The 72,089-nt window shown below is 36.2% G+C and overlaps 1 protein-coding gene and 1 long non-coding RNA gene across 2 annotated transcripts; one reads left to right on the top strand and one right to left on the bottom strand.

Moving 5' to 3' along the window:
• Positions 1 to 23,830: 23,830 nt before the first annotated feature.
• On the top strand, positions 23,831 to 40,587 carry LOC123878996. The gene is made up of 3 exons (XR_006798922.1): positions 23,831 to 23,919; positions 31,879 to 31,881; positions 40,578 to 40,587. It is a non-coding gene; the product is annotated as an uncharacterized LOC123878996 (long non-coding RNA).
• An 8,054-nt stretch (positions 40,588 to 48,641) lies between these two features.
• Positions 48,642 to 67,268, bottom strand: LOC123878988. Its single transcript, XM_045926442.1, has 3 exons — positions 66,022 to 67,268; positions 64,938 to 65,487; positions 48,642 to 48,652 (listed from the first exon to the last, which is right to left on the bottom strand). Exons 1-2 carry the CDS (start codon positions 67,187 to 67,189, stop codon positions 65,234 to 65,236), a joined length of 1,422 nt encoding a protein of 473 aa, XP_045782398.1. The 5' UTR covers positions 67,190 to 67,268; the 3' UTR covers positions 48,642 to 48,652; positions 64,938 to 65,233.
• Between the last annotated feature and the right edge of the window lie 4,821 nt (positions 67,269 to 72,089).

Below are 72,089 nucleotides of genomic sequence, written 5' to 3'. Positions count from 1 at the left end.
CGATTTTAATGAATGGTAGGTACCATTGCCCATAGGCCGTGAAAACGTAGCAGACAGACAGACAGACAGACAGAAAGACTGACAGACAGACACACTTTCGCATTTATAATATTAAAGTATGGATAGATATTATTTAATTGTACACCTTTTGTTTGTCCGATATGTTAGATTTGAAAGATGATATAGTGATGATAATTAATTACGTAAACTTAAAACTAAAGCTACTAGGGTTCTAAACGCGCCCAAGTCTGAGAAGAGCCCACAACAAACTCAGCCTGGTATTCTTTTTTTTATTATCACCACTTTACAAAATCCCTTTCCTTATACGGAACCCTAGAAACTAAAAAACTTTCGACACTTAGCCACACGTCCAAATAATCGGAAGTAGCCCATCACGCGGCGTGTGGTCTGTCCTTATAACTTGATATTCAATGGCTTTTTTATGGTGCATCAACACCATATTGTCTAGTAGATTTAATGGCGATTATTAGTAAAGGTTGTTTGATAGACTTCTTGTAAATGAGACGTGTTTTTATTAGAATCGGAAGAATCTATTGATTGATAACGAAAGATAATATGTACCTATTATGTTTGCCACACTTTGCTCAGACTTAAGGCACTGCTAAAACGAGACAGCGCTATACCGCTGGCATAAATCTGTCTCGTCTTTAGTCTAACTTTAGTCTAAGCAAAGTCAAAGCGCGCTGTATAGATTTCAACCTAAAAGTACTAAGAATTTCTGAAATCTCGGAGATTTCGGTCTTACATAGGTCCTATATAGGTATAGGTAGGTACAAGACCCCATCTCCTTTTTGAAAGCCGGTTAAAAAAGTAGCCTATGTTACTTCATGGAATCCTCTACTTGTCTGTGAAAATCCCGTCAAAATACCTAAAATCCCTAAAATGTGAAAAATAAGGAATTCACACTTAGCACTCAAAACACACAAATATTATTTCCCAAAATGAAATCTTAGTAACAATAACAAATTGGCGCCAGTTTTGGGGTTCCGTGGGAAAAAATAATTCTGCCTCAATGGTTCGATGGCGAACTGACTTCATAGCAAAGTTGGGTTTGAACCTTTATATCTATCTATTCTACTAAGTATTAAAATGCGAATGTGTGTCTGTCTGTTAGTATAAACCTATAAATACTCTGTAAGCTTTTCATGGCTCATCCATTTAACCGATATTGACGAAAGGTAGGTATATATAGATTGTATCCTGTATATGGAGTAGGTAAATAGTAAATCCTCGTCAACGAAATTTCAGGCATCGTCTACTATGTATATCGTAAAGATGGGCATAGACTAATTTTTATCCCGGAAAATCAAAAAGGCTCCCACGGAACTCATAAGAACCTAAATATACGCGGTCATCGTCTATTAATTAATATTATATTTTTTTAACAACTTATTAAACTCAGGGTCTGGCAAGGCATGACGTGATTTCTAGTAGGTACTATTCCGAAGAAAATATAATAAAATAAAAATGCAGTTTATACTTTGACGAAAGACTTTATTACACCTTTGTTATCTGCCAAAGCGACAACACGACGATCCAAACTTCATAGTTGCTGATTGTTCCTCCCTGTGTTGGGGACAATACGCAGAGAAAATTTCAGCTTTTATAAAATAACGAAGGTCTCACCCTCACAGGCTCTCTCTATAACAATGCGAATAATGTTTGTTTTTATTTATTTACGGACGAACGCTTGTCTGCAATCACACCTGCTAGCAAGTGATGATGCAGCCTAACATGGACAGCGCTTGCCTAGAAGTTGCCTATTCACTCTTGACTTGAAGGTACCCATATTATAGGTGGAAGGGAAAACTGATGCTGGAAGGGCGTAAAACTCTTAATAACCTTACGGAACCCACCATTCATTTTAATGAACAGACTTAACAATTTTTTTACACAAAAGTTGGTTGCTTGCTTTACGTAAAAACAACATGGCGGGCGCCACTAATACTAATATGTATTGTGTACAGAAAAAACTAATTTACATGTGTTAACAGAGGAAAAAATGTTTATGCATATTTTGACAACTTATTCTGGGCATAATTTGACCTTGGCAAGTATCTATTAGTTGTATGAATAGGTAATTTGACCTCGGATCATAAGGCAGCTGTCCGACCGAGAACGATTAGCGAGGAATAGTCGGCGAGAAACGAGTGTGTAGTTGGGATAGTTTTGTAGCTGGGCTATGAGCGAGTATGCGAGTGCGAAGGACAAGCAATTCTTATGTATATTAATACTGATGCCCGCGACTTCGTCCGCGTGGATTTAGATTTTTATAGATCCCGCGGGAACTGTTTGATTTTCCGGGATAAAAAGTCGCCTATTTCGATTACAGGGACGCAAGATACTTCGGTACCAAACATACAAATGGGTTTAGTGGATGGGTCTTTAGGAATCCCACGGGAATTCTTTGATTTTCCGGGATAAAAAGCAGCCTATGTACGTCCCCGGGATATAAGCTAACCCTGTACCAAACGTCAGAATCGGTTACACTGTTGGGCCGTGAAAAGGAAGCAGACAGACAGACAGACACACTTTCGCATTTATAATAATAGTATGGATTTAAAAAAAAACTATAGAAGCCTTACCTACCGGTTGACTATTATAGCACAAGTGCGTAAAACAGGTTCTGAAGCAATACAAATGCCTACCTTTTCTGACCTAGCGCGTTTCATCTCTTCATCACCATTTACCGACGTGGTTAAACGCAAACCTAACCGGTTTGCAATTAACACGATCTCTATGCATTAACACATAATATTATTAAATTTACATAAGGTGGCTACAAAAATGTGACTCATTTACATTAATCCAGTAGATTACAGTCCAGATAAGTAAAAATACTATAAGTACTTATCTACTGATTGCTATGAAACAAATACGAATGAGTGCACAGACGCCTTAACTGGTAAAAGTTATAAGAGCGTGCCCGGGATGGAATCTTAGACTATAAGAGGCCGACGTCCACTAGGCTATCACCCACCTCTCACCGCTGTAATCCATCCATCGATAGATAGATAGATAGATAGATGAAATCTTTATTGCTCACAAAACATGAAAAGGAACACAAAACAAAAGAAAGAAGTAGAAAAAAAACAATTGTGTGCAATGGTGGCCTTATTGCTTAGAGCAATCTCCACCAGGCAACCTTTGGTGAAAGGAGAAGCTAGTGTTGGATAGTACGATCCACGCAAAGGATTATTCAACACTAGAGGATGCCCGCGACTTCGTCCGCGTGGATTTAGGTTTTTATAGATCCCGTGGGAACTGTCTGATTTTCCGGAATAAAAAGTTGCCTATTTCGATTACAGGGATGCAAGCTACCTCGGTACCAAACATACAAATCGGTTAAGCGGATGGGTCTTTAGGAATCCCGCGGGAACTCTTTGATTTTCCGGGATAAAAAGTAGCCTATGACCGTCCTCGGGATATAAGCTAACCCTGTACCAAATTTCGCCAGAATCGGTTAAACTGTTGGGCCGTGAAAAGATAGCAGACAGACAGACAGACAGAGACACACATTCGCATTTATTAAGTAATGGATGGATGGATGGATGGATGGATGGATTTGGATATTCGTCCATCGATATTAATATAATGTTATGTAAATATCAAGAATAGATTGTGATATATAACATTTCGATGTAATGTAATTTATCCGAGGGCCTCTTCGTATTAGTGCGATTTAATTTATTGCGAACGAAATTACGTACGCGTTTTTATCTTAGCAATAGTGTTGTGTGGTGTAAGTCATAGGCTTATCGATGGTTTGGCCCACGAGTTGTAGCGAAGCAGCGAGCGGGGCGGAAAGCGAAAAAGATAACCCACCCTTGAGCCTTCAACGTCACTGGCAGGCGTCAAATGTTCCTCCTTTTGACGCTAGCTAGCCTATGAATCGCCTAATTTTAACCCCCGACCCAAAAAGAGGGGTGTTATAAGTTTGACGTGTGTATATGTGTATCTGTCTGTGGCATCGTAGTTCCTAAACTAATGAACCGATTTTAATTTAATTTATTTTGTTTGAAAGGTGGCTTGATCTAGAGTGTTCTTAGCTATAATCCAAGAAAATCGGTTCAGCTGTTTGAAAGTTACCAGCTCTTTTCTAGTTAATGTAACCTGCACTTGTCGGGCTTTGATTTCACGTCACTCATAGCGTAATATTTGACCATATCGTCGATTCAGGATCAAACAGAGAGTTCCCTCACTATAGGTCATTCTGACATCGTGTCAGACCTTGCGGTCAATCGCTAATAACTGGTGCCACAGCCTAAAAACTTTGTTCTTGTTTTAAAAGATATTTCATGCAGGAACATATTAACGGCATGGTGCATTCAACATGCGCATGCAACGACAGCGCCGCGCCGTATATCATGCGCATGCATGACGCGGTGAAACGCGTGTTGTGTAATATTTTATTGCATGGAATTATGCCTTTTTGCACATGTAATTGTTATTAATGAATAATGATAAGAAAATTATGTGGGTATCTTGTATGCAATGGATTTCGTATTATTAAACGCATCTCACCGGTCTCCTGTCAAAATGAGAAAGATTTAGGCCTCAGGCCACCATGCTGGCCAAGTGCGGATTGGTAGACTTTTGGAAATTCTCTTTTATAGATCCCGTGGGAACTCTTTGCTTTTCCGGGATAAGAAGTTGCCTATGTCAATTACAGGGACGCAAGCTACCTCGGTACAAAATTTCATACAAATCGGTTAAGCGGATGGGTTTTTAAGAATCCCGTGGGAACTCTTAGATTTTCCGGGATAAAAAGCAGCCTATGTCCATCCCCGGGATATAAGCTGACCTTGTACCAAATTTCGTCAGAATCGGATAAACTGTTGGGCCGTGAAAAGGTAGCAGATAGACAGACAGACACACTTTCGCATTTATAATATGGATTAGAAAGGTTTCACAACCCTCAGCAAAGAGGAAGGGTACGGATAAGAGAATAATTATTATGCATCTAAATAAAAGTTTCAAAAGGCGTAAACTTTTCCTTAATAGGTGCAAAAGTAGAGGAATACAAAAAAGGGAGCGTAGGATGTTATAGAAGGATAGGTTTTTATCGATTTCTGTACTTAATAATTAACATTCACAGACAGACCGCCATTATGTTAGTACCAAACTAGGATACCCGTTTATACCTTGTTATGAGATTCACCACAGTGTAAATAAATCAGTCTATCCCCATCAGCTGGTTTTTAAACGTCCGAATTAGCTATGGGCGATCTGGAACAAATAAAACTCTGGAACAAAAAAAAGGAAACTCAATAATTATTGATATGACGCAGTCGCATTCGATTTTTAATTTATTCGTTCCCTTACGCCAAGTAACAATCGAATATATCGATTAACAATCGAATAATTCGATTGTTTTATGAAGATCGTCCATCGCAAATTCGAATTGAAAAATGTGTCTTAAAGTAGTTTAAGGGTCCATTAGATCCTACATCAGTCAATTGATGTAAATAAATAATGAGTGATAATTTGATCATTATAAATGACCCGCTTATGCCCACAGCTTCGTCCGCGTAGACTACACAAAATTCCAACCCTTATTTTACCCCTTTAGTGGTTGAATTTTCAAAAATCCTTTCTTAACGGATGTCTACGTCATAATAGTTATCGGCATGCCGAATTTCAGCCCGATCCATCGAGTAGTTTAAGCTGTGCGTTGATACATCAGTCAGTCAGTCAGTCAACTTTTCCTATTATACTGTTACTGTTACTTTTTTTGTTGTTATTATATACACTTTTGTTGTGGTGTATGTGCTTTGTGTTTGTGTTACCTATTGTTTAGTTTTTATACTGTGTGTCTCCATTAAAAATAAAAAATAAAAATAAATAAAAAATATAGAAACAAACACACTTTCGCATTTTTAATATTTAGTATGATTTGGTATGACCGTATTAATTAGTCTGTGGTAATCGGCTTCGTATGTAAAGGACATTATACTAACAAAAATGTCCGTAACTGTATAATTAACTACGAAACTAGTTACGCCCCGTTGATTTTAACATGTTTGGTCGGTTATTCTTGTTTTTATTTATGTTCTAACAATCTGTCAATGGTTAAGTTATCACTTTTAAGTACAAGATAATCTATAAGAAACTGGATATTTTTTTTAAAAAGAATATTAGCCATGTTAAACAAGACTAATATTCCCCTTTCCCCTCCAATTAAGTGTAAAGCTTGTGCCAGGAGTGGGTACGACAATAATGCAACGGGTGGGATTTGAACCGCCGACCTTTCGGAATTCAGTCCGCTCCTCAACCGTTGAGCTATTGAGGCTTTAAAAATATTTTTAAAAATTGACTGACTGACATGCCAACGTGTCTTTAATCAGTGTCACAGTTAACGGCAATTAGGGAACTTCTAATAAAACGTCGACGGCTTCGGCAGTGGCTAGTTACCACCTTACCGGCAAAACCGTGCCGCCAAGCGATATAGCGTTCCGGTACGATGCCGTAGAAACCAAAGGATGGTGATATGGGTTTAGTGAAAACGGCCATACCCCTTCCAGGTTAGCCCGTTTCCATCTTAGACTGCATCATCACTTACCACCAGGTGAGATTGCAGTCAAGGGCGAACTTGTTTTTGAAAAATAAAGTCAGGCAGTCAGTCAGCTTTTTCTTTTTAGAGTTCCGTACCTCAAAAGGAAAAACGGAACCCTTATACTTTGTTGTCTTTGGTGTTTGTTGTTTGTTGCACTTTGTTGTCTGTCTGTCTGTCTGTCAAGAAACCTATAGGGTACTTCCCGTTGACCTAGAATCATGAAATTTGGTAGGTAGGTAGGACTTATAGCACAAGTACAGGAATAAATCTGAAAACCGCGAATTTGTGGTTACATCATTTAAAAAAATTAAAATGTGTTTCAATTTTCAAAATAAGATAACTATACCAAGTGGGGCATCGTATTTTACATGTACATCCTAAAACAGATTGTTATTTATTTTTATGTATCGAGCAAAATGTTGGAAAAAATACCCGAGTACGGAACCCTCAGTGCGCGAGTCGTACTCGCACTTGGCCGGTTTTTTTAAAGTAATGTAATATACTAAATACTGCTAAGGTAACCTATCCGGTTACTGACTTTTATTGTCGTCGCTTACCCGATGATTTTGATAAGCGCCGTTACAATTTGGGCTCGTCTTATCTTCGTGAAGTGTCGGAGAGCGAATTAAATTCACACTTTGGCTTTATAATAATTTTAGCATAATTTAAATGTTAGGCTTAGTGTACAGTGTAGCAAAAATTACAAAAAAAATTGACCCTAAAAACTAGGGTTCCATACCCAAAGGCACCCTATTACCTGCCATTACTAAGCCTCGACTGTCCGTCCATCTGTCTGTCAGCGGGATGTATCTCATGAAATTGAATAGATAGATACTGTAATTTTTTACAGAGGGTTTAAATATTTCTAGAGCAGCTATAACAAATAATAGAAAAAACTACGATGGTGAATTTCAAAATGGCCGGCAATAAGACCACACCGCCAGGGAGGCTTTCTAAATTTGCACCAGGCCAGCGTGGCAGACTATGGCCTAAACCCTGGGCCGATGATGGTTTGATCTTGGTTAAAAAAAAAGTTAAAATGCACGTGTGTAACTAGCTTTAAATTCCAGTGCGACCAATGGGTTGCTCGGCCCAAATTTTATAATATAAGTATGAATAAATTCTTAAATTAAGATAAGATCAAGACCGAATCAAGCCGAAATCAGCCTCATTTTGACAGCCCACCTGTCAAGGCGTATGATGGTGTGAAAACTTGGGACTGTGATCGACGAAATTTGCCAGAGTTAGCCAGCGAGGTCCAGACCTTCGTTATTTTATAATACCTGCCCGGCTAGCATGGGCAGTAGATAAAAATTATATCCCCGATTATATCCACTGATATAATCGGGGATATAATTTTTATCTACTGCCCATGCTAGCCGGGCTGGAAGTTTATCTGCATATTGTCCCCAACACAGGGAAAAACGATCAGCGACTATGAAGTTTGGATCATGGTGGCTTTGAGAGATAACAGGTATAAAGTGTGTCACTTTATAAATTTAAGGGTGTCTGGTAAAGGGTTGCCACGACTTTAAGTGTCTGGCAATGCATGACGTGATTTCTAATACTATTCCAAAGAAAAAATAAAAAACTGGCCAAGTGCGAGTCAGACTCACGCACCGAGGGTTCCGTACTCGGGTAATTTTCCGACATTTTGCGCGATAAATCAAAAACTATTATGCACAAAAATAAATAAAAATCTGTTTTAGAATGTACAGGTAAAGCCCTTTCATATGAACTTGTATAGTTATCTTACTTGGTATAGTTATCTTACTTTGAAAATTTAAACACATTTTTTTTAAATGATGTTACTAAAAATTCATGGTTTTCGGATTTATTCCTTTACTTGTGCTATAAGACCTACCTACCTGCCACATTAGACCAACGGGAAGTACCCTATAGGTTTTCTTGACAGACACGACGGACGGACGGACGGACGGACTGACAGACAGACAAGAAAATGATCCTATAAGGGTTCCGGTTTTCCTTTTGAGGAACGGTTTTGATCATGGTGGCTTTGGGAGGTAACAGGTAAAAAGGGTGTAACTTTACCAGGGCTCTCTCCGTCACTCGTTTCATACAATCGTAGTTCCAATTTCATTTGAATATTAAGCAACCAAAGTCCATGAAATTTTGCAGACATATTCTAGAAACTAATATCTGTGTCTGTGGTGTTTTAGATTTTTCTAAAAATATGTAGTTTTAAAATTACAGGGGCTCAAAGATTTGTATGAAAATGTTTAAGACCGCGTAACTTTGAAACTGGATATTTTAACAGAAATCTGGAAAACCACAGACATAGATATTAGTTTCTAGAATATGCCTGCAAAATTTCATGGACTTTGGTTGCTTAATATTCAAATGAAATCGGAACTACGATTGTATGAAACGAGTGACGGAGAGAGCCCTCTTAAGGGTGTCTGGCAGAGGGTTGCCACGACTCCAAGTATCTGGCAATACATGACGTGTTTCTGGTGACAATACGCAGAGACACTTTCAGCTTTTATAAAATAACGAAGGTCTGGCACTCGCGGGCTCTTAATGCTCTTTTAATCCACCTTTTTTATTATTGTGTTGGAATTGCTGCCAATAAAATTCTTGCAGGTTAATTTAAAATTTAACCACTTTCAAGACGTGCTGTAATAAATTTTAATTTAACAGATGAATAAATAAAAATAAAATAAAAAGCCTTTTATTGTCACATCCCTCATTTAATTACATTTATACATAATTTATACATAAGTTTAGTCAGTTAGTAATACATTGCCCTTATTTTCCTAAGTTAGCATGGTTAGTAAGTGATCAAATTATCACGATTTGTTTTTTATAGAACACTAGAGGATGCCCGCGACTTCGTCGGCGTGGATGCAGGTTTTTGAAGATCCCGTGGGAACTGTTTGGTTTTCCGGGATAAAATGTTATCTATGTCAATAACATGGACGCAAGCTACCTCGGTACCAAATTTCATACAAATCGGTTAAGCGGATGGGTTTTTAGGAATCCCGTGGGAACTCTTTGATTTTCCGGAATGAAAAGTCCGCCTATGTCCGTCCCCAGCATGTAAGCTAACTTTGTATCTTTCATTAAAATTGGTTACTAACTGTTGGGCCGTGTCAAGCTTGCAGACAGACAGACAGACAGACACACTTTCGTATTTATAACGTTAGTATGGATGAGTTTGTATTAGGTCCCTTTGTGGGTAAAAGCCTTAGGCATCCCGCACAAAAGCGGGTAGGTATGTGGGACTCACTGGCACTGCAACAGGATACCCATTATAAACTTTGCAGCACACTTTCAGGCGTTCAGGTTTAGCATATTACACAATCGAAGATTATGTAAATGACAAAAAAGCATGGATTTGACTCGCTCCAGCAATGCGCAGGGCTGCAATTGCTTGTATAGTATGGCATATTATTGTAAATTGAACACTTGAAAAAAGCAACCACCGAGTTTCTTGCTGGTTCTTCTCGGTAGGAACGCCATTCCGAACCAGTGGTAGATTATTTTGACTGTTCGGAAGCACTAGTAAAAGTTAATAGAATAAAAATATTTTGAATGTTGAATTTTATAGTACCTAGATTCTAGAGATGACGCGACGTAGGTTTAATAAAATAATAAATAAGTAAATATAACATCACAAAACAAACCGCTTGCATACAAAAAAAAAAACCCCGTCCATTCGTATTCCAACCCATCTCATTTCAAAACGTTCCGTTTTCAAATTTACTTTTTTAAATTCCAGCCAATGCAACGATTCACGTCCTTTCAGCCTTTTAAAAAGGCCTTTGAGTGAAGTGTGAGTTCGCTTTTATTTCTATTGTACCGACACTTTATTTTTCTCGACGAGTCGGATATTATTATTATTTAGTCGTCGATGTATCCGCGGAACTGGTTTGGAGCCGGCGTTTGGGCCGTGACCTTTAGGGCTGTGCACCCGTCGTATTTCTATCGATATCGACAAAAATATTATTAAATTACAATTTTTTTTTACTTATAGAAATTTGGGACCCAGAGTAATTGAATCGCGACCTTGGACCAGGAAACGCAGCGTTGGAAGACCTCTTAGATTAACGGGGTCTGGAGTTCGATACGTACCGCCATCTTTTTAAAATGTGTGAAGTTTGACAATTGCACTTAACCAGCATGGTGGACTCTCCCTTAACCCTTTTTTATTTTGAGAGCAGACCCGTGTTTAGTTTATAGTGGGCCGGCTATGGGTTGGCGTCCTTTCAGTCTTTTAAAAAGGCCTTTGAGTGAAGTGTGAGTTCGCTTTTATTTCTATTGTACCGACACTTTATTTTTCTCGTCGAGTCGGATATTATTATTATTTAGTCGTCGATGTATCCGCGGAACTGGTTTGGAGCCGGCGTTTGGGCCGTGACCTTTAGGGTTGTGCACCCGTCGCATTTCTATCGATATCGACAAAAATATTATAAAATTACAATTTTTTTTTTACTTATAGAAATTTGGGACCCAGAGTAATTGAATCGCGACCTTGGACCAGGAAACGCAGCGTTGGAAGACCTCTTAGATTAACGGGGTCTGGAGTTCGATACGTACCGCCCTCTTTTTAAAATGTGTGTCTTTTAAAAAGGCCTTTGAGTGAAGTGTGAGTTCGCTTTTATTTCTATTGTACCGACACTTTATTTTTCTCGACGAGTCGGATATTATTATTATTTAGTCGTCGATGTATCCGCGGAACTGGTTTGGAGCCGGCGTTTGGGCCGTGACCTTTAGGGCTGTGCACCCGTCGCATTTCTATCGATATCGACAAAAATATTATTAAATCACTAATTGACTTCGTCTGTGTTGGTGTTAGCTGGCGGGCATGCTCTGCCTTTTAGGAGTGTTTTTTTTTGTTAAAACTGACTGGAAAGCACTCTAAGGGGGTGCCGTGCGTATGTCGGCGAGCGCCGGCACAGACGGGGTCCATAATTGTATAGTTTAACTAACTTGTTACAAATAACTACAAACTTGACATTGGCTAATCTTTGTAAAGCCAGACTAGAGAGAAAAAAAATTGCTAATTTTTTTTTACTGATAGAAATTGGGGTCCCAGGGTGATTGAATGTCGACCTCGCAGCGTTAAACGCAACTTTGGAAGACCATTAAAAAATAAAAAAGCAAAAGTATTATTAAATATTTAACTAATAGAAATTGATTGAAGCTGAATTGGTAATGGGCAAGACATATAATTCGAAAATCGATAGGTATTGGGGTCCCAAGGTGCTACCTTGAATACGTTTTCCAGTGCAACCTTGCACTGGAAAACGTATTCTTGGAAGACCTCCTAGATAGGGTCCCGGGTTAAATTCTGGGCTCTCGCTCTAACTTTTCAAAGTATGTTAACCTTGCTAATCCTTATTTAACAAACATGATGGACTATGCCCTATACCCTTCTCATTTTGAAACGAGACCCGTTCTCAGACTGAGTCTACTAAGACTGGCGAAGAGTCCAAGGGTCGTCCTGCCTTTGCCTTTGAGTAAAGCATTTTATTTCTATAGTACCGACCACCGACACATTATTTTTCTAATTGAGTCATGAAACCATCACGCCAATCCATTGCTTTATTGCAACGTGTTTGAAGGACAAACCAACCAACCAACAAATACACTTCCGCATTTATATAGGTAGTGATTCTCGCTTGTCATTTAGACCGGATACAAGTGTCGATAAACAAAATCATCGATAGCGTCGATAATTTCAGCGAACCGGACAGGCACATCACTAAAACACGCGTCACTTTCGTGTTTCATCTTTTACACCTCCAATGATGCACCTTTTCTCGCGTATCACCCCGTCTCTTTCACACGGTTTTCCACCTATACTCCGTGCGTTGATTTTTATACGACATTCAAGACACGGTGCTCGAAAATCTCTTTGTGCGGAATCCGTGTGTTCGGGTTTTGTGTCGCGTGGATGCCTTTTTAAACTTGTATTAAGCAGTTTAAAGCCTGTCATTGCCTATTAGTTTAATAATATTGGACGTTTTTTGCGTTTTTCGTAAGAGGTTTGAATCAGGTGGGCTATTATGGGTACTTTTTTTTGTTTGGACAAGTTTTAGCTCGCGGTTTTGTGCGTGTGTAAGCTTTATATCAATACCGTTGGCCGCGACTTCGCCCGCGTGGATTTAGGTTTTTCGAAATCCCGTGGGAACTCTTTGATTTTCCGGGATAAAAAGTAGCCTATGTGCTAATCCAGGATATTATCTATCTCCATTCCAAGTTTCAGTCAAATCCGTCAAGTAGTTTTTCCATGAAGGAGTAACAAACATAACCACCCACACACACACACGCACACATACACACACACACACACACACACCCATACACACATACACAAACTTTCGCTTTTTTTATAATATTAGTGTAATTTGACGGAAATCGCAATTAATATGCTAGCTGATGCCCGCGATTTCGTCCGCGTGGATTTAGGTATTTGAAAATCCTGTGAGAACTCTTTGATAAAAGTAATCTTTGTCACTCGCCAGGTTTTGCAAAAAATCACGATGATCTGTTGCTCCGTTGCAACGTGATTGAAGGACAAACCAATAAACCAACAAACAAACACACTTTCCCATTTATAATATGGATAGTGATAGTAATGGGTAGTGATTTAATATGTATGTATGTATTTAATTGGTAAAAACAAACTTTTATTTGTGCATAATAGTTTTTAATTCGTCGTCCAAAATACCTGAGTACGGAACCCTCGGTGCGAAGGTCTGACTCGCACTAAGCAGGTTTTTTTATTAGAAATAAATCTCACTTGCTTTAATGGTGAAGGGAAACATCGTGAGGGTATGCATATCTGAGAGTTCTCATGTAATAATTAATGTTCTCATATTATGTGTGAAGTCTGCCAATCCGCATTTGACCAGCATAGTGGGTTATAGCTTCATCATGATCAACCCATTACCGGCCCACTACTGAGTCTCCTCTCAAAGTGAGAAGGGACCATAGTCTGCCACGCTGGCCCAATGCGGATTGGCAGACTTCACACACCTTTGAGAATATGAAGAACTCTTAGGTATGCAGGTTTCCTCACGATGTTTTCCTTCACCGTTAAAACAAGTGATATTTAATTGCTTAAAACGCACATAGCTCCGAAAAGTTAAAAATGCGTGCCCCGGATCGAACCCCCGACCTTTCGAAAAGAAGGCGGCGTTTAACCACTAGGCTGTCACTGCCTATGGCTGCTCATGGCTGGTTATGGCTTAAACTCTTCTTATTCTGAAAGGAGACCGGTGATCAGTAGTGGGCCGACGAATGCTTGATTATGATGACCAGGATCCTCGATTTCCTGGTAACAGACAGACAAGTAAACATGATGTAGGTAACTAATTTATCAAATTGACACAACAAGGAATACAACCTGGAACCTCTATTATTAAAAGTAAAAGCTTGTAACTCAAAACGATCAAGAATATGCAAATCAGTCTAATCGTTGTAATTGCCTTGAAGTACCTTGAAGTTTGTCATTTATTCAAATGTAAGGGTTCCGTAGAATCATTTTATCCACAAGGATTAGGGAATGTTGTTTAATCATGGATTTCATTATATGGAATACTAGCTGATGCCCGCGACTTGGTACACGTGGATTTAGGTTTCACAAAATCCCGTGGGAACTCTTTGGTTTTCTGGGATAAAAAGTAACCTATGTCACTTTCCAAGTCATAAACTTTACCCATGCAAAAAATCACGTCGATCCGTTGCTCCGTTGCGTCGTGATTGAAGGACAAACCAGCAGACGAATGGGTAGTGATAATATGGGTAGTGATGCCTATGTTACTTCGGTTACTCTGGTCCTCCTACGGATGTCCTCATTTCTGATTTGATCACGTAGAGGAACTCCAAGCATAGCTCTCTCCATCGCCCTTTTGTATGACTCTGAGCTTTCTTATAAGACCCATTGTTAACAGGGCTCTCTCCGTCACTTACTCCATACAATCGTAGTCCCAATTTCATTTGAATATTAAGCAACCAAAGTCCATGAAATTTTGCAGACATATTCTAAAAACTAATTTATATCTGTGCCTGTGGTGTTTTGGATTTTTCTAAAAATATGTAGTTTTAAACTTACAGGGGCTCAAAGATTTGAATGTAAATTTTTAAGAGCGCGTAACTTTGTAAACCGAATATTTTAACGGAAATCTGGAAAACTACAGGCTTAGATATTAGTTCCCGGAACGTTTCTACAAAATTCCATTGAGTATGATTGGTTAGTATTCCAATGAGAGACGAACTACGTTTGTATGGAGCGAGTGACGGAGAGACCCCTCTTAGCGACCATGTCTCGGGTCCATGTCATCACATCACATCGAACGTTATACGATGCGAAACGCATTTTACTTTAGGTAAGTAAATACCTATTTTATAAAAACTGCCGGCGATAAGAATGTAAATAAAAAAAGTTTTAAAAATATTATATTCATGAAAATAAAACCAATGCAAGCCCTACACGGGTAGCCACCACAACTGACGTAGGGTTGGCACTTCGGTTGAATATTATATTTTAACAGTACAAATCCATCCATAGTTTTTATATTATAAATGCGTAAGTGTGTCTGTCTGTCTGTCTGTATGTCTGTCTGCTACGTTTTCACGACCCAACCGCTGAACCGATTTTAATGAAAGCTACAGACATGGGAGACAACCCGGGGAAGGACATAGGCAACTTTCATCCCGGAAAATCAAAGAGTTCCTATGGGATTTCACAAAACCGAAATCCACGCGGGCGAAGCCGCGGGCATCCTCTAGTTTTAAATAAATCCAAAACTATTTTTGGTTTAAAAAAAAGGGGGAGAAAATCGGAGTTTTGAAATTTCAAAGTATGATAACTATACCAAGTGGGGTATCATATGAAAGGGCTTTACCTGTACATTCTAAAACAGATTTTTAATTATTTTATGCATAATAGTTTTTGATTCATCGTGCAAAATGTCGGAAAAAATACCCAAGTACGGAACCCTCGGTGCGCGAGTCCGACTCGCACTTGGCTGGTTTTTTATTATTGAACTAGCGACCCGCCCCGGCTTCGCACGGGTGGACACTACCACGAAAAATCCTATCTATTTTCCGGGATAAAATATAGCCTATACGGATTCGGAAGAATCCCTCTAAGTAATGGTAAAATAAATTTTGAAATCGGTCCAGTATTTTTTGAGCCTATTCAGTACAAACATACAAAAATACATAGGTTTCCTCTTTATAATATCAGTATAGATGACGGTTAGAAAAGTGTTCTTGTTGAAGCGACAACCCTATCACCATCGGTATCGCACGCGTGAACGCTCGCTCACATATATAGCTTCTGACCGAGAACAATACAGGATTTTTCCCGCTTCTATGTAAATACTAGCTTAGCTTACCTAGCTCGCTTGATAACCTTCCAGGCGCAGTGGTGAGCGCTGTGGTAATAACTGAGAGTTCCCGGGTTCGATTCTCGGCGAGGGCAATTTGGGAATTTATTATTTCTAAACTAGCTGATGCCCGCGTCTTCGTCCGCGTGGATTTAGGTTTTCCGAAATCCCGTGGGAACTCTTTGATTTTCCGGGACAAAAAGTAGCCTATGCGCTAATCCAGGAATATCTACCTCCGTTCCAAATTTCAACCAAATCCGGCTAATAGTTTTTGCGTTAAGGAGTAACAAACACACACACACACATACACACATACACAAATACACACAAACTGTCGCCTTTTTAATATTATTGTCAGTACCTGAACCATTGTCATATGGTGCACGTGCTGACTAATCAAGCCTGTCTTAGATATAGTATTAGGATTAAGTAATTAGATAGGTATAAGATCACTAACACTAGTTTTAAGGTGTGTTATTACTAACAATTATGATCAATTTTATGGTCGAAGTAAAGGTTTTTTTTTTTTTTATTAGTGTGAAAATGTGATTGTCTCCCACATAGCTCAACGGATTTAGCCAGCTGAAGTGGCAGTGGGCAGGCCACGTCTACCGCTGAACTGATGGCCGCTGGGGCAGACGTGTTCTGGAGTGGAGACCGCGTATCAGCAAGCGCAGTGTGGGACGACCTCCGACCCGCTGGACTGACGACCTCAAGAAGATAGCGGGAAGTGGGTGGGGAAGGCGAAGGATCGTGTGTGGTGGCGCGCTCTTGGGAAGGCCTATGTCCAGCAGTGGACGGAAACAGGTTGATTGATAGATTTATTGAAATTGTCTCTGGTCTGGTCTAGTGGGAGGCTTCGGCCGTAGCTAGTTATCATCCTACCGGCAAAGCCGTGCTACCAAGCGATTTAGCGGTAGGTACCCCGTCGAAACCAATCAGGGGTATTGATTTAATAAAACTGTCTTACCTTTTCGAATAAATACAATATATTCAAAGTTTTTATGAAAATTACAGTATTTGGTGGTATTTGATACGACTTTATGATTACTCAAAAACCATTGAATCCATTTTGGCGTAACCCGTTCGTTGGAAAATGGAATGAATTTTAAAAGGCTTTTTACCCGACGCGGGCAAACAGACGGCGGTTTGATAGTTCAATTAATATATAAATCATTTGTGCGGTGGACTAAAACTTATAGAGTCGATATTTTTTACCCCCGACCCAAAAAGAGGGGTGTTATAAGTTTGAGGTGTGTATCTGTGTATCTGTCTGTGGCATTGTAGCTCCTAAACTAATCAACCGATTTTAATTTAGTTTTTTTTGTTTGAAAGGTGGGCTTGATCGAGAGTGTTCTTAGCTATAATCCAAGAAAATCGGTTCAGCCGTTTAAAAGTTATCAGCTCTTTTCTAGTTACTGTGTAACCTTCACTTGTCGGGGGTGTTATAAATTTTTAATTTAGGTACATACACTCAGACAGACAAACTTTCGCATTTATAATATTAGTATCAATGTAAACATAACTATTTTAAAGGCTCTTTTACACAATATTTGATTTTATGATTTTGATGTGACTCGTTCGTTGCAAAATGGAATTGGCAGAATTCACACACCTTTGAGAACATTTTGGAGAACTCTCAGGCATATAGGTTTCCTCACGATGCTTTCCTTCGTCCGTGTCTGTCAAGAAAACCTATAGTGTCCTTCCTATTGGCTTAGGGCAGGTAGATCTTATAGCACAAATAAAGGAAAAAGTTCGAAAACTGTGAATTTGTGATTATATCACAAAAAGAAAATTAAAATTATGTTTCAATTTTTAAAGTAAGATAACCATACCAAGTGGGGTATCATAATATGATATGGCTTTACCTGTACATTCTAAAACCGATTTTTATTTATTTGTATACATAATAGTTTTTGATTTATCGTGCAAAATGTCAGAAAAATACCCGAGTACGGAACCCTCGGTGCGCGATTCTAACTCGCACTTGGCCGGTTTTTTTCTACAATTCGACTCCATGTCATTATTAGTCCAAATAGGTACTACATGAATTACCCATAGATGTCAGTTCTCACTCGATTTGATTTCAGCCAACCATCAAACTATTCATTACATTTGCTTTATTAGATTCAATTCAAAAGGTTTAACCGAAAGTGGATAGATAATACATATCTATGGGATATTATCGATGGCAAGTCAAACCTTGACTACGTCTCACCTGGTGGTAAGTGACGATGCAGCCTAAAATGGAAGCGGGCTAACTTGGAAGGGAAAACAAAGATACTTTGCCGCTATCTGCATCTATATAGGTACGCTTAGATCTTCGAATTTTATCAATAAATGGAATTATTCAAGAGGAAGAGTATTATTTTATCATTTTTAACCCCCGACCCAAAAAGAGGAGTGTTATAAGTTTGACGTGTGTATCTGTGTATCTGTCTGTGTCATCGTAGCGCCTAAACGAATGAACCGATTTTAATTTAGTTTTTTTTATTATAAGTGCTTTAACCTACACTCCAAGGAAATTTCTAAATAATTTTAGTATTGTTTTGTGTTAATTTTAGTATAGAAGCAAGCATTATTTTAGGGAAGTCCATGATATACAAGGAACCAAAAGCTTAATTTGCTATAATCCGCCAAAGTCAATTTTGGCTTGCTTGGTGGCTGGCTTTTCCTGCATGTTTATCAGTGGGAGGGCGGGCGGTGCATGTTGCATGCTGCATGTTGCACCATACAGATTTTTTTTGGTTTGGCGGATTATAGCAAATTAAGCTTTTGGTTCCTTGTGTTAATTTGTTGAAATAATATTTCAACAAATTATATTATCGTCATATTATGACGATAATAATAATAATTAATTGTTCAAGATGTTAGAAGAAATCAAGCCGACTGAGAGCTTTCATCGAAAATACTGTTTTTTAATCCCCGACCCAAAAAGAGGGGTGTTATAAGTTTGACGTGTGTATCTGTGTATCTGTTTGTGGCATCGTAGCACCTAAACTAATGAACCGATTTTAATTTAGTTTGTTTTTGTTTGAAAGGCGAGAGTGTTCTTAGCTATAATCCAAGAAAATCGGTTCAGCCGTTTGAAAGTTATCAGCTCTTTTCTAGTTACTGTAATCTTCACTTGTCTGGGGTGTTATAAATTTTAAATTTACACTTGTTTTATTATTATTTAACGCTGTTAGTATATTTTTTCGAGTGCTTCAAGGCAAAAACTCTGTTAAACACACAATACCCCGCCATCACGAGCGGAACATGTCAAATAACGTCATTAAGGATGTTCCCCTTTCATGGCAACACTGGATTGCGGTGACTTGCAAAATGGCGAATAATTAAATATTTTCATAAAGCCCCGCTCATAAATCACAGATAAAGACTGTTTCCATTCCAACTAGACGGCATTTTTCTCCCTCAACTCCTCTCTGCCACAGTTCACGACATAGTTATGAAGCTTCTAAAGCTTTGGGGTTATTTAACAGGGCTCTCTCCGCCACTCGACAGACATAGATATTAGTTTCTAGAATATGTCTGCAAAATTTCATGGACTTTGGTTGCTTAATATTCAAATGAAATTGGAACTACGATTGTATGAAACGAGTGACGGAGAGAGTCCTCTTAAGTTGCGAATCAATACCTTCCTGAAATATTTCTAGTGAGATTGCTTGAATTAGCTCAGATCGCTTCTTTGATGTATTGATTTATTATTTTACTAGAGGATGCCCGCGACTTCGTCCGCGTGGATTTAGATTTTTATAAATCCCGTGGGAACTGTTTGATTTTCCGGGATAAAAAGTAGCCTATGTCCGTCCCGGGGTATAAGCTAACCCTGTACCAAATTTCGTCAGAATCGGTTATACTGTTGGGCCGTAAAAAGGTAGCAGACAGACAGACAGATAGACGACACACTTTCGCATTTATAATATTAGTATGGATTGATAATGTGTCGTATCAGTACTTTAAGATGTCAAAACTAATTTATTAGCGTTTCACTTTACACCTAAGAATCAATATTTTTAACCCCCGACCCAAAAAGAGGGGTGTTATAAGTTTGACGTGTGTATTTGTGTATCCGTCTGTGGCATCGTAGCTCGTTAACGAACCGATTTTAATTTAATTTTTTTTTGTTTGAAAGGTGGCTTGATCGAGAGTGTTCTTAGCTATAATCCAAGAAAATCGGTTCAGCCGTTTGAAAGTTATCAGCTCTTTTGTAACTAATGTAACCTTTACTTGTCGGGGGTGTTATAAATTTTTAATTTACGCTTGTTGTATGGGCAATGGGAACGCGCACTATAATAAGGGGCTGAATACACACTATACATAGAGCGTTTAACGTAAACCCGACGCTTCACAGCAGAAACAATGCCTTATTCAGGCTCCAGATTTTGGCGCTAATATTTGCCTATTAATTTTACAAAATTGCGTTGTTTATAATTTGTTTAGCATTTTAGGTGAGTATTGAAAAAGCAAAAAGTTGGGGCAGACGTGTTCTGGAGTGGAGACCGCGTACCGGTAAGCGCGGTGTGGGACGACCTCCAGCCCGCTGGACCGATGACCTGAAGAAGGTGGCGGGGAGCGGGTGGATGAGGAAGGCGGAGGATCGTGTTTGGTGGCGCGCTCTCGGGAAGGCCTGTGTCCAGCAGTGGACGCTTACAGGCTGATGGATGGATGGATTGAAAAATCGGCGCTTTCCTTGGGACCCCAACGTACCTATCGGTTTTTCGAGCCACGGAACAGACTGCTTTCTTATTGAGGTCGCTATATTCCAGAACCTTGGGACCCCGAGGTTTATCGGTTTTCTGCCCGTCGCTATACCAAGTGGGGTATCATATGAAAAGGCTGTACTGTTTCTGAATATTGTATATTCAGAAACAGATTTTGTAGGGTTTCGTACCTCAAAAGGAAAAACGGAACCCTTATAGGATCACTTTGTTGTCTGTCTGTCTGTCTAACTGTCTGTCCGCCCGTCCGTCGTGTCTGTGATAGAAACCTATAGGATACTTTTCGTTGACCTAGAATCATGAAATTTGGCAGGTAGGTAGGTCTTATAGCACAAGTACAGGAATAAACTGAAAACCGCGAATTTTTCAAAGTAAGATAACTATACCAAGTGGGGTATCATATTATGAAAGGTCTTTACCTGTATATTCTAAAACAGTTTTTTATTTATTTTCATGCATAATAGTTTTTGATTTATCGTGCAAAATGTCGGAAAAAATACTCGAGTACGGAACCCTCGGTGCGCGAGTCTGACTCGCGCTTGGCTGGATTTTTATATAATTCTAATCGCGTGCTAGTGCGCTATAGCGCATCTGGGTCAAGCATTACGTCTAACACCACGCGTTTTGGGGGTAAATGCACTTATCACACTAATATTATAAAGGCGAAAGTTTGTATGTGTGTGTGTGTGTGTGTGTGTGTGTGTGTGTGTGTGTGTGTGTGTGTGTGTGTGTGTGTGTGTGTGTGTGTGTGTATGTTTGTTACTCCTTCACGCAAAAACTACTGGACGGATTTGGCTGAAATTCGGAATGGAGATAGATAATATCCTGGATTAGCACATAGGCTACTTTTTATCCCGGAAAACCAAAGAGTTCCCACGGGATTTCGAAAAACCTAAATCCACGCGGATGAAGTCGCGGGCGTCAGCTAGTAATTAATAAAAAAAGCCCTTTCATATGATATCCCATTTGGTATAGTAATCTTACGTTGAAAGTTGAAAATACTGATTATTATTAACACATTTTTTTTTGTTATGTATCCACAAATTCACGGTTTTCGGATTTTCCCCTTTACTTGTGCTCCCTGCCAAATTTCATGATTCCAGGTCAACGGGAAGTTCCCTATAGGTTTTCTTGACAGACATGACAGACGGACGGACAGACAGACAGGCAACAATGTGATCCTATAAGGGTTCCGTTTTTCCTTTTGAGGTACGAAACCTTATATGTATTATAAATGCGAAAGTGTGTCTGTCTGTCTGCTACGTTTTCACGGCTCAACCACTGAACTGAATTTAATGTTTGGTACAGACTTGGGATACATTCCGGGGAAGGACATAGGCTACTTTTTATCCGGGAAATCAAAGAGTCCGCTTAACCGATTTGTATGAAAGGTACCGAGGTAGCTTACGTCCCTGTAATTATCCCAGAAAATCAAACAGTGCCCACGGGATTTTTAAAAATCTAAATCCACGCGGACGAAGTCGCGGGCATTCTCTAGTGATAAAATAACTTAAGAATTGCACCAAAAAATATTGTAACAAACCTCAATTATTATTAAAACCTTGAGTTACGCGAGTGAAGCCGCGGGTAATAGCTAGTTATTATTAAGTAAGAAAACTGTAGTGAATAAGTTTTCTGTTCTATCATAATCAATCACAGAAGTTGGTTACGTTGGACTAGGCGGGCGGAAAAGTTTTAATCTGTGCAAATATTAACAAAGAAGCACAGAGCCATAGAGTGAATACAGAGAACATCCATACTAATATTATAAATGCGAAAGTGTGTCTGTCTGTCTGAATGTCTATCTGTCTGTCTGTCTGTCTATCTGCTACCTTTTCACGGCCCAACAGTTTAACCGATTCTGACGAAATTTGGTAAAGGGTTAGCTTATATCCCGGGGACGAACATAGGCTACTTTTTATCCCGGAAAATCAAAGAGTTTCCTCGGGATTCCTAAAAAACCCATCTGCTTAACCGATTTGTATGAAATTTGGTACTGAGGTAGCTTGCGTCCCAGTAATTGACATAGGCATTTTATCGCGGAAAATCAAACAGTTCCCACGGGATCTTTAAAAACCTAAATCCACGCGGACGAAGTCGCGGGCATCTTCTAGTAAATAGATAATGAAAGATGAAAGACAAATCAATCACACTATCACACTAATATTATAAAGGAGAAAGTTTGTATGTGTATGTGTGTGTGTGTGTGTATGTTTGTTACTCCTTCACGCAAAAACCACTGGACGGATTTGGCTGAAATTCAGAACGGAGATAAATAATATCCTGGATTAGCACATAGGCTACTTTTTATCCCAGAAAACCAAAAAGTTCCCAAGGGATTTCGAAAAACCTAAATCCACGCGGACGAAGTCGCGGGCGTCAGCTAGTTTATAATATGGGTAAGTGATGTATAGATTATGTATGTACGTATAGAAAAGCATAATTATCTGCCTATCCCTACATACCAGCTGGCTCCCAGGGTACCAGTTTCCTTAAAAAGGTAGCCAGTTACATTCCCGGTTGGGTAAATATGGTGATTCCCAGTTTTGTCACATTCACTGGAAAAGGTGGGCTTTATGCAAAAACCGATATGCTAAATGGGTATGCCAATTATTGTAAATCAAAGATACTTATTATAAAACTCCTGATAGGCAAGGCACAAACAATTTTATTTTTAAAAAGGTCCTACGGTCCGTTTCCGTAAAAATACCTCCCGATTAACCCCCGACCCAAAAAAAGGGGTGTTATAAGTTTGACGTGTGTCTGTGTATCTGTCTGTGGCATCGTAGCTCCTAAACTAATGAACCGATTTTAATTTTGTTTTTTTTGTGTCAAAGGTGGCTAGATCGAGAGTGTTCTTAGCTATAATCCAAGAAAATCGGTTCAGCCGTTTGAAAGTTATCAGCTCTTTTCTAATTTTCTTATTAGAGGTTTTTGTGTCAGGGGTTTTAAATTTTGAGTTATGTTTTAATACTGTGTGTCTCCAAATAAAACTAAAATAAATAAAGAAATAAATGGAAATCTCGAAAACTATAGACATAGAACGTATCTATAGTACGACAGATTGAGATGTGATGGTCGTTTCGTTACGGAGGTCGCCGGCTCGCTTCGCTCGCCATCTCACCCCTTCGCTCTGCTCCACTCAGCCTCGTAGGCTCGTTTTCAGGACCTTCACGAGCTTTTGACTTCGCGCTTTACAAAAACACTCTAGGGGTAAGACAGACAAGACTACGTGGAGTGGACGTGCTCAGATTTCGTTCTGGGCCACATTTGACCTTTATTTGACCTTTAGATGACTGACACTCACATTTGTATACAGATGTTTATACATTTTTCATCCCGAATTTCATACATTTCCTATTGCTGTTTCAAAAGTGTATAGAATACCCTGGAAAAGTATGAAATAAAAATATTTTATACATTTTCTGTATGTTTAGGTATTCTATAGAATGCCAAAGTAATTCTATATAATACCAAAATATACAGATTGACGGTAACATATACAAAATATATTAAAACGAAACTATTTTTGCAATTTCATTCCACCTCGGTTTTATATAAAAAATCCATACAATGTGTACCCAATTTATGTCTGTCTGTCCTTCAATTATACGCTACTTTGCATCTCATTATCGAAGTTTTTACTTAAGCAACAGAAATACCTCGCTTTCCGTACATGGTTAGCTGTCGATCAACACCTATTTATAAAGTTTAACTTTTTACAGTTCCGTAGTACATAGAACCCCTATAGTTGCTGTCTATCTGTCTATCTGTCTGGCTGTCCGTCTGTCGCTCTGTCTGTAGTCCGTCCGTCCATCCGTCCGTCCGTCCGTCCGCCCGTCCGTCCATCCGTTCAAACAAACATTTTGCACAACAATTATAAATGGTAGTGATTCCTAATTATAAAAGGCGTTTTAAAACCATTTTAGATAGATTTTGGAAAAAAATACCGTCACTCAATATCTTGAAAAGTATGCGTAACCGCAGTAAAAAGCTAGTCATCCCAAAAAACTTTTGCGTGGGACTTTTATAGCTTTCAACCTTTGTAAAGTCCATAAGTTATCGTACAGAATTCGTCATAAATAGGGATTAAAAAACTATAATGTAAACTTATTGTGTAAATATTTATTCTGTACAATGACATAATACGGCAGACATGTTAAGTTTATATTACACTAGCTGATGCCCGCGACTTCGTTCGCGTGGATGAAGGTTTTTTAAAAATCCCGTGGGAACTCTTTGATTTTCCGGGATAAAAAGTAGCCTATGTGCTAATCCAGGGTATAATCTATCTCCATTCTAAATTTCAGCCAAATCCGTCCAGTAGTTTTTGCGTGAAGGAGTAACAAACATACACACACACACACACAAGTAGTGTTGAATTGGGGATTCTGTATCAAAATTGGTGGGGATTTTGGATCACTCTCGCTACGCTCGCTCGCTTCGCTCGCCGTGATCCAAAATCGCCACCAATTTTGATACAGAATTCCCCAATTCTAAACTACTGTCCTCAACAACACATTAAATAAATGGAGTGTAGCTAAATCCAAGCAAAAATTAATCAACTATCCGTATTTTGAACAAACTATTCACATGGTTTAAGAACGAAATATTCATTCTATTTGCACGAGCAAATATGGTGATAAAACTAGATAGGTACTAAGAAACCTTGAATTTTAAAATTACTCTTCAAATGTAATATTTTTACAACATGAAAAACAACTATTTGGCTATAACAACCTACACCAAATATTGTGTTTTCAATACGAGTATAATCAGTAAATTAAACAAAAGAAGCAGGTATATGGAAGTTAAACAAGCATATTTAATCATCTAAAACTTTATTATTCATACACCACTTTTTTAAACAAGTTACATTTTTAAGCGCACAGATGGTCGGATGATAAACACAACTATATATGTCAGAATGTGAATTATACAACTCATACAATGTTAATAAACGAGGACATCCTTTATCTTCTAAATTATGTACGTTAGGATTACTTAATATATCTTTTAACCATAACTGCTTTTCAAGGCCTTTACAATAAATATCATTATTTTTTAAAATATCTATTAGATGGTATTTATAGGTCTCGTAAGGCACGATTCCCTCGCTCCATAATATTTTTCTATTCTTTTCAATCCATTTAACTTGTTTCTTTTCTGTGTCTGTTAGCCATTCATAGGGATATGGCGGTTTTATTAACAAAACTTGAACTCGATCACTATACACTATAGCAATCTCTTTAGGCAGAAAGTAATTTTGATCATTTTTAAAACCTTGAACGTCCACAATAATTTTCATGATAGTTTTCGAACAATGTTACTCAGCGGCCTATACTCCACAAGACGATCGTTTATGATTAAACAGTAAGCGCTGGTATTGCTTGGAATTTCCTGAGACGTTTCTATTTCCAGACGAACATCAACTGGACCAGTTTTTAAATTTTCATTTTGTCTGGAACAATCTATGACAAATAAAGGCGCTATTTCTTTAAATGTATGAAGATCAAGCAGTGGATCAATAGGAAGGTTGTAAAACGACTGACGAAACTTGGTGTACATGTCGTATAATATACTGTATTTATTTTCCTCAAACTTGAGATTTAAAGCATCATACGGATAATAGTGGGAATTCAGGAATAATGTGACATTGGTTAATGTACAATGATCGAATATTGTGCTGTCTCTGTTTTTAACGTTTTTTCTATTAGTTTGCAAACCAAATATAACATATCGAGGTTTTTCTAATTGAGAAGCAGTCTTTAACGCCCATGAATGTTTGGTAGTTTTTGGCAATAATGGATATTCATACAAATCCCAATTTCTAAATGCTATTTGTACGGGATTATCTTTTTCTAATTTCCTTAAAAGTATTAATCTTTGCTGATCTGATACTTTAATATGTGGTACTCGCCATTGGATTCTCTGTATATCAATGTCTACAATATCATCGCTACCCATGACAACACTATTTATGTTAGTACTACCTCTGTTAAGTATGAGTTCATGTTTACAGTTTATTATTATTTTATTGTAGTCTTCAGCAAAACCTAAAATCTTATTTAAGGGTATCAAAGCATTAAAATTTCCATTTTGATTTTTAAATCCGTCTATATTCCAACCCCAAGCAGCAGCCGCTTTACTGTCACCGCTATTCATTGAAATGAAAGATTTTATGGTTGTAGTTATTCCAGCATTTCTAATACGATCGATTTCAACACCATTCATTTCGTATCGGATATCTTGAAAAAGAAATGCAATTGCATTATTACTGAAGTCAACACTTTTCTTTTGAACTTTGCCAGCTTGATCTTTATGAGTCACCGAAACTTTTCCTTCAATGTAAATGGAACTGGCTGATGGTAACACGTAAATATCTTGCTGGTGAATAGGTATCCGAATTTCATCATTTTCATTGAAACTGTTATTGTATGGATTATATGTATGAACCTCATAACTCTCGATAGAGTTATCGAATTCAGGTAATTCGTTGATCTGAAGGAGGCTCATACTTTGAAGCCGAGGGCTTTAAGAAATTGTTTATTACTCTGATGAATTTTTTTATATACTCTAACACGTCTTCTTTGTTTTACACTTTCCTTGGTAATAACTTTCTTAATAGTTGGGTTATACTCTTTATAATAATTACTTTTGTTAAATACGATCATTTTGACTTTTTCAAATGAAGACACAAAACAATAGTTTCGCCCTTAAAATTTATATTATTGCCTTCCAAATCCAAAATTTTTATTGTTATTGATGAAATTATCTTTCTTTTGACCGGAAAATATATCACATTACTTGGAGATTCTATAAATCTATGACCTGGAGGAATGTTTGGCACAAACTCATAAATAATATGTGAAGGAGAACCGTTAGTGTACGAACTCTGTACAAGATCACATTCGATCCTTATGACAGACAGTGGTAGAATGTTAACGGATTCTGTAGATTCATGCCATTTATTTGCTTTTAGTTTTTCGTTAGAAAAACCTAGCATAGGTCCAATACTATTTTCTGAATTAAAGTTTATAGTTTCAGTACAGTACAAAGAGCATGTCATTGTATTGATGTTAGATTTTATTTGTAATTCACAATTTTCAACTCTTTCTTTTAGGTATTCATACAAATCTTGTAAATCGTAAGCACCTGGTTGAATAAGAATTCTTTTTTTCTCTTCTCCATATTCAAACACATTATTATTATAGTCTACATTTGGAATTGAATTAAATGCAGAAAAATATACTAAGCCACACTCATATTCGTCTTCCAAAATAAGAGGAGGGGCGTAAAATGATTCTAGAATAGATTTTTCACCCACGATCGTGAGTGTAATAGACATGATGGTTAAATGAGCTTACATATTTTTGTATCATCTATTTATTTTCAATTTTTATTCCAAAAATTAATAAGAAATTTGATACATAGATGGCCACAGTTATAAGAATTAGATCCTTGATAATTGTCATAATTATAATTAATATTCGCTCCCACATATTTTACAAATTCTTTAGGCGGTTTCAAATTACCATAACTATCAAAGTATTCAATGTAATTATTTATTTTTGCATAGGCTACCCAATGAGTTCCAGGATTTTCAGAGCTATCTAAGTTGATGATACCACACTCTTTTTTAAAAGGATATTTTGGAAGTTCATTTCTCATAAATACACCTCTGAAATAAGGAATATTTTTTGAAATTTTTAGAATATCCAAGTTACTTAGAGCACGATTAGGTAGCCGCCGAATCAGTTTTTTTCCTTTGCTGTGTATATTCCCAAACCATTACCATAGGGCTTTATAAATAATCCTTTTCCGATACACAATGTTTCCATCTTCTCGTTATGTCTCTTTAGTTCTTGAAATTTTTTTTTCATTAAATTAATAGCATTGACTGCTTTCACTATACTAGCAGTACCACCCGCTAAGCTGCCCGCGGCAGACAATCCTGCAAATATGGGGACTAGTGGCAAAACCCCACCTGTCTTTGGTATGGGTATTATACGCGGTACATTAACTGAAGATGTCGCTGCTAATTCCTTAGCAGCAGCAAGAGCTAATTCGATTGCAGCTTTTTTGCATTTAGGTTTCAATTTATGGATATGTTTTTTCGCGCGAGATACAATATCCTTAAAGCTTTTCTTAAAACCAGCACCAGAATTACTTGTTTTCAAATTGTTAGATTTTCTTCTCAAAGTCATTTTACGCTTGGATGGTTGTTTCTCCATTTTTAATAAAAGAGAACTCTGCTCAGTATCGTAGATAATAAGAGACTGAAAGTTGTTAACATAAAATGTGTTTATAAAAGATTTAGTTTATCTATCCAACTGTTTTCACTAGGCGGCAGACCTAACCATTTGACATATAATTTATTTCCTTTTGTTTTTAAAACCTTTTCAATAAGATATATATCAGGATGTTTTGTTTTTTGTAATTCTTCAGTATAGAATGATCCTAAAATAGGTCGCTGTCTTGCATCTTTTAGAAGGTAAGTAATTGGATGAGTGTTTTGAACTTGAGCTATATTAAAAATTTCAGTTGACCAGTTGGGAGTATATCCTTTGTCAAAAGTTCCTTTGTATTTGCTTATTCTTACATAATCTCCAATTTTGAATTTTGAACGTTTCTGCGATGGTGCTGATAATTGTAGTAGTCTGTATCTTTTTAGTATATTTTGTTTATTCTTTTCATTAACTTTATCTGGAGCTGTACCAATTGTTCTGTGAAATGTGGAGTTATATTTTTTCATGATGTGCTCGAGGGTTCCATCATTCCATTTGTAATTCCCTTGCAAGCTAAATTGCTTGTACATTTTAGTTTTCAACGTTCTTATAAATCTTTCTACTATTGACGCCTTTTTAGTGGAATAAGTGGAATAATGATTTATACCGTATTTTTGTAATAATTTTTTGAAACAACTATTATAAAATTCTGTTCCTAAATCAGTTTGTAGATTTTTGGGAACACGACCTTTTTCTAGTAACTTACTAAATGCTTCAGTCACAGTTTCTTTATTTTTAAGTTTAAGCGGATATGCCCATGCATACTTTGAAAAAGCATCGATGACTGTTAAAATATATTTATATTGTGAATTATCTTTTGAGAATGATTGCATATCAACTAAATCGGCCTGCCATACATCATCAATGTCTTTAAGTATAACATGTCTTCGAGGAAAATTTTTCCTAACATTTTTATGTATTTCATTTACTACACTATCTTTGCTCATTTTTTGAATTTACGACTTACACCTTCTATATTCCTTTTTAGACTATTTATTTCTGATTTTAACTGCAACAATGTTTCCTCTACTGTTTTTAATCGTATATAGAGCCCATCTAAGAATTTGTCAACATATAGTTTAGTAGCACAGTCGTTTGGGTCAATGGGTGTACCAACATGTTTGATGATTTTATGTTGAGCATCAAAGATATTTTCTAAGGCAGAGCTATCCATTTTCAGTTTCTTGTGTACATGATGACCAAACTTGTTGACATTCATGTTCAACAGTGTTTATAGAACTAAGCAAAAATGTAACCAGGTTTTATTTTTATATACTTATTTTATTATACCAGCTTCTTTAAGTTCTTCAATTATTGATATAATCTCATTGTCATGACTAGTGTTGCCAGCATCTTTTGAAGCAATTAAAATTTTCAATCTATCTACTAACTCATTCGGATCATCCCAGTATATGAAATCTGTATTTTTTTTCAAAGTTTTAAGAGTTGGCATAAAACCACCTTGTTTTTTTTCTTTTAATTCACTATCAGTAAAGAGAGGTTTCACAATTTTAGTATATTTTGTCCCTTTATCGCCTTTAATCTGATTCGTAGGGTTATAATCTCTCCTATGTGCACTAGTATTGCATAAAATATCTTTATATACTAATTTATCTTGATCAGATACAATCTTTACATCTGGTTTACTCTGAAATAATAATTCTGCCAAACCTGGGGTTACTTCATAGGATCTATTTCCTATTTTAGCCATCATATTTTTGCTATGAGCATCACCATCTGAAAATGTTACTTTTGTATTTCCAATCATTAAATTACTATTTTCATTACGTACACCAAAAGGTACATTCAAATTATAGATTTCATTGCTTTTTTCAGGCGTTGGAGATGGAGTATAGAATTCTTCGATTTCTTCAAAATTTTGGGTAGAAGTTATTGGTTTTGGTGTTACATAATTTTTATCATCATTTTCTATGTTTTTAATTTTATCAGAAGTTGAAGGTGAACATGTATCTGGTAAATCATGGTGACTATTGTTTTTATTTTCTTTTTTTTGCAATACTATGGATTCTAATGGATCCGTTATGGATTTAAAAAGTTTGCGCCTTTTTAGTTCTAAATCATCTTCTTCTTCACGCATTTGTTTTGCTTTCTTTTTGATGGTTTCAATTGATTTAATTAATTGTTTCTTTACAACGGCTTCCATTTTTAAATTAAATATGGGTAGGTATTCTTACCAGTGCTCTCATTTGACTGACTAAATTTGTGTCTCGTATGTGGTATATAATTGTAAAATTGTTAGTCGAATTTCACGAATATGTCAAATGTTTTTCTGTACCGACCGTTATTTAGTTCGCAATCTTTGTTGATTGATAAAAACATAAACGGATCTTTCCAAATACTTGCACACAATTGTTTAAAGACATGCCAGCTCATATCAGAATTAACATGTTCCTTATATATATGTTTTAAGTTTATATCATCTTGCTTGAAAATAATTAAAAAGTTAACATTGTCACGTATTAATTGCTTAGGAATTTTTGAATATGTTTGGGTCAAGTAAAAGCAATCAATTTGTTTGTGTCTGCCCATCGAAAAATAATTTCGAATATTAACTTGATTTTCACAAGTCACGTCGTCAAAAATGAAAATAGAATTTCTTAAGGCTTCAGTTGGCGAAATAACTTCTTCACTATTTTTGAACATAATAAATTTAACATCTGGAGTATTTTGAAAAACTTTTTGTAGGAAACAATATTTAGATTGAAAAGTGGACTTTGAGTAAATATAAACATTTTGGAATTTAAGTCCATTTTCGTGCAATAATAAGTTTATCATAATATTTGTTTTCCCACAGTTGGAGGGTCCGCAAATTATGCATCGAATTGTGTTTGGTAGAAGTTTACTATGTCGGCTAAAGCATGGTGGTGGTGTTTCAACATCTATATAATTTATTTTTAATGATTCAGCCTGTTTTATCAACTTCATATTACTGATTGATGATAATTTTAAAAATGCAACTTATTAAATAACTTCATATTATTGCTAGTTGATTTAAATTTTAAGGTATTGCTTGTAGGTATCACATTCGTGTTTCACTTCGCACTTGTCTAGCGCACTATTATTTGTCGATGATTATATTAAAATGTAGGTATACATTTTAATTTAAACCTTGTGATAATAGTATGAAATTGAAATTCGTAAGAACTTAATATTAAACAGGTTCTAACATGTCGCTAGAGATTGCATAATGCGGACGAATGTCATACAAGTATATACAATTGTTTTGAAAACTTGACTCCATAGATTTGTTACTAAACAATTTTCATTCCCAGATCTTCTCACGCAAGGAACTCACTCGCTTCTGGTTAGTGAAAAAAATTACTTATATAATATTTTGACTGTATTCTTTTCTATTTTAGAATTTGTTTATTGATATTTTTATAAATGTTGTTTTATTGTTATATTTATAAAATTTTGTATTTTGTTACAGCATCATGTCGGACTTTTATTTCACGGATGACGAAAGAAACACAAGTATGAATAATCCATTTTATGGAGCTCAAGACTTGGATGCTATTTTAGAAAGAGAAGAAGAGAATAGATTGAAAGCTTTACGTGAGCAAAAAAATAATGAAACACTTGAAAATAACACCAGTTTGAAAACCATAAAAAAGAAAAATAAATTGTCTTTAAAAAAGAAGCTTCCAAAAATAGATCATGTGATTTCACCAGCTCCAGATTCATCTTTTGTTATACGGAAAAATAAAGCAAAGGGAAGCCACATTATAAAAATTGAAATACTTGAAATTGATAGTAAAGAACAGGAGAACAGTGCAAAGACTAATTTGAGTGTACAGTACATAGTGAGTGATAATTATGACAATATGATGGATGCTACAGAAGATTTAATTAATAGGATTATACAAAAGCTAAGTGTGCCTGAATAGTTAAATTTAATATTATTTTATTGTTATTTTGCGATTGTAAAAATAAAAAGCATAAATGAGTTCTAATTAAAGTATAAAGTATATTTTATATTTTCATATCATGCAAGTAAGTTGTAGTCCGAATATTTTCCATTAAGTAGTAAGTTTTTATAATACGTTAATCTTATGTTAAGTACTAAGTTTATGAAGTAATGTAAATAATTGGTTGAATTAATAAAGGGAATATAAAATATGTTGTGATTTTATTTGAAATAAAACACTGTGGTAAACTTAATCAAATTTATTAAATGCTAAATTACCATTAAAACTAATATTAAAATTAGACACATAAAAATTTGTAAAATACATAGGTACTTAGCATAATATTTTTACTAAAGAATCGTGCTGTAATGCCCCCAAGGCAAAGTTTTAAAATCATTTTCCATTATTTGCCTTTTATTATCATCACTATTTAATACTAATTTATTAATTTTCTGAGTAAAAACCTGATGATTTTTTGATCGTATGACAAACATATCATCTCTTATATTTTCATTGCAAAATAAGGCTTTCTTATATTTCTCAAAGTTTAATTTTTTTGTCACAGGCTTCGTGATACCCTTTGCTTTACTGATAGTTTTTTTCTCAGAAAGTAAACAATATAATTTTGCGCGTAAACCAACAAATTTAGAAATGATTTCTCCTCCCATTTCGTCTTTAAAATATCCAGGTATTTTCATATTAGCTTTCGGCATATTAAAAATATTATCATCTTCAAAATTGCTAGTATCAAAATAATGAATGTTATCTTTCATATCTTCATAAAAATCATCAGTTTTTACAAGATATAGTAAACTATCAGTATCCGTATAACATAACTGAACATTATTTCCATAGATTCTTTTTATGACCGAATAATGAAAATGATACAAATGCGTTTTCGACAGTTCAAGAATCGTGAATCCAATATATATTGGTCGATCTAAGACAATTTTTGTTTTTTTCAATTGAATAGCTACTAAGTTTTCAGAAAAAATTGATAAACTGTGAAAATGTGGTGCACTAATATATTTTTCCGCTCCATTCAATTTATTAGTATTATTTGTAGTATCTCTCCAAACGTTTACTAGTTTTACGTCAACCTGCTTCCTTTTGTTTTCTATCGTTTTTCCAAAAATAGAATTATTCTGCTTTTTAAAAAAGTCTTTCTCAAAATCAGACTTGGCATTTTGTCTGAGACTTGTGTTTAAAAAAATATAAGGCTCTAAAAAGTTGTCCTGATAAAAAGATAGCACTCTGTATATTTTTAAAAGCAATAAACCATTCTTTAAGCATTCTTGCAAGTGCATATAATGAATAACAAAACGATGTTTATTATATAAATTTGCCACCAATTTTTTGCTTTGATTTTGAGCAGGAGAATATTTTTCCGCAGCAAATGGTAGGTCTGAATGAGCATCATGAATATTATCCGGATAACATAAATCTACCTCGAGAATATATCCACACTGACTTTTTTTAGAAATGTTCCTTACATCAAAATTTTTAATTTCATTTTCATTTAAAAATTTAAAGTCACGCATTGGCATTTTTTGCATCATAGCAAAACCGTAAAGGTTGACACAGTCTAAATAAATTAAGTACGTACTTGACTCATTTTTATTGTAGGATGGTAAATATTTATTGTTTGCTTCAGCATATCTCAATGAACACTGGGCTAAACCACCTCGAATACCTTTTTCTAACATCTGATACATATCCACATCAGAAATCAAATCAAGCTCAACTTTAGTATATAACAACATTGCGTCCCAACTTAAAGATGGAGATGATACATAATAGCAGGGGTCTAAATTATAATAGTCTAAACTCATATTTCTGAACTTTTCAAAAACGTCGCATAGTAATAAGACATCGCATTGTAAGTATAAATCTGTATACTCTCCTAAGTTTTTTATACCAAAAGTTTTCCATATTTTTAAAGCGTGTTCGTAATCCTCAATGGAAATATTTTCACCTGTGAGTTTATTAAAAAAAATCGAATGTTTTGGTAACTTTGTTTCATTATATTTCTCCCATGCATCCATATAATCATAACAATAGACACCCTTTTTACAGGCCAAATTTAATAAGTGTTCATCCTTAATAAATACACGCATATGCTGAAAATCATTCGGATGAAGACTCTTTGCCAGTTTATCCAAACCCGAACTCAAAAAATTAAATGAATCGATAAACTTCAGTTGAGCAGCATTTGTTTTATCAATAGGTAAAAATTTTGTGAATGATATATATTTTTCTTTAGATTTTGGTATCAAGCTCGTTTTTCCGGTAATTTCTGATAATTCTTTAATAAATAAGTGGCAATCATAACCACTCAAGTTATGAAAAATGATCGGTATAAACGTACATTTTTTTGCATTTATGTTACAAGTGTTGTGAGCAGGGCCTCGGTATTTACCTGTAAAATGGTCATGATCCTTTACTATTATATCATATTTTTTAAACATTGTTTTACAGATGCAGCAAATTTTTGCTTCATTATATGAAGTCAACTCTTCGGTAGTAAGAGGAAACATTGGATTATTTGTATTTAAAATACCGCGCAATCTTTTTACATCTCGCGTAATGCTTTCAACAAATTTTTTACCACAGTTTGGTCCGCGATAGCTTACAAAGTCATTAAGCTCAGGTTTAGAATGGCAACATATGTAATAAGCGAAACAAGATGGTTCATGTGTTTGTATATCTTCAGTATAAAGAGATTTATTTTCGTTTGAATATTTACAAAGCAAGCTCTCAAAATCGCCATATATCACGATAGGAATTCTTTGAGTTCTCTCATAGTTTGAAAAATGCAACTTACTACCATCTTCTGGAAGTACAGTTTGTCTTTTAGCACAATCGTGATTGTGTAGTTTTTGTTCATTTGCGAAATATAAAAAACATTCATCACATAAAAATATTTTAGACTTGTGTTTTGTTAATTGCCTTCGCACAAGTCGGCCAAAGTCTTTAATCAAACAGTAATGGGCTTTGTCATTTTTAGTAATATATAATAAATTAACATGGGTAAGTTTTCGAGCTAAAGTCACATACAAAGGACCTGTAACTGTATTATTGGCTTCTAACCCATAAACATTTACACTAATAGTTGGATTGTTCTTCTCAAAGGTTTTAATATCTTCAATTCCCGGAGGAAATGTCATATTTCTTATGTCAAAAAGCAATGAATAATGAGGATATGATGAAACTCTATTGGAATTAAGTTTTGTAGGATACATTTTAGCAGCAATGCACCATAAAAAGCAACAATCATCGAAATTATGAATATTTAGACATGATTTTGTATTTCTTATATGTGATGGTAATGCCAAATATGATCCACCTTTCAGAGGATTATATTTATTAATATTTATCTCCAAATGACTGATAGAATCAATTGTCCAACCAGATTCTGACTGTTCGAATTCTGCGCATTTGCAAGTTAACTTTTGAGCACATTGTAATAAAAAATTATCAATATCAGTACTTTGGACTATAATACCATATTTAGTACTGAAAGATTTAATAGACTTTTCAAAATTTTTTGGTAAAATATACGAAACAAATAACTCAAAATTTACTTTAATGGCAGTGTGTTTCTTTAGAGATATATTTATGATCTCGCGTGTGGTTTTAAATATTTGTGAAAAAAAACTCTCTGGAACTAAAGTTGTAGAGGTCGGATTTACTTTGTAACTGACTATTCTGTTTCTAAAAGCCGTTTTTATAATTTGCACATTCTCATATCTAGATTGAAATAAACTATTAGATTTATGAGTATTTGTTCTGTTATGTGACGATATAGATGTTTTAACATAAAGGTTACACTCTTTGCAGAAAAACATTTTCAATTTCATAGAATTGCTTATCTTGTTTATCTATTTAGTATCTAGTTTCTCAGTTCTGGTTTTAATATTCTGCGTATAAAAAATCGGTAAGGAAATACAGCTAAATAATAAATCAAGCTATTGGCTAATAAACAGTAAACAGTTATTAATAGAATGGAAGTAATGCGATGTTTCGATATCAACATTCAAACATGTCAAGTATCTAGTTTGTATGGTTCTAGTTTCTCAGTTCTAGATTTTAAATTTTGGATAGTTATGAGATGACTGTATTAAAATAAAGTAATCTAGTTATTTTCAGACAATGTGCAGACTTAGTAAGAGTATAAGGGCTGTAAGTATCACGTTATTAATATCCCAACTTCAAATCTTTCGATATGAACATTTAGACATTTTTATTTAATTTTATATGGTTCTAGTTTCATATGGTTCTAGTTTTTATGTTTCTAGTTTCATATGGTCTAGGCTTTGTATGGTCTAGGTTTTGTATGGTCTAGGCTTTGTATGATCTAGGCTTTGTATGGTCTAGGCTTTGTATGGTTTAGGCTTTGTAATTTCTGTAAAAAAAACACGTTAATTTAATTTTATATGGTTCTAGTTTCATATGGTTCTAGTTTTTATATTTCTAGTTTCATATGGTCTAGGCTTTGTATGGTCTAGGTTTTGTATGGTCTAGGCTTTGTATGATCTAGGCTTTGTATGGTCTAGGCTTTGTATGGTTTAGGCTTTGTAATTTCTGTAAAAAAAACACGTTAAAAAATATTTACAGGCACAAACATAAAGATAGTAATTTAATTGTCATACTTATTATATACAATATGTTGCAGATGAAATATTTTTTGAATTTATTTATGAAAATAATTTCTAAGATTTACAAAATTTAATTTACAAAATTTATCTTAGAAATTATTTTCATTTGCAGGGTATAAAATGGGCTGAATATTTTTTAGTTCAGCCTTACTATCATCAATTAATTTGGTGAGGGACTTCCATACCACCGAATTTAAATCAGTTGCAAGTTTTAGTGTGCAGATGGCATGCTTCCAACGCTCATTGTTCGCGAGTTTCTCCACTTCTTCAGAGTTGTAGACGCGCAGCTCGAAGTAGTAGCTGCCTTTCTTCGATGGGTCTGATTGGGATGTATACCCCGACGCAACGCGCCGACTGAGAAAACTTCTCAATTTCGCAGCGCGCACTGGCTTGCTAGTAGATTCATCCTGAAATTGAAAAATATTCAATTTAGTATCATCTGCGATAATTTCAACTCTCTACCTATTATGGTTCATGAGATAAAGCCCGCTGACAGACAGACGTCCGGGCGGACAGCGGTAGCTTAGTAATAGGATCCCACTGGTACCCTTCGGATATGATCCCTAACAAAATAATAACTTTAACAAACTATATTCATAAATTTATATACAGACCAATTGCCTAACAACATTCTTATTGGGAAGTCTTTTAAAAGCTTTAATCCAATAAAATATAAATAAGACAACTCACCTCAGATTCGGTAATAAACCTCCTCCGCTTAACAGATGGACTCGTAGGTGTATTTGGAGACGTTTCGGGTTCAGATTCCGATCCGCTCGATTCGAACGGATTCTTCGGAGCAGAAGAAGTCACCTCCTTTTTCTTGATCGTCTTCTTCCGCTTCACCTCACGTTTCTTCTTAAGAGACTTCGATGTTGATGGGGGCTGCACCAAAGCGATGGGGTCTTCGTCTTCGTCAAATGGATTGATGAAAGATGAAGAGGCCCTGAAAAACAATTTAAGTAACTATCAACATGAAACCTCCAAATAAAAATTCAATAGGTACCTAGTTGCTTAATTCAAAAATAAACATATAAAATAAAAATACTTACATACTTTATTTCGACTGTTGTTGTCGTCGTATCCAAAACTCGGAAAGAAAGGAATGGTGACGCTTAGGATCGACCTATTTATACGCTCGAATTCTAAAACCTCTTTCATAATAAACGAAATGGATTGAAATAAATTAGATTTAAACATTTGCGCATGTAACTTTAAACACTAAATCATCACAACATAAAACTTATATTTGCGAAAGTAATCAGACTAGATTTATACATTCGTATGAACACTGTCTTACGTATAAATTATTGCCGCATCAGCTATAGGTGTTCGATTTTGAAGCATGGAAGACGCTGTTGTTTATAGTTACGCAGTGAATTGAGATCTAACCGTAAAAGGAATGGTATGCGTCGGACTCGCGATAGTTAAAATGTTAAAAGGTTATACATTTTACTACTTTCCATAGGTAGGTATAAAATTTGTGAAAGGTCTAATAATATTTGCTCCTATTTGATGCTTCAATCTTCTTCCTTGCGAATTTGATTTAAAACTTGAGTGGAAATCCTTTAATTTTCGACGTCAAAAAATATCCTGGATCCGTCTCCAAGATGTGAATTGTCTGTGTATCAAATTTCGGCAAGATTCAGCCGTTAGTCTTTAGTTTAGACAGACGCCTTTTTGCATCACTAATCATACTTATTATAAATGCTAAAGTGTGTCTGTTTGTTTGTTTATTGGTTCGTCCTTCAATCACGTCGCAACGGAGCAATGAATCGACATGATTTTTCGTGGGTATAGTAAAAGAACTGGAGAGATATAGACAACTTTTTATCTCGGAAAATCATAGAGTTCCCGCAGGATTTAAAAACCTAAATCCATGCAGATGAAGTCGTGGGGGCATCAGTGAATTTATTATATTAGTACGCATTGTACGTATTTTTTTCGTCCATTAATCTCTATTTATCAAAGTATTTATAACAATCGAAATATATTTAAATAGCGGGAAATGTGTCTAAATTCATCATTAAAGAATTAATTTTCGATAAATAATAATGTATGATAAGCTTGCACACCTTACTAGAAATCTGCTATAATATATTTTTACTAATAAATCTTTATCCAAAATTCATTGTTTGTAGATCAGAATGGAGTTAATATATCCTAAATATCCTCGCTATGCAACTCAAATCGCAAGATTGCGAAGTTTTGATACCTGGCCTCAAGATTTAAATCAAAAACCTCAAGAAATGGCTGATGCTGGTTTTTTTTATACAGGAGATAGTGATCGCGTGATTTGTTACTTTTGTGATGGCAGGCTCAAAGACTGGGGCATCGAAGATCATCCATGGTCGGAGCACGCACGCTGGTTTCCGTCCTGTCCCTATGTTTTACTTGTGAAGGGTGAAACATACCTACAAAGTGATAGCAAAGATGTTTGTGGTGCATCAAAAGTATCTGAACAATTTGTAAATAACAATATAATAAGTTCTTTTGCAGACAGAAACATATTATGTGTTGAAAATATTAAAGAAACACTTTGCTGCAAAATTTGTCTTGTAGAAGAAGTAGCTGCGTGTTATATACCATGTGGTCATGCTATAACGTGTACTAAATGTGCTTTATCGTTGGATAAAATGTTATGTCCGATATGTGGAAAAGCAATCGTTAATGTAATACGAATATATTTCTGATGAGCTATAAACATTTAAAGAGTCTACCTTTATCCAACCTATTATAAGTATGCGCAAGCCTCGAATCAATCGATCGAAATTCATACTAATGAATACAGCAATGCCGGATCAAGCAGAAACACGATCAATATACAAAAATAATTTGAGCGCAACAAATCAAATGGTTAACTATGCGAGAGCAAACTTTTAGACGTAAAATTATCATGCATATGGGCTCGTTCGCATTTCTTATGAATGCCGCAGTCTCGTCGAACTCATCGTATTATATCATCCACTGTGCGGTGCGGGCGTATGATATAGGATCCGCAATAACTAGTCATTGAGGATTTTGTCTCACTGTTGATAGTGATTAATTGTTGCTTGGATTTAGGAATACTCCATTTATTTAATGTGTTGTTGTGGACAGTAGCCTACATTGGGGATCCTGTATCAAAATTCATGGGGATTTTGTATCACGGTGAGCGTAGCGAACGAGCGTTAGCGAGAGTGATCCAAAATCCCCATGGATTTTGATACAGGATCCCCAATTCAACACTACTCACACATACTTACAAACTTTCGCCTTTATAATATTAGTATTACACTAGCTTGTGGTCGCAACTTCGTTCGCGTGGACTAACCCAAACCCCTATTTTACAGTGGATGTCTACGTCATAATAGCTATCTGCATACCTTTCAGCCTGACCCGTCCAGTAGTTTGAGCTGAGCGTGTCAGTCAGTCAGTCAGGATTTTCTTTAATATAATTGTACTAGCGACCCGCCCTGACTTCGCACGAGTATGGCTTGAGAAGAACTATCTATACCTGTATTACATATTTAAAAAAAACGAGGAAAAAAAACCGACTTCACTTCACCGCTCTTATCCATTGAGGAGTTCTGTTCTCCATCTCCGAAGATATTCATCAGATCTTCACCAAATTTATATGGGACCCTCTGCAAAGTAGTACATAGGTACTGTATGTAAGTAGGACATAGGTACTTTGCAGAGGATCCCATATAAATTTGAAGAAAAATGAAGAAAAAAAATTCAAACAAAAAAAATATTTCCAAATCGGTGCAGGCGTCTTTGAGTAATCGGGGAACATACATTTAAAAAAAAAAGATTCCAACGAATTGAGAACCTCCTCCTTTTTTGAAGTCGGTTAAAAAACCTAACAACCACGTGAACAAAGTCGCGGTTAGATATCTCTCCTGCCTACCATGAACTGGTACCTAAACATTATAATATTGAATTTGATTGTGAATAACATACAAATTCAAAGCTATCTGATTTACAGCTTTAATGGGGTGCGCAAGTATGGAATATTTTCTTTAAAGGAATAGATAGATAAAGAAATCAATGAAAGATTGCAGATAACCTTTCCCGTACTGCGCTTTATATGGGGAAGCGTGAAACTACCAAATATGTAGATGGGTGCCTACCATGAGTAATGCAAGACTTATCGGTAAAAAAGCTGCGATATCTGGTTAGATATAATATACATACCTAGAAAGACTTTTTGAATACTTTATAACCGACTAATAAAATTTAAAAAAAAAAAAAACACAAATTCGCGGTTTCCAGATTTATTCCTGTACTTGTGCTATAAGATCTACCTACCCGCCTTTCATGATTCCAGGTCAACGGGAAGTACCCTATAGGTTTCTTGACAGACACGACAGACAGACAGACAACAAAGTGATCCTATAAGGGTTCCGTTTTTCCTTTTGAGGTACGGAACCCTTAAAACGTTTATTTTTGAAAGCTGTGCCAGTCATACCTACGGTTTATCCTGGCATGTTTGGTAACCAAGTAGCTTGCGTCCCTGTAATTGACATTGGCAACTTTTTATCCCGGAAAATCAAACAGTTCCCACGTTAACGATAACCACGATCTTTAAAAACTTAAATCCACGCGGACGAAGTCGCGGGCATCTTCTAGTTCCTAATAAGTTTCTCGAAATAAAATACGTTTTTATCGAAAAAAATGTGATAAAACTTTATCGAAATAAGGCTGATTTATTTATTTCTGTCAAAATTCAGTTATTTTTACAGTTAATGAAGTCGACAATCAGCGGAGCTGTCACGGTTTATAATGCTGTTAATAATTTCGCCATAAATTACCTACACGCGGTATTTTATCACGCCAATAACATGGATAAGGCACTAGTCCCACCGTCGACGAGGAAGCGAGTAACTATCGACTATTTTCTCGCTCGAGAAACGTTTTTAGGGTTCCGTACCCAAAGGGTACTATTACAAAGCCATCCATCTGTTTGACAGCGGTCTGTATCTTATGATCAATCATAGGTAGAGCGTTGAAATTTTCACAGAATTGGTAAAGAAATAATCGGCGGTATTCACTTAACATCAGGTGACCCACCTGCTCGTTTGCTCGCTATTTTTATAAAAAAAGGGCAACCTTAACATTAGTATTCAGCTGGTTTGTTCCTAGCCTTAAGTTACCTGCGATTTGGAATACAAATTGGCCTAAATTGCAAGCGAAGCCAAGGGCAAATGCTAGTAGAGATATAGCCTTAATCGGTTAGTTAGTCAAATTATTCTAATTAGAGGTAGTCGAATGTCATCTCAAGTGGTAGATTCGACCAATGAGTTAAGACTGTGGAGTATCAGACTTCAAAGAACTTCATCATTACAAAGACGTGCTCTACCTTTGTGAACCGACTACAAAAAAGGAGAAGGTTCTCAATTCGTCAGAAACTTTTTTTTATGTTTGTTGCCCGATTACTCAAAGACGCCTGGACCGATTTGGATTTTTTTTAGTTTGAAATACTTTGCAAGTGGTCCCATATAATTTTGGTAAAGATCCGACAAATATCTTCGGAGATGAAGAACAGAACTCCGCAATGGATAAGAGTAAATTGCTCGCGATCAGTGTAATAGCTTAGTAAACAGGTTTTTAACTAGGCTAACTTAGCATATTATAGTACGGTGGGGCTACTAAAAATTGTGAAATAAAAAAAAAAACAAAATAAAAAAAACATCCTGCCACTTTTCGCTACACTGTTTAACGGACACACTTTCGGATTTATAATATCTATTAGTAGTACTGAAAATAAGAAGGATACATAAAATTCGCCATTCTGTCATCAGAAAACAGACCCAACTGATCGATATGGATCGATGCACTTTCCTATACACTTAAATCGAAATGGAAATGGGCCGGCCATATTTCAAGACTCACGGACAACCGGTGGACAAAGAGAGTAACGAGCTGGCCAGGCCCCAAAGGCACACGTGGTAGAGGAAGCCCGCATTATCGTTGGGACGATGACATAATAAAAGTGGCGGGACCAAACTGGAGCCAAAGACTCAAAGAAAGAAAGAATAGAAAAAAGTTTTCTTTTCTTTCTTTCTTTCTTTCTTTCAAAGCCAAAGATAGAGCAAAATGGATTTCTCTGGCGGAGACCTGGAAAGGGTTCTTCATAAAAATATTACCTACTAAATTTAAGCTACTTAAATATTTACTTTAATCACCTAGGTCCTAATACTTTAAGTTATATTTATGTAAAACTAGAGGATGCCCGCGACTTCGTCCGCGTGGATTTAGGTTTTTAAAGATCCCGTGGGAACTGTTTGATATTCCGGGATAAAAAGTTTCTTATCTCAATAACAGGGACGCAAGCTACCTCGGTACCTTTCATACGAATCGATCAAGCGGATGAGTACTTAGGAATCCCGCGAAAACCGTTTGTTTTTCCGGGATAAAAAGTTGCCTATGTCCTTCCCCGGAATGTATCCTAAGTCTGTACAAAATTTCACTTAAATCGGTTCAGCGGTTGAGCCTTGAAAGCGTAGCAGACAGACAGACAGACATATAGACAGACAGACAGACACACTTTCGTATTTATAATATTAGTATTTAAGTATGGATAAGAGAAAAATAAAAGGCTTTTTATTTATTTTTATTTATTATTAGTAAGGCTTACTATATGTATTAGTAAAATTAGTACCTTATATTGCAAATGTGAAGAAGATGAAAGAACATGCCTATTCACTCTTGACTTGAAAATGTAATACATAGTAGGAAGTTTAAATTTTGCAGGGCATTGCTGCTCTAATAACGATAACTCTCTGGTTTAAATAATTGCTGTTTGATGAACGCTCTCGGTAAAGGTGTAAGAGATAATGAATGTATCTGTTTGCCTAGCCGGGACTCGAACCGGTCTCGCGCTAATTTCGCGCCCCTAATGCGTTTTATGACGTTAAGAGAGAAACGACTTAACAATGTATCTAGACAGGGCACTAAAATTAGTTATTTTTAACCCCCGACCCAAAAAGAGGGGTGTTATAAGTTTGACGTGTGTATCTGTGTATCTATGTGTCTGTGTATCTGTGTATCTGTGTATCTGTCTGTGGCATCGTAGCGCCTAAACGAATGAACCGATTTTAATTTACTTTTTTTTGTTTGAAAGGTGGCTTGATCGAGAGTGTTCTTAGCTATAATCCAAAAAAAATGGTTCAGCCGTTTAAGAGTTATCAGCTCTTTTCTAGTTTTCTTGTAGAAAAGAAGGTTAGATAACCGTTAGGTTCTTAATATTATGTCAATTGACAAATGTCGAGCTGTCAAGATGGACGTTGCCTAAATACATAATTATTTATTTGAAAATGATGTTTTGGAAAACTCAGATACTTTAGATAGTAGGCGCGGAGTAGTCCAAGAAAATCAGTTCAGCCGTTTGAAAGTTATCAGGTCTTTTCGGTCTTTTCTAGTTACTGTAACCTTCACTTGTCGAGGGTGTTATGAATTTTTAATTTACACTTGTTCTATCTTAGGCTGCGTCATCACTTAACAACTAGTATTGCAGCCAAGTACTTATCTATACTTAACTTGAAAAGCCCTAATATCATTCTATTGACACTTTCTTTACTAAACTCGTATATGCCCGCGACTTTGTCCGCGTTGAATTCAAATTCAAATTCAAAATATTTTTATTCAATTAGACTTTTGCAAGTTCTTTTGATTCGTCAAAAGCATCTACCACTGGTTCGGAATGCCTTTCCTACCGAGAAGAACCAGCAAGAAACTCAGCGGTTGCTCCTTACAATACACAAATTTCAAAACCCTGTTTTACCCCTTTCGAGATTGAATTTTCAAAAATCCTTTCTTAACGGATGCTATAGCTATAATAGCTATCTGCATACCAAATTTTAGCCCGATCCGTCCAGTAGTTTGAGCTCTGCGTTGATAGATCAGTCAGTCAGTCAACTTTTCCTTTCATATAAACATATAAATATATCTGTGTTGGTATCGATAAACGCCAACTGCGCAGGTACAAGATCAGCGACCTTTTCTCGTGACAAGAACTTTACGAAAAAAATGCCTTATAAAAAAGTTTGAGGGCGCTATTGAATGGTGAATTAACTTTTTATACAGAAAGTGAAGTTAACAACCTCAAAAAACGTCAAGTGCGTGTTTGTAACACGTGTAACGTAGGGTTCAGTAGCTTTACCCGTGCAAGATCACGTCGACCGTTTGCTCTGTTGCGACGTGATTGAATTTTTTTTTTAACTATATACGGGGTGTTTGGTAATTAGTATATGTCGGCGACAATCCCAGAATATAAAGCCATTATTGTAATTCATAGATCATAACAAACATTAATTCAAGTTACAATGATAATTATTTACACTCTAGCCTTTAAAATCACATTAATAAAATTAAGTATTCAGAAACATGTCTACTCTTCCACTCTTCTTCCAAAGTTAGCTTTTCCCGCCAAGGCACCCTCTGGCGCGACCAACGTGATTCGTCAAAAATTTTCAAAAGAAAAATAAAACCGACTTCAAAAACCAAAAACACTAAAAAGTAGAAAATAATTTTTGTGTAGCTACACATGTAATGTACCTAGGTATGAAGTCGAGCGAGCATATTAAAACAAAATTAGAAATCCAAGAGTGAAGCTCGCCCGACTTCATACCTAGGTACATTACATGTGTAGCTAAACAAAAATTATTTTCTACTTTTTAGTGTTTTTGGTTTTTGAAGTCGGTTTTATTTTTCTTTTGAAAATTTTTTATTTCACAATTTTTAGTGGCCCCACTGTACTATAATATGCTATGCCCAGTTAAAACCCTACTGTTTACTAAGCTATTACAGTGATCGCGAGCAATTTGCTCTTATCCATTTAGGAGTTCTGTTCTCCATCTCCGAAGATATTCATCAGATCTTCACCAAATTTATAGGGACCACCTGCACAGTATACCCTTTCAAACAAAAAAAAAATTTCCAAATCGGTCCAGGGGTCTTTGAGTAATCGGGGAACATACATAAAAAAAAAAAAAAGATCCCGACGAATTGAGAACCTCCTCCTCTTTTGGAAGTCGGTTAAAAATGGAGTCAATTACCATTTTCTATATTTCTTAATTAAATAATTATCAAGTTAAATACCATAATAAATATCTTAAGAATAATAAGATATTTAATTAATATCAAAACAAACAAGACAAGGTCATATTTATCAACTTATAAATTCTATTAGAATAATTAGTTCTAGTATTGGCGCCAATTCAGTTTGAAAACGAGATCTTCAGGAAACTCACACTAGGCGGCGCTAGGATCGTGGAGATTTTTAAACAAGAAGGTTCTATATTAATGAATCTTAGACCGAAAGAGGTTATTATTAAAGAAGATTCTATATAATAATTTTATAAAGCAAACACGCCCACATATATACGATAAAGACGACACGTACCCATGCTACTTTGATCTGATAAATACAATGCTGAAGTATAATGACGAAATAAAATTATACAAATTTCCAATTAGATATGAATAAATAAAAATAAATAAATAAACAAAATAAATGGGTGGTGAAGTAATTTTAAAATGACAGATGCACTGGACGAAACTTTAGGGGTTTCTTGTTTTCACTACGGAATCCAAAAAATATATCCCATTTGCTGGAAAAACTTTGTAAAGAATGGCGAATTTATTCTACCGTCTTATTATTAAAGCGAATCTACATACGAAAGCCATATTATAATGCGAGAAAAGGGTTTTTGTGAAAACTTTTCAATGAACGAGCCTTCCCTTACAAATAAATACTTAAGGGTTAAAGGGATGGAAAGGTCAGAACATGAACACTGCGAAGAAAGAATGAGGTATAAATGATTTCTACTTTGCAGCAACACTTTTAATATGCGTAATGGGCAGCTGTTTGTAACTAGTGACTCGCCCTGGCTTCGCATGGGTAGCTTAAAAGGAAAAAACAAACCGGCTAAGTGCCAGTCAGACTCGCGCACCGAGGGTTCCGTACTCGGGTATTTTTCCGTCATTTTGTACGATAAATCAAAAACTATTATACATAAAAATTAATAAAAATCTGTTTTAGAATGTACAAGTAAAGCCCTTTCATATGATACCCCACTTGGTACATAGTTATCTTACTTTGATAATTGAATTACATTTTAATTTTTTTTAAATAATGAATTCACAATTTCGAGGTTTTCAGATTTATTCCTGTACTTGTGCCAAAAGATCTACCTACCCACCAAATTTTATGATTCTAGGTCAACGGGAAGTAGGTTTCTTGACAGACACGACGGACGGACGGACGGGCGGACAGACAGACAACAAAGTGATCCGATAAGGGTTCCGTTTTTCCTTTTGAGGTACGGAACCCTAAAAACCAACAGAACAATAAAGAAATCTCGGACTGAAGTACTATGGTGGAGCTCTTCTCGATAGGGGATAGGATTTTGAGTAAATTACATACATACTGTATACATACTACATAAGACATAACCAGGGGAAAATTCATAGCATCAATTTTGTTGGCGTCTTCACAAGTGTGAATAAATGATAGCATGTAAAAGCATTCCTTACATACTGGTATTGTGCGCCTGATGAGATAGCTCGAGTAGGTAGGTAGTGCTCGAGTCATTATACCGGTATAAAAGATTACTGAACTTTGGAATAATCTATCGAAATCTTCTGATCCTTGAGTGTAAAATTCCAAGCATAGGTATTAAAGAAAACCATTTGAAAAGTATTTTGTAACTTGCATAGGCTATCACTCGCAAGATTTAGCTAATTGCTCGGAATGTCTGTCTAAGAAGTATAACTAAAGATTGTCTCACTCACTTATTTCAGAAGATGTGACTCGTAAGTCAATCTCAATTACAATTGTACCTACTCTTACCGTGTATCTTAGGCATCTTCGCGTTTGTGAATAAATGATGGCATGTAAAAGCATTCCTTACATACTGGTATTGTGCGCCTGATGAGATAGCTCGAGTAAGTAGCTAGTGCTCGAGTTATTATACCGGTATGAAAGATTACTGTAACTTTGGAATAATCTATCGAAATCTTCTGATCCTTGGGTGTACAAGTGTAAATTAAAAATTTATAACACCCCCGACAAATGAATACAGTAACTAGAAAAGAGCTGATAACTTTCAAACGGCTGCACCGATTTTCTTGGATTATATCTAAGAACACTCTCGACTTACCTTTCAAACAAAAAATAACTAAATTATTCGGTTCATTAGTTTAGGAGCTATGATGCCACAGACAGATACACAGATACACACGTCAAACTTATAACAACCCTCTTTTTGGGTTGGGGGTTAAAAATGCACACAATTTCCAAAAATTAGAGGTGCATGCCCTGGATCGAACCCCTGAAACGATAAACAGAAGACCTTTTTAAACACTAGGCTATCATTGCTTTTCATTAGTTCTTTTTAGATTTGTAAAATTGCGTTCTATAAACATTAAGGTACATCGTGAGGAAACCTGCATGCCTGAGAGTTCTCCAATTTGTTCTCAAAGGTGTGTGAAGTTTGCCAATCAACACTATGCCAGCGCAGTGTCTATGGCCTAAGCCCTAAACCCTTCTCACTCAGATTCTAAAATCTATACCACGCACTTAGTCTTTGCTCAGACTTAAGACACTGTTAAAAGGAGACAGCGTTATACCACTGGCATAAATCTGTCTCGTTTTAACTGAAACTTAAGCCTAAGCAAAGTCAAAGTGCGGACTATAGACCTCAACCTAAGAGATCTGTACTCAGTAGTATGCCGGTGATGGGCCTGATCGTGATCGTGTTACACCCTAACATAGCTAGAAGACGATTGGTGAAACTTCCATAATTTTTGCCAAAGATCCAAGGTCCATTTACTGCTTGGATATTTTTAAGCCAAGGACTTTACCCTCATCTGTGTTGGCGTTAAAGGTCATCATATTCATATCTCAATAATGATTCATGCAAAGGCGAAAATATTAAAATCCTAAAAGTTTAATCTTAAACGATACATGGTGTAATCAATTATCCCCATTCAGTAAATTCTTTATCTGTGCATAATGCGAAATCGTCAACATTACAACTGAAGAGTTCCGTATAAATATTTCAATCATGTACCTACATCAATGACATTGTACCGATGGATGTAGGTATAGTCTACGCATACCGCTTAGCGCGTCACTGCCGCGCGTCGCGGCTCGAGAGAATATCGTGCGGGGCGCTGCCGCGACGCGCAGTTCTGTTGCAGTTCAGTTCAAGTGTGTGGGCACCTTTATAAGTCATTTTAACTCTATTCAACTGTCATGTCTAAAACCTAACTACTACTGGACTAAAATCGTACTTGACATGATATTTGACACATAAAGTTACAAGTGTAAATTAAAAATTTATAACACCCCCGACAAGTGAAGGTTACAGTAACTAGAAAAGAGCTGATAACTTTCAAACGGCTGAACCGAATTTCTTGGATTATAGCTAAGAACACTGGATCAAGCCACCTTTACAACAACAAAAAAAACTAAATTAAAACCGGTTCATTAGTTCAGGAGCTACGATGCCACAGACAGACACACAGATACACGCGTCAAACTTATAACACTCCTCTTTTTGGGTCGGGGGTTAAAAATGGCGCATGAACTCATTTTTTACGCATTATATTATGTACCTCTTTCCCTCAGTCAAGGAAAGTCCATATATCTACTCATGTGGTCCATACCATCTGCTTAACCGCCCAAGTTATCGCGAGGTTGCCCTACTTACTAGTAGGGAATGAGCCAGCAGATTTTTTTTTACAAAACCACAGCGGAACTCTAAAATCAGGCGCTTTTCACGCTTTTAAAGCAACAGATTTACAATTTGCGAAGGCTGTTACAAAAACCCGCTCCTTTGACCACACCTCCTGTCTGCCAACGAGCACGACCCTTCTCTTGAGGAAAGAAGACACGCAATGTTTCTTCCTACAGAACTATATGTGTAGAGGACCAAATGGTCAAACTCAGTCTCTCTAAATTCTTTTGATGAATACATCTTTGATAAAAATGCAAAGTGATCGTAACAATTTTCTGCAGCAAGGTCCACTAAAAACTAAGTTGGTTTGAGTTAAGATAATGGGTCTAGAATCTAGATCATGGAAGTGTAACGTACGTGATTTTTTTAATTTTCCTTACTTGCATTGTCAAAGCTTCTAGTGATAGTGGAATGTGTGTATGTGAGTACTTTTTATGTACTAATAAAATCACGCATTTTGGGGGTTTTTTTGACTTTTTCGTTTTATTGCGCTTGACGGCAAGTGTGCTTAGAAAACCAATTATAAGGTCTAGACTGAAGCGTGCTTCTTCAAAAGATTCACTCTTGCTTTGAAGGTTATACGTGGCATTGGTTTATTCAAAAACTTTTAAGAGGGCTCTCTCCGACATTCGTTTCATACAATCGTAGTTCCAATTTCATTTGAATATTAAGCAACCAAAGTCCATGAAATTTTGCAGACACATTCTAGAAACTAATATCTATGTCTGTGGTTTTCCAGATTTCTGTTAAAATATTCGGTTTCAAGGTTACGCGGTCTTAAAAATTCACATAAAAATCTTTGAGCCCCTGTAATTTTAAAACTACATATTTTTAGAAAAATTTAAAACACTACAGACACAGATATTAGTTTCTAGAATATGTTTGCCATGGACTTTGGTTGCTTAATATTTAAATGAAATTGGAACTACGATTTTATGAAACGAGTGACGGAGAGAGCCCTGTTAAGCCAGGCTTATAAACATTTTGAATCGGTCAGTGAGTGTCATGTCAACTCCTAGCCACGTAGATTATTGTTAGTCATAGCGGCCATCTTAAATTCAAATTTAACGAGCTTTTCCCATGAATATGCATAGAATGCTGGCCGAATACTACCTTTTTCTGAATCTTTTGAACGAAACTATCAATGTACGATGAGGATTTATGTCGATTGTTCAATGCTGGTTTTTAATTCCCTAAGTTTAGATCACACTATACACATGTTGCAAGACAAAATGTTGCTTATGTGTAGTGACAGTTGAAAAAGTGATTGAGTAGGGATACGTAAGTAACGATGGTGATCTTATAGCTAATCCATCAATAAGCCTGTATGCGTTCACTATAATTGGACGTAAGTCTTTTGGAGAGCGCCTGACCACACACGGTCATACGCCATCTTCATTTACCGACTTCCTGCCATCTTAGGGTCGTCGATCCATCTGGTTGGAAACAAAGTGACGTAGGGACCCATCCCCTAAAGATAAAAAAGTGTACGAAAGACATGGGTCAAGAAAAGATGGTCTTTTATTCGTTTATTATTTATAACCCTCGCGCACTGAGGGTTCCGTGCTTGGGTGTTTTTTTCTGACATTTTGCAAGATAACTCAAAAACTATTATGCTTAAAATAAATAAAAATCAGTTTTAGAATATTATTTTTGATGAAAAGCCGCCTTACTATAGTATGAGATCAACTGTAGCGCTGTCAGCGTAGACAGACAACAGATACAGGGATATACTTACACAACTAATGAATGTCCATTGCTATACATGGGTGTCTTTTAGAGATTTTTCACATTTCATGGTCTTTTAATTCTTATGTCCAGCGACTCTCTGCAAACCATTTGATGGCATCTGTATTCCCAGTGCAGGTACTTTAACCTAAGTATGTCAAAACTGTGCGACGTTCTCAGACCTCAGTCTTCCAATTATATCAACCAGTATCTGCCATTTATTACATTATAAAGTATAGCTCTAAATGGACCTGATAGTAATTATAAGTGAGGAGGTTAGGAACAAAAAGTGATAAATTATATGTTTACTTTTTTAAAGAAAAATGAGAAATACTTTTGAAGGTAAGTATATTATATCAAACTTTTTAAATTTTTATTTATATTTTTAGGAATTTGGATAATGAACAATACTGCAAAAATAAAAAATAAAAACTATTTACAGGTTAGAAGTTATTTATTATAAAAAAAACAAATTATCACCTTTTGACCCATACAACTGCTAATTGTCACTGTTTGATTCTTACTTTTTATGTTTTTTTCGAGTGCCAGTGTTTATTTGTTCCACCCGAACTGGTAATTCTTCCATACTAGTGAAGCAAAACACGTAAATAGCAATAACAAACAACAATAAATTAACACGATACAATAACGATCCGAAAACACTACGAAAAAGACATCTGACATAGGTAAGCATAACACAGACAACGAAAATCAAAAATATAGATAAATAGCACCACAAACTAAATACCGCCACTGACAGAACACTGTAAATCTGTCATCTAACTCACTTTTTTTTAGTTAGCCCGCAGGGCGATCGGCTAAAAATGTATCAATCATTAAAGGACAGCATTAATGTCAAAACATGGTATTTACTATTTAGCCAATGGGATTGGCCAAAAACCATGTTTTGACATTGATGCTGTCCTTTAATGATTGATATATTTTTAGCCGATAGACCCCCTGGATACTAGCTTTTTGGGCTGCACAATCATTCGAAATCATAGAATTACATATTAAATGAAATAACAACTAATTTATCACTATTTGACACAAACAAGTACAGTTTCCTTGCTGTTTCTTTTAAATTTAAACACTTTTTGAACCGAAGGTAGGATTAAAAGATAGAATTTGTAGAAAATATTAAAAATTATCACTTTTTGTAGCAAACTTGATATTGTAAAAAAGTTTTTACAATATCAAGCACGTTTTGGTACGAAATAAAACCAAGGGTGGATAGAAATCAAGGTGTAGATGTAGGATAAAAATTAAAAAAAATAATGGAAAAATAGCGAATTATCACTTTTTGTTCCTAACCTCCTCAAGTATAGATACAGGCGACAGGACAAAAAGTATTAAGACAAAAAAGTCTTAAATATAGAAAAACACTTATCTTTTTTCGTAGGTGCGTCTCACACTGTATATTGACCGATTATTTGAGAACTTTTTTGTGTATAGTTGCTAGAAAAAAGTTGGTTTTGTCTAGTATTGTCGATATAAAAACTTCAATAAAAGAGCTGTGAAGTTTTAGCGGCGTTCAATTTTAATGTCTTGTTAGTTGTTAGATATATTTTTTGGCTAGCAATATTTTTTTACATATTTAATAGGTCTTGATGACTCATTAATTAGGCATTAATCTTGATTCTTGATAAAGCGCCTCCCTCCCTCCCAGTGGTAAGCGTTGTGGTCTTATTAGTGGGAGGCCCCAGGTTCGATTCCCGGCAGGGGTTTAGAATTTTATAATTTCTAAACTTCTGGTCTGGTCTGGTGGGAGGCTTCGGCCGTGGCTATTTACCTCCCTACTGGCAAAGCGATACCGCCAAGCGATTTAGCGTTCCGGTATGATGCCGTGTAGAAACCGAAGGGGTACTTATAGGTTTAATAAAAACTGCCATAACCTTTCCAGGTTAGCCCGCTTCCATCTTAGACTGCATCATCACTTACCACTAGGTGAGATTGCAGTCAAGGGCTAAGCTGTATCTGAATATTAAAAAAAAAAAGAAATGGAAATAATGAGAGAGAGAAACCATTATCATCGTCTTCTCAACCTATTGCCGGCTCACTACTAAGTACAGATCTCCTCTTAGAATGAGAAGGATTTAAGTCATATTGCTGGCCAAGTGCGGATTGGCAGACTTCACGCACTTTTGAGAACATTATATATGGAGAACCCTCAAGCAGGTTTCCTCATGATGTTTTCCTTCACCGTTAAAGCAATTAGTGATATTAATTGCTTAAAACACTAACTCCGAACAAGTGTAAATTAAAAATTTACAACACCCCCGACAAGTGAAGGTTACAGTAACTAGGAAAGAGCTGATAACTTTCAAACGGCTGAACCGATTTTCTTAGAATTTAGCTAAGAACACTCTCGATCAAGCCGCCTTTCAAAAAAAACTAAACTAAAATCGGTTCATTAGTTTAGGAGCTACGATGCTACAGACAGATACACAGATACACACGTCAAACTTATAACACCCCTCTTTTTGGGTCGGGGGTTAAAAATTTGAGAAGGGCGTGCCCGGGATCGAACCCCCGACCTCCCGAATAGAAAACTGACCTTTTAACCAGTAGGCTATAATCGCTTATACTTTTACAGTGCGTGAAAACTTACCAACTACCAAACGCATTCAAAAAAAACCGTCCAAGTGCGAGTTAGACTCGCGCACTGAGGGTTCCGTACTCGGGTATTTTTTCCGACATTTTGCACGTTTAATCAAAAACTATTGTGCATATATGAATGTACAGGTAAAGCTCTTTCATATTATGATACCCCACTTGGTATAGTATCTTACTTTGAAAATGAAACACATTTTAATTTTTTTTCTGTGATTTACCACAGATTCACGGATTTCGGATTTTTTCTTTTAGTTGTGCTATATGACCTACCTACCTGCTAAATTTCATGATTCTAGGCCAACGGGAAGTACCCTATAGGTTTTCTTGACAGACACGACAAACAGACGGACAGATGGAGAGACCGACAGACAGATAGACAAAAAGTGATCTTTAAGGGTTCTTTTTTTTAAAGATACGGAACCCTAAAAACAGATGGTGAGTATGTGAAAATAATATTTTATTGCCCTTTGTTCGCCGTCACAAGCATTCCACAATATGAGAATACGGCATATTGTCGATTTGTATATTGTGTTGTATGAAAGCCCGTCAGGTGCTATACACATAGACGCCACATTTGATTCGAAATTTTTGCAAATTGAACAACAAAACTGACCGTATAACTTAGTTCTACATTATTTTCTATACTTGTATTTATTTATTGTATTTAGTTCTATAATATATGGTAGAGATTGCTCCAAGCAATAAGGCCGCCTTTGCACACAATTATTGTTTTTTTTTCTGTTTTCTTCTTTCTCTGTTGTGATCCTTTACATATGTTTTTGTGTGCAATAAAGTGTTCTATCTATCTATCTATATTAGCTTCACGCGTAAATAAGTAGATATAATAATATGAAACTACAAAATTGCATAACCAACGAATTCAAGGCATGCTATTCAGTTACCAGTTAGCCCTTGACTGCAATCTCATCTAATAGTAAGTGATGATGCAATCTAAGGTGGAAGCGGGCTAGGAAGGGGTATGGCAGTTTTTAACTAAGTTTAGGATGTGTTTAATTTGTTTAAAAATACTGATACAAAATAATAACGTTGATTTAATCGGCTAAAATATTGCACATCTTGTTCTTGAAATAGCTTGCTCTCACACTCAATAACGCTCTACCAAAAAGATGAACTGAGTATGTAAGTATTATGTGCAAGAAAGCCGAGGGGCCTTTCTGTATCGCAATTATCAAATATTCATCTATAGAATGTTACTGATTCTGATCGAAACTAAATTTTAGAGAATTCACATCTTCTTGCCAATGTGATAAGAAAAAGACAGACAAACTTAATTTAGTTTAACACGGTCAAACTCGTGACTTTAGGCACCATCGCATCGTGAGCCTATTATTTCAATTTGTAAGTACATATTACTAAAATTTAGTTTTTAACTTAAAATTATTTTTTCGCCTTTTTTTAGAAGCAGATCTATACTTTCTCTAAATTTAGTGATGAGAAAAACATCAGTGTTGACATGAATATAATCCTATTACACCTGTGCCAAGCCAACCATGTGTATAGCAAGTTTCATAGTATGAAAGTTTTCAAGTAAATCCATACAACACAATAAAGAATAAAGTGTGGAATGTGTTTTATGTTTCAAACAAATTACAGTGGCACTAAAAATATTTGTTACTATTTGCCCGCGACTTCGTCCGCGCGACTTTAGCTTTTAGGGTTCCGTACTCCCCTGTTCGTCAGTCCGTCTGTCTGTCAGTTGGCCGTATCTCGTGAACCGAATAGGTAGAGAGTTGATTTTTTTACAGAATGTGTCTTTGGCCGCTATTAAAATAAATAAGTAATGAACATTTCGAAATGGCCGTCATGACAATTTAAAAAATTGGTTGTCTGTAAAGTCGGCTTACTGACGATAGTTGAACGTGACAACAAAGGCCGATTGTGCTTCTTTGTCGCTCGTTCCGCGCTCTCGCTTGCACTTCAAGCCTTACATGGAACGCCTCAGAGCGAGGTAACACCGCATGAGTCATGCTTTTTCGTGCGTGCAGCCGGCTCTATCGAATTATAAGACGTTGTCACGTCAAAAATTAGAAAGAGGCATTTCTTGTACGATAGTACGGAACCCATCGTGCGTGGATCTGACTCGCACTTGATTGTTTTTTTTATAAAACCGTAGCAGACCTTTATTTGCTGAGATAAAACCTACTTGAAAACAAGCTGCTTATTGAAATTTGCAACGGTTACTAGTCGATGCCCGCGACTTCATCCGCCTAGACTTGGATTATTTAAAAATTCAGTGCGAACTTTTTGGTTTAAAAAGTAGCTTATAATATTATGCATCCTATGGATGTAACCTAACCCATCAAAACCAAAAATTCGCGGTTTTCAGATTTATTCCTGTACTTGTACTATAAGACCTACCTACCTGCCTTTCATGATTCTAGGTCAACGGGAAGTACCCTAAGTAGGTTTCTTGACAGACACGACAGACAGACAGACAACAAAGTGATCCTATAAGGGTTCCACTTTTCCTTTTGAGGTACGGACCCTAAAAATCATCAAGATAGAGGCAATTAGACCCCACATTCATAACAAATGAACCAAACTTAAATCAGACAAAAGTTCAAAAGCAAAACCACGCAAAAGTATAACCTTTGCAAGAACGCCTTTGCATAAAAAAGTAAAAATATCACCCAATCAACCTTTTCAAAAGGCACATAATAACGATCTCGACTGCTTTAAAAACCTTTTTTTTCCCAACAATTAATCAAAGGCGGCACGAAAAAAACCTAAGACTCAAAAAGTTCTGCATCCATGCATTGACGGACCTCTTTTCAGCGACTGTCAAAGTGACAGTTGATTTATTATTTTCCATTGTGGCAGCACTGGTTCGTTATGGCGCGAAAGCCATTTATATTGCTAATGACATTTAGAGATATCTAAAACGATGGATAATAAATGAAGTACAAAAAAGTTGGCTTGCGATGTAACTTTGTTATGGTTGTTGTCTGTACATCTTCATCCATACTAATATTATAAATGCGAAAGTGTGTCTGTCTGTCTGTCTGTCTGCTACCTTTTCACGGCCCAACAGTTTAACCGATTCTGACAAAAGATACAGGATTAGCTTATATCCCGGGGAAGGACATAGGCTACTTTTATCCCGGAAAATCAAAGAGTTCCCACGGGATTCCTAAAAACCCATCCGCTAAATTGATGTGTATGAAATTTGGTACCAAACATACAAATCGGTTAAGCGGATAGGTTTTTAGGAATCCCGTGGGAACTTTTTAATTTTCCGGGATAAAAAGTAGCCTATGTTCGTCCCCGGGATATAAGCTAACCCTGTACCAAATTTCGTCAGAATCGGTTTAACTGTTCGGCCGTGAAAAGGTAGCAGACAGACAGACACAATTTCGCATTTATAATAGTAGTATGGATTAGTATGGAAGTATGGATCGTCTCTACCTGTCCCTTCGTATTGAGAGAAATACCGTGCTCAGTAGTGCGCCGGCGATGGGCTGATCATGATGATGAGTTTAAGTGTTAATTTCTACACAAAGCCACGTCAAAACTCTTGTCTCATTCACATCACATATAACCTGTACAGACCACAGAGTAATGTTATATTTTTTTTATTCCCATATGTTCATGTTGACCTCTGACCACCGGTAATTACTCTGTATTGACTAATTGTACAGATAATATGCGTAATTTATTATCAGATTAGCTGTTGCCTTTGAAGAAATAAATTGCATTCTTTTTATAACCTTCGCAACGACTTCTATAGGCTGGTAACGGGCTGCCATATTTATTTTTAACAGGGCTCTCTCCGTCACTTACTCCATACAATCGTAGCCCCAATTTCATTTGAATATTAAGCAACCAAAGTCCATGAAATTTTACACACATATTCTAGAAACTAATATCTGTGCCTGTGGTGTTTTACATTTTTCTAAAAATATGTAGTTTTAAAATTAGAGCGGCTCAAAGATTTGTATGTGAACTTTTAAGACCGCGTAACTTTGAAACCGAATATTTTAACGGAAATCTGAAAACCACAGGCATCGATATTAGTTCCCGGAACGTTTCTACTAAATTCCATTAAGTATGATTGTTTAGTACATATTCCAATCAGAGACGAACTACGTTTGTACGGAGCGAGTGACGGAGAGACCCCTCTTAAAGCATGCTCGTAAGTTTCGATTCGACTTCGTCTGTGGTGGCGTTTGCTGGCGCGCGTGTTGTGTCTTTTTGGAGTGTTTTTTTGTTAGAAGTGGCCGGTTTTTGGGTTCTGCTGGTGTTAATTGCTGGTGGAACTGACTGGGAAGCGCTCTAAAGGGGCGCCGCGTGTATGTCGGCGGGCGCCGGCACAGACGGAGTCCATACTTATACATATAGTTTCCCTAACTTGTAAATAAGTACAAACCTGACATTGGCTAATCAGTGTAAAGCCAGACGAGAGAGAAAAAAAAAAAAAGTTTCGATTCCCAAAGGTGCTTTAACATATTTTTAACATCGCCCCAATTGGCGTCGATTCTGATTTCTGATGTCTGTCTCTAAACTAAATTGAGAGTATCATGCATCTTTTTCTTCATTCATGCATTCTTTTCAATATTGTAAACAATCGTAAATTAAAAATTTATAACACCCCCGACAAGTGAAGGTTACAGCAAGTAGAAAAGAGCTGATGACTTTCAAACGGCTGAACCGATTTTCTTGGATTATAGCTAATATCACTCTCAATCAAGCCACCTTTCATACAAAAAAACTAAATTAAAATCGGTTCATTAGTTTAGGAGCTACGCTGCCACAGACAGATACACAGATACACACGTCAAACTTATAACATCCCTCTTTTTGGATCGAGGGTTAAAAACTAGTAGTTGTGGATATTCATCAGTAAATCAGCAAATATTAAAAAAAAAACTGAATTTTTAAAGTGGATTTGACTTAAATGTTCGCAGGTGCACCAACAAAATAAAAAAGGCAAAATTCGCTTCGCACTTAATTCCAAGTTCAAATAAAATCGTTGTCAATGTTGGGAAAAAATGTCATGGATCTGCAAAAAATATTAGCAACGCGTCGAAACCCGTAGATACCTAGTCGGTACATTTATCTATCCTAATTATATTGTGAACGCGAAAGTTTGTATGTATGTATGGATGTTTGTTACTCTTTCACGCAAAAACTTCTAACGGATTTGGCTGTTTGGAATGGAGATAGATTATACCTTAAATTAACACAGGCTACTTTTATTATTATTATTTTTAATCTTTTTTTTTAGTTTACTTGCATACTCGTGTGGTTTGTTTTTATTTTATAAGTTCAAATACAGATTTTTACAAATGTTAAAAATTCTTTTTTTTTTATTTTTTAAGTTTTATGTACGAACATAGCTACTACAGGTAGGTACATTTTTTACTTAAGTGTTAGTTTCATATTGATCCTGACTAATATTCCCCTTTCCCCTCCAACTAAGCGTGAGGCTTGTGCTAGGAGGGTACGACAATAGTGCAACGGGTGGGGTTTGAACCGCCGACCTTCCAGATTTAGGTTTTAATGGGCATTTGGTTATACATTAATAAATACGTGTTGCAGGATTTTAGGAAATTCCACTCCTTATTGATTTTCAAAAACCCTCAAGCAAAGCCAGGGCGGATCAACTAAGTTTTAAAACTAAACCTTAAAATTACGATAATCTTTTGATTCTCGATGATTTCCTTTTAGTGATTTTATGTAAAAAAACTAACAATCTTGGTCGTTCGGTCTAGCTTTTGTCTTTTTTGTCTAGAGTTAAAAAGTTGTCTTCTACTAAAATATTTATTTTAAGACGTCTAGCATTTTTAAGTCTAATGACCTAACCATGATCTACTTGGTTTTTATCTTACTTTAACTTTTTCTTGATAAAATCAGCGTCGTCGGTAGATTAATCATGAAAAATACGAACTAGGTAGGTACTAAGAAATCAAAAGACAAAGGAAAATGGTCTAAAAACAGGATAGGTAAGTATATTAAAAGAGAATGTTGAGTAGGTACATGGTAGGTTTGAATTTAAGTACATGTATATCTAAAAGACTAAAACCAAGTGCTCAAAATAAAAACTTTTAAATGACATAGGTAGGTATGTAATATAAAAACGCATTATAAGCCCTAATTCGCACGAGCGTTAAAAAAGCGTTGCATTAAAACCCGGCGTTGCGCAGAACATACAAAGTGCGCGTTAAAAAAGCGTTGACGTCTGAACAGATACTTCGGAATGCTTATTTTGTTTTATTTGAAACGCTTTTTTAACGGACGTTAAACAAGTGTAAATTAAAAATTTATAACACCCCCGACAAGTGAAGGTTACAGTAACTAGAAAAGAGCTGATAACTTTCAAACGGCTGAAACGATTTTCTTGGATTATAGCTAAAAACACTCTCGATCAAGTCACCTTTCAAACAAAAAAAACTAAATTAAAATCGGTTCATTAGTTTAGGCGCTACGGTGCCACAGACAGATACACAGATACACAGACACACAGATACACACGTCAAACTTATAACACCCTTCTTTTTGGGTCGGGGGTTAAAAAGCTCTCGTGCGAATGAGGCCTTAGTTCATGCAACTAATTTTTCAATGTAAAACATACAATCAGTCATAGACATACTAGTTTTCGCTACGTTGTTTATATACTATCTCTATGCAATCAGTCGAAATTAAAATTAAGACAGAGAAATATAGACGCTATTGCACCGGAATGTTTGACAAAGTTGCATAAATCAATTTGTCAATGTAGCCAACCTAATAAAATAATGCATTCGCACCTTTTGTTATCTGTGGTAATATGTCTTTTAGCAGCTTTTTAACACTCAAGCTGGACTTCGTCTGTGATGGCGTTTGCTGGCGCGCGTGCTGTGCTTGTTTGGAGTGTTTTTTTTGTTAAGAGTGGCTGGTTTTTGTGTTAGTTGGTGTTTTTTGGTGGTGGGAAGCGCTCTAAAGGGGCGCCGCGTGTATGTCGGCGGGCGCCGGCGCAGACGGAGTCCATACTTGTATAAATTCAATAACTTGAAAATATCACAAACTTGACATTGGCTAATCAGAGTAAAGCCAGATTTAAAGAAAAAAAAAAACACTCAAGCTCGCGGAATGCTTTTGCTTTTGCATTCTTATTTTTGAAGCACAACTGCCGTTAGATTTAATAAAAATATCGGCCAAATGTGAGTCGGATTTGCACAAGAGGTGTTCCGTACCATCATACAAGAGTAATACTTTTTAATATTTTTGCGATGTAACTACAAATTCACGGTTTTGGAATTTCCCCTTTACTTGTACCACATGCGACTGTGCCACCTGCGTTTCATGATTCAAGGGGACCCTAAAGGATTTGATTCCCTTGATGGGTCCTGAGAGACACGACAGACAGACATTAAGACAATGAAGTGATCTTATAAGGGTTCTTTTTTTTTCTCTGGAGATATGGAACCCTAAAAATAGGTCCATAATTTTGGTCAGAAATTCTGGATTAGTTTGCACGTTCTGAACAAAAACCTAATTAAAATCACTTGTACAAGTATTTAAAAAAGGATTTCCCATTTCAACTGCCAAGAGCTAATCTTAAAAAATCCTGATAATCTTGGAAATATAAAAACAAACAGGCAAGTACTTGCTAAAGCGAATAAACTCTTTACACACAGGTCACAAGAAATGCGAAATAAATCTTACCTGAATTATTTCTTTTGGACAATTTTAAATTACTAAAGCTAAAAGTCTAGGTGTAAAAAGGTTAAAATCTAGATTACTCAGAATCGTCGCCTAAAACTAGAGATGTTATGGATATATAATTTCGGATCCGGATATGGATATGGATATTGGTAAAAAATAATATCGGTTTCGGTTACGGTTATGGATATTAAATTATTTCGGATTATCCGATAGTTTCGGTTACGGATATTATTTTTTTAAGGAATTGTAAAATGTGAACTGATGAAGGTGTCGCATTCCAGCGGAGTGCACAGTTAATTCGTACGAGTGTAGTATTTAGTTAGACTCCGCCCTATCCGAAATTATCCAAAACTTTTATTACGGATTCAGTTACGGTTACGGATATTTTTTTATTTCGGATATCCGATAGTTTCGGTTACGGATATGGATATCCATAACAACACTACCTAAAACCACCGAATCCGTCGCTATTTGAAGAAAAAGCGATCTAAGATTGATTGAGATTTTGAAACCTCAATGAATAGCTATTTTTTTGTGTCCGTTTTACTTGATCGGTTTATTTTTATTGTGCACAGATTTGACTATGATCTCACTTACCTATTTTTAATTGAACTTATTTACTTAAAATCTTTAAAAGTTGCAAAACATAAAAAATGCAATGCTTCTTGGTTGCTATTTGGTAAATTATTGGCTAAAACCATGGACATAGTATAGATAAAATTTGCAGTTTTTGCATGTAATAGCGCCGGGTAGTATTTAATTTTGTAAAATGAGCTAACGGTTTTTCATACTAAATTTTTTTTAAGAAAGGTTCCGTACCATCGTATACGAAATCACACTTTTTTTAGGGTTCCTCAAAAGGAAAACGGAATCCTTAAAGGATCACTTTGTTGTCTGTCTATTTATCCTATCCCGAATATGTCTATCAAGAAACCTATAGGATACTTTCCGTTGACCTAGAATCATGAAATTTGGCAGTTAGGTAGGTCTTATAGCACAAGTAAAGAAAAAGTTCGGAAACCGTGAATTTGTGGTTGCATCACAAAAAAAAATTAAAATGTGTTCATGAACAAATTATTAGTATTTTAAATTTTCAAAGTGAGATAAATATTTATACCAAGTAGGGTATCATATGAAAGGGCTTTACCTGTACATTCTAAAACAGATTTTTATTTATTTTTATGCTTAATATTTTTTGATTTGTCGTGCAAAATGTCGGAAAAAATACCCGAGTACGGAAACTGTAAACTTATTGTAACTTGAACATGAATTCTTCTCAGAGCAACCGCCGAGTTTCTTGCTGGTTCTTCTCGGTAGGAAAGGCATTCCGAACCAGTGGTAAATTATTTGACGATTCAAAAGCACTTGAAAAAGTTTATTTGAATAAAAATCTATTCTATTCTATTCTTTAGAATCAGACCAAGCCAAGTACCTACCTAACCGGCCAAGTAGGCGTCAGACTCACGCAGCGAGGTTTACCTCGCGGCCTGAGTCTGACTCCTACTTGGCCGGTTTTTTTTTCCTTTTAAGGTACTGAACCCTAAACATATTATTATCTAAGTAGGCACGACATTCATAACAAGAATTTCGTAACTTTTATCTGCGTCTAGGTATCTGCCTAACGTCCATATGCTGGCATCATAAAAACATCCAAAACCACTCCTAGATAAGTTACGTCCATTTACGTTGTACTGTCTCGTAAAAATACACTCTTATCACGAGATTAAGAGGTATGATAGCCAAGTGACGTCATTACAAAGTTATACAGTACTTCTATTAACACAAACGAATTTCAACTTTAGCATTTGAAGAATACAGTTGAATTTTGTATGGCAAAGTTGTGATTTTTTTCCAAATTCAACGTTTATTAGTGTCCAGTTTTATATTGTAGCCGCATGAGGTTTTTAATTTACAACGTTTTATTTGCGCTCGCTTTTGTCATTGCTATTGGAATTTAAACTTTCGCTCATTGTAATAAGGGTGTAAAGATACTTGCTCTATTTTTGGGATATTTTTGTTTTAAGTAAGTTGTTCACACTTGGTAGTTATGCTTAAATTTATTATGTCTTGGGTCTTTTGTGGAGGCCTTTTTCATTTTATGAAATTGTTTGATCGTGGAGACTAAAATATGTGAACTATTTTAGGACTAGAGTCTAGACTCTAGACTTTAAATACATTTTAATTTTTTAATTAAAATTAACTTAAGTGTTTGTTGATGTGCCTACCTAACTTAAAGTATGAATTTGCTAAATAATGAATATACTTTACATTTTTAATATACACCACAAAATAAGTACGGAAACAAGTGAAAATTAAAAATTTATCACGCCCTCCAGCACGATGGACCGACGATATATAGCGGCTGGCAGGAAGTGGCTGGATGAGGAAGGCTGAGGACCGGGTGTGGTGGCGCTCTTTAGGGAAGGCCTATGTCCAACAGTGGACGTCCACAGGCTGATGATGATGATGATGATTAATTTATGTAGATATAAGATTAATAAAAGTTTTAGAAAATGTATTTTTACCTGATTTTTATTGTGTTATAAACAAATAGGTACCTAACTAAGGCTGACATAAGCAGCATACGCTGACTTTTAGAATTAGAGTTAAAATGAGACGGATTTATCGGTTTCACATAAATCTGTCTCGTTTTAACTGAAACTTAATAGCTCGTTCACACAGGCTGCGTAAGCGTAGACGTAGCGCGTACCATAGCGTTGTAATGTATGAAACTGTATGAAACATGGCACACTGCTTGCGTAAAGCGTGGGCGTATGCGTAACCCGATGTGTTAGGGGCTTACGCGCGTCACTACGCACGTGTCACGTGTACGTGCTTGGTGTGAATCGGCCTTAATTCTGAGCAAAGTCAAAGTACGCTCTATAAATCTCAGCCTAAGTATAAACTCGGTGAGGACACTTTTTTTATAGAATATTTTTAAAAGATTACTTCCAAATTCTATTTCTTCGGAGGACATTGTAGAGGTTTTCTTTGGGGAGGCGGCGGAGGCAAATCCTCCCTACAAGCGAGCCTCTCTCTCAAATCTGCATTTTTACTGCACGCCATATTATACATTGATAACACCGCCTTCGCAACCATGTAAGTGAAAGATCGGAATACTTCATCTGTTTCCTTGGGAAAGCATAGCGCTCCCGTTGTCAGAAAACCGATACTGGTGAAGAAGAATCTACGAGGTAAACCACCTCCGCCACCTGAAAAAAAAAAATTAATAAAATTAAAGTAAGTATAAAAAAATTACCTACGTAAGTACCAAATCTTGGGCTAAAAAGAAATTTGGGATTGTATGTAGGCAGTGTATGTATGTCTGTCTGTCTATCTAGTGTCTGTCTGTCTGTCCGTCCGTCCATCCGTCCGTCCGTCTGTCCGTCCGTCCGTCCGTCCGTCCGTCCGTCCGTCGTGTCTGTCAAGAAACCTATAGGGTACTAACCGTTGAGCTAGAATCATCTAGGTAGGTAGGTCTTATAGCACAAGTACAGGAATAAATCTGAAAACCGCGAAAGTAGATAAAAGTGTTTCAATTTTCAAAGTAAGATAACTGTGCCAAGTGGGGTATCATAATATAAAAGGGCTTTACCTTTTTATTCTAAAACAGATTTGTATTTATTTTTATGCATAATAGTTTTTGATTTTTCGTGCAAAATGTCGGAAAAATTAACCAAGTACGGAACCCTCGGTGCGCGAGTCTGACTCGCACTTGGCCGGTTTTTATTGAATAGCGTACCTACCTAATAAATATCCTGTGAGAGTTCCAACACCAACCACAGCTTGTCTGACTGTCAAATTATCTGGATCTCTCATGGTTGCTTTAAAATCATTCTTAGCTTTTTTAACACATGCACAGGTATTAACACAATACTTATTTACAATGCATTTTGCTTGACACAAATTTTCTTGAGCAATCTTTCTATATTTCTTTGTATATGGTAGTAGAAATTTTTGTAATAACTTTGTGTTTCTTTCAGGGCATTTGTCTTTGTCTTCAATATATTCTTTATATTCGTAATGTGGGGACTGGTATATCGGTAGGTCTGTGTATTTCATTTTCGGAGGTTTTTGTGGTGTTTCTGGTTGTTTGGCTGCGTGAACAACTGGTATTACATTGAAATTTGCTCCTAACAACGCCTTTTGTAAAGCATGTATCCATATTCTACCTATTATGTAAAGGTCTATATTGTCTTGGTTGGCTTTTGGTGTATTACTGTGTAGTTCTTGTGGTTGTTTGATTGCATACACTTCTGGTAGTACTTTGAGGTTCTTGCTTAATTGAGCTTTTTCTAAAGCACCTTTCCATATTCTTTCTATAATGTAAAGATCTCCGTGTAATACTTGGTCTATTGCTCGTGGTTTATTTTTTTGTGGTTCTTCTAATTGTTTGACTGTATGCACTTCTGATATCACTCTGAAGTGTCCTGATAGAACTTTTTGCAAAGATTTCCATAATCTTTTTAAAATATAAAGGTCTCCATTTAATGCTTGGTCTATATTGTATTGATCTGTTGCTTTCGGTAGTTTGGTTGCATGAACTACTTTGAAATTTGCTCCTAACTGAGCTTTTTGTAAAGCGTTTTTCCATATTCTTTCAATAATGTAAAGATCTCTATTTGATGCTTGGTCTATTACTCTCAGGGTATTTCTTTGTGGTTTATCTGGTTCTTTGGTTGCATGCACTGTTGGTATAACTTTGAGGTTCTTGCCTAATTTAGCCTTTTGAAAAGCGTTTTTCCATATTCTTTCTATAACGTAAGAATCTCCATGTATTACTTGTTCAGATTGGTCTGTACTTTTTTGGATTTCTCTGGTTCTATCCATTTCTTCTTTTATTAGCTGTTTTTGGTTATTACTTGAAGTTCTGGTTTCTACATAGTCTGCTACGCAAGACAGACAAGGTTGCATTTTTCGGCGTTGCTTTCTTTTGCTTATTAAGAATTTGTTAAAAAAAGTTGCAGGATCAAAAATAAACTATTGATTTTGACTTGATTTTGAAAATTCATGTGCATGACATTTGTGTCATTACTCATTATTTTATTGACATAATTATATCTCTATGGTATTGACACTTAGAATAAAACTTTCAAAGACAATAATTTGTATTTTTATAGTATTTTTACGAGTAGGTAAAACATTTTTTCCAAATTCGAGTTATATGTGGAAAAACTCTGAGAACATTCCGCATTTAACTTTGTATATGGACTTATTTATATAATATCTGTTACAAAAATGGTCTGAAACAAAACGTTATTTATTTATTTATTTTATTACCAACAAAACTCCTGTCTAACAAATACTATTATACAATAACTAACCATCATATAAAAAAAGAAAATATTAAGTACAGTTTTAAATACGTTTTTGATAGGACCAAGTTTATACATAGCTACAAATAGGTACCTATAATTCAATCTAGGTGGATTCTAGCAAATGGGAACCTCAAAGGTAGGTAGTATACGTAATTTCTCGACAAACCCGGGATAAACCATTCCAAATTCATTCACTCGACTCGAGTGCCAATCGACATCTGATTTCATCGATTCCGACTCGTTTCGAACTCGATTATTCGAAGCAATTGCATGAAAAACCGTTGAAATTGACATGGACAAGTACGCTGGAAGAGGTGTGCCATTATCTCACTTCTCTCTGGGCTGGTTTCTGCAACGTTTCCGTCTGTTGTGCGTGCGTTGGCCCTTCTCGCCTCCTTTCAGGCGGGCAGACAGACAGACAGACAGACAAAAAAGTGATCCTATAAGGGTTCCGTTTTTCCTTTTGAGGTACGGAACCCTAAAAATGACACTTTATGTCGAATGGTCGTCGCTTCGACACTATGTTGACAAATTTTTCAAGATTAACATTTAGTTCCGAGTACGGTCACATGAGGCTCACTGCTTTTATCAGCGCCAATATGGCAAAAAGCAAGTTGCTTCTAAAACAGGTCTGCAATCGCAGTTCCAGGGTGTTTCTATTAGTAGAGATCAGTGTTGAAAAACGCAAAAAAGATGGAAAAAGTCGCAAGTGCAACGTTTCATACTACGTATCTCCTATTTTCTGATGACAACATTAATTTTGCACGTAACTTGAAAGTGATTTCTATTTCGAAGTAGTATGGTTGGAAATGGATTGGCAATAGATTTTTAGGTTTTTAAGATAGATAGGTTACACAGGATTTGTTTCATAAGGAAGAACTACCTAGAGGAAGTAGGTGTGTGAGTTATGTAAGACTAGAAAAGAGCTGATAACTTTCAAACGGCTGAACCGATTTTCTTGGATTATAGCTAAGAACACTCTCGATCGAGCCACCTTTCAAACAAAAAAAACTAAATTAAAATCGGTTCATTAGTTTAGGAGCTACGATGCCACAGACAGATACACAGATACACACGTCAAACTTATAGCACCCCTCTTTTTGGGTCGGCGGTTAAAAATGAAAATCACTCATGATACCTAGTTTAAACATTAAAATATGTATTTTTTTTTTTTCAAAAATATACAAGAATCTTACAGGAAAACTTTTATAGGCAATATTCGAACAATTTCATAAGTACCGTCGGGCGAAAATACATAATGCCTCAAATATTATATACGGGGCATTGTTTTTCTGATGCCGGCCTCAGTAATCTTATTTTACACGGATATTAGTACACTGGAAATGACACATCGTTAATTAATATTAAATTGTTTTTTTTTAACCGGTTGAGTTGGACTTGCGCTCGAAGGGTTTCCGTATCATCGTACAAGAAATAACCGTTTTTTTTTTCATGTCAGCCATTTTATTTTTTATTATTTGTTATTAAAGCTGCATGAGATTTGAACATTCTGTGAAAATTTCAACGCTACCTATTATCGGTTCATTAGATACAGCCCGCTAACTGACAGACAAACGGACGGACAGTGTAGAGCCTTAGTAATTAGGTCCCGTTCATACCCTTCGAACGCAGAGCTGTAAAAATACTAGTCATAACTACACTACTAGTAACAGTACAGAAAGTACAGTTACTGAATAAAATTAGGGATTAATAATAACTAGCTGACCCCCGCGACTTCGTCCGCTTGGATTTAGGTTTTTCGGAATCCCGTGGGAACTCTTTGGTTTTCCGGAATAAAAAGTAGCCTTTGTGCTAATCCAGGATATTATCTATCTCCATTCCGAATTTCAGCCAAATCCGTCCAGTGGTTTTTGCGTGAAGGAGTAACAAACATACACACACACTCATACAAACTTTCGCCTTTATAATATTAGTGTGATTAGGTAATTTGCAAAAAAATTACCTAATTAATATTTTATGTTAATTACGAAGTTATTTTTTATTATTTATATGGCGGTCATTTTGCAATTTTTATTATTTGTTGTTAAAGCTGCAATAGAACACTCTGTGAGAGCTTTAACTCTCTAGCTATTAAGGTTCATGAGATACAACCCGCTGACAGACGAACGGATGGACAGCGAAGGCTGTTGTTCATTAGACGGTTCTTGGAAACATAATGGAGGGTTGGACGGATGGATGTATGGACAGCGGAGGATCCCGTTCCTCCGGGTTCGGAACCCTAAGATTCGCATAGCGTATTTTGTATGCTCAGCAACGCTACGCTCACTTCCGGTCTCTTCCAGCATCTCTACATCCGGTAATGCCGCGGCGCTCGGAGCAATCGGGAACAATAGGCGATAACTTTTACTGCTTATTGTGGTTAAAACACACCGGACTTCTTGTTAACTGCACGTTAAAATTTTATTATCGACGCGAAAATTTGCTTAGCCCTTGTTGGCTTCATCTTGACGACTTTATATGATTCACCTTTAATTTGGTGTTCTCTTTTTAACCCCCGACCCAAAAACCGGCCAAGTGCGAGTCAGACTCGCGCACTGAGGGTTCCGTACTCGGGTATTTTTCCAACATTTTGTACGATAAGTCAAAAACTATTATACATAAAAATAAATAAAAATCTGTTTTAGGATGTACAGGTAAAGGCTTTTCATATGATACCCCATTTGGTATAGTTATGTTATTTTGAAAATTGAAACACATTTTTTTTTTTTTTAATGATAACATGATTTTCATCCACAAATTCGCGGTTTTCAGATTTATTCCTGTACTTGTGCTATAAAACCTACCTACCTACCAAATTTCATGATTCTAGGTCAATGGGAAGTACCCTATAGGTTTCTTAACAGACATCACGGACAGACAGACAGACAACAAAGTGATCCTATAAGGGTTCCATTTTTCCTTTTGAGGTACGGAACCCTAAAAAGAGGGGTGTTATAAGTTTGACGTGTGTATCTGTGTATCTGTCTGTGGTATCGTAGCTCCTAAGACCTAAACGAATGAGCCGATTTTAATTTAGTTTTTTTTTGTTTGAAAGGTGGCTTTATCGAGAGTGTTCTTAGCTATAATCCAAGAAAATCGATTCAGCCGTTTGAAAGTTATCAGCTCTTTTCTAGTTTTCTTATAGAGGTTTTTGTATGGGAGTTTTTTAAATTTTAAGTTTCTATACTATGAATTTTGTAGAATATTAGAGCTTGCTTTGAGTAGGTACTTTTTTGAACCCAGATACAAGTTAGCCCTTGACTGCAATCTCACCTGGTAGTAAGTGATGATGCAGTCTAAGATGGAAGCGAGGTAACCTGGAAGAGGTATGGCAGCTTTTATTAAGCCCACACTATTTTGGTTTCTACACGGCATCGTACCAGAACGCTAAATCGCTTGGCGGCACTGCTTTGCCGGTAGGGTGGTAACTAGCCACGGCCGAAGCCTCCCACCAGACCAGACCTACTAAAACAACATAAAGCGGTCGTAAAATGGCAAACTGCTTTTAAATTGTTAATATTTGAATACTTATTACAATCTGTTTGTATTTTTAGGGTCCCACGCGGTGGACTGTGAATTCGTTGGTGGGTGTTAAGGGGAAGTCCTTCTGTTTATCCTTTCTAAATTCATCCATACCTACTGATATTATTAATGCGAAAGTGTGTCTGTCTGTTGGATAGCTTTTCAGGGCCCAACAGTTTAACTGATATTGATGAAGTTCGGTACAGAGTTTGCTTACATCGCGGGGATGGACATAGGCTATTTTTTATCCCGGAAGCTAAACCTGAATCCACGCGGATGAAGTCGCTGGCATCACCTTGGGATAAAATGAAACAATGTGTCGTTAAAGTGCAGTATGAACGCCAAACTGAAACCTCCAATAGGAATGTTTTCTAAGTCAAAAATAAATTATTTCTCAGTGGTTATTATTAAATAGGTCTGCCAAAATATCTACACGTATAATTCACGTCTTTTGTTAGTTTTGTTGACTGCGGCTGATATATTTAAGCCACTACTTTGTAGACATATTTTACGATGTTGTTACTTTGTGTGTGTGCACTAAAGTGCTATTTAGCGATAAGACCACCTTTTTGTACCTACATTTTAAGTTTTCGTTTCTGTAACCTGTCATTTGTGTGTGTTATGTGATTGCACCACATAACACAAATAACAGGTACAGGACAGATACTTTAGTATATACATAGATACATACATAAAGTGTAAGTAAATAACTAAAACAAACTGCTTGACCTTAAATCATCAGATGCCCATGTCAGCACTAAGGCCTACCCCCGCGGTCACGCTCTGGGTGGACTGCGTAAAAAACAGTTTAAGTGACACGACCGTGACTAAGCGATTCAACTTTTCGAACTGTTTTATCGTTTCAAATAACCAGACGATAAACTGACTGTCTGACTGACATAATATCAACGTAGAGCTGAAATCGCTGGGTTTAGAAACTTGAGGTTTTGCATGTAGGTAGGTATACACTATAC

Source organism: Maniola jurtina, chromosome 27, assembly GCF_905333055.1.
Source record: "Maniola jurtina chromosome 27, ilManJurt1.1, whole genome shotgun sequence".
NCBI lineage: Eukaryota > Metazoa > Arthropoda > Insecta > Lepidoptera > Nymphalidae > Maniola > Maniola jurtina.
The sequence above is the reverse complement of the archived record's forward strand: the minus strand, read 5'-3'. Positions and strand labels throughout refer to the sequence as shown.

What these genes read in the sequence shown, in the direction of transcription:
- LOC123878988 (XM_045926442.1), bottom strand. Translation starts at nt 67,189, where the DNA reads ATGCAACCTTGTCTGTCTTGCGTAGCAGACTATGTAGAAACCAGAACT. An exon ending in TCTCACAGGATATTTATTAG is followed by an intron (nt 65,488 to 66,021) that starts GTAGGTACGCTA and finishes TTTTTTTTTCAG; the next exon opens with GTGGCGGAGGTGGTTTACCT.